The sequence below is a fragment of the Akebia trifoliata genome, chromosome 5 (genome assembly GCF_017979445.1).
Source record: "Akebia trifoliata isolate Shusen 1 chromosome 5, ASM1797944v1, whole genome shotgun sequence".
NCBI classification, from domain to species: domain Eukaryota; kingdom Viridiplantae; phylum Streptophyta; class Magnoliopsida; order Ranunculales; family Lardizabalaceae; genus Akebia; species Akebia trifoliata.
The window spans coordinates 33,935,488-34,004,715 of NC_141379.1; the positions used below are offsets into that span (position 1 = coordinate 33,935,488).

General features: G+C 35.0%; 9 protein-coding genes across 13 annotated transcripts; 6 read left to right on the top strand and 3 right to left on the bottom strand.

Moving 5' to 3' along the window:
- The first annotated feature begins 1,623 nt into the window (after positions 1–1,623).
- Positions 1,624–3,157, top strand: LOC147402434 (glutathione S-transferase F13-like). Its single transcript, XM_086444091.1, has 3 exons — positions 1,624–1,876; positions 2,220–2,268; positions 2,494–3,157. The coding sequence occupies exons 1-3, from the start codon at positions 1,730–1,732 to the stop codon at positions 2,943–2,945; spliced, it is 648 nt and encodes a 215-aa protein (XP_086300217.1). The 5' UTR covers positions 1,624–1,729; the 3' UTR covers positions 2,946–3,157.
- A 10,496-nt stretch (positions 3,158–13,653) lies between these two features.
- ETFALPHA (electron transfer flavoprotein alpha) lies at positions 13,654–17,723 on the bottom strand. Its single transcript, XM_086444092.1, has 8 exons — positions 17,449–17,723; positions 16,548–16,730; positions 15,950–16,161; positions 15,552–15,715; positions 15,056–15,214; positions 14,777–14,829; positions 14,271–14,411; positions 13,654–14,082 (listed from the first exon to the last, which is right to left on the bottom strand). The coding sequence occupies exons 1-8, from the start codon at positions 17,536–17,538 to the stop codon at positions 14,005–14,007; spliced, it is 1,080 nt and encodes a 359-aa protein (XP_086300218.1). The 5' UTR covers positions 17,539–17,723; the 3' UTR covers positions 13,654–14,004.
- A 254-nt stretch (positions 17,724–17,977) lies between these two features.
- On the top strand, positions 17,978–20,916 carry ATCOAE (dephospho-CoA kinase family). Of its 3 annotated transcripts, none has more exons than XM_086444094.1 (4): positions 17,978–18,338; positions 18,422–18,538; positions 20,015–20,160; positions 20,253–20,916. In XM_086444094.1, exons 2-4 carry the CDS (start codon positions 18,431–18,433, stop codon positions 20,707–20,709), a joined length of 711 nt encoding a protein of 236 aa, XP_086300220.1. In that variant the 5' UTR covers positions 17,978–18,338; positions 18,422–18,430; the 3' UTR covers positions 20,710–20,916. The 3 variants fall into 3 exon arrangements, with proteins under 3 accessions (XP_086300220.1, XP_086300221.1, XP_086300219.1); XM_086444095.1 differs by having other exon boundaries at positions 17,978–18,185; positions 18,412–18,538; XM_086444093.1 differs by having other exon boundaries at positions 17,978–18,185.
- Positions 20,917–23,961: 3,045 nt separating this feature from the next.
- On the top strand, positions 23,962–27,667 carry LOC147402437 (uncharacterized). 2 transcript variants are annotated; one of them, XM_086444097.1, is made up of 7 exons: positions 23,962–24,299; positions 24,846–24,884; positions 24,974–25,027; positions 25,135–25,188; positions 27,010–27,063; positions 27,151–27,222; positions 27,322–27,667. In XM_086444097.1, the coding sequence occupies exons 1-7, from the start codon at positions 24,246–24,248 to the stop codon at positions 27,427–27,429; spliced, it is 435 nt and encodes a 144-aa protein (XP_086300223.1). In that variant the 5' UTR covers positions 23,962–24,245; the 3' UTR covers positions 27,430–27,667. The 2 variants fall into 2 exon arrangements, with proteins under 2 accessions (XP_086300223.1, XP_086300224.1); XM_086444098.1 differs by having other exon boundaries at positions 23,963–24,299; positions 24,846–24,878.
- A 3,786-nt stretch (positions 27,668–31,453) lies between these two features.
- Positions 31,454–33,113, top strand: LOC147402438 (heavy metal-associated isoprenylated plant protein 35-like). The gene is made up of 3 exons (XM_086444099.1): positions 31,454–31,636; positions 31,725–31,800; positions 32,003–33,113. The coding sequence occupies exons 1-3, from the start codon at positions 31,589–31,591 to the stop codon at positions 32,809–32,811; spliced, it is 933 nt and encodes a 310-aa protein (XP_086300225.1). The 5' UTR covers positions 31,454–31,588; the 3' UTR covers positions 32,812–33,113.
- A 2,668-nt stretch (positions 33,114–35,781) lies between these two features.
- LOC147402439 (Protein phosphatase 2C family protein) lies at positions 35,782–40,999 on the bottom strand. The gene is made up of 4 exons (XM_086444100.1): positions 40,749–40,999; positions 37,578–38,681; positions 36,762–37,026; positions 35,782–36,133 (listed from the first exon to the last, which is right to left on the bottom strand). Exons 2-4 carry the CDS (start codon positions 38,670–38,672, stop codon positions 36,006–36,008), a joined length of 1,488 nt encoding a protein of 495 aa, XP_086300226.1. The 5' UTR covers positions 38,673–38,681; positions 40,749–40,999; the 3' UTR covers positions 35,782–36,005.
- An 8,108-nt stretch (positions 41,000–49,107) lies between these two features.
- Positions 49,108–54,085, top strand: LOC147402440 (Amino acid dehydrogenase family protein). The gene is made up of 5 exons (XM_086444101.1): positions 49,108–49,311; positions 50,998–51,181; positions 51,745–51,902; positions 52,002–52,214; positions 53,703–54,085. Exons 1-5 carry the CDS (start codon positions 49,183–49,185, stop codon positions 53,931–53,933), a joined length of 915 nt encoding a protein of 304 aa, XP_086300227.1. The 5' UTR covers positions 49,108–49,182; the 3' UTR covers positions 53,934–54,085.
- Positions 54,086–55,328: 1,243 nt separating this feature from the next.
- Positions 55,329–56,792, bottom strand: LOC147402441 (small ribosomal subunit protein eS21y-like). Its single transcript, XM_086444102.1, has 4 exons — positions 56,678–56,792; positions 56,507–56,597; positions 56,263–56,395; positions 55,329–55,663 (listed from the first exon to the last, which is right to left on the bottom strand). The coding sequence occupies exons 2-4, from the start codon at positions 56,554–56,556 to the stop codon at positions 55,598–55,600; spliced, it is 249 nt and encodes an 82-aa protein (XP_086300228.1). The 5' UTR covers positions 56,557–56,597; positions 56,678–56,792; the 3' UTR covers positions 55,329–55,597.
- A 5,804-nt stretch (positions 56,793–62,596) lies between these two features.
- On the top strand, positions 62,597–68,029 carry LPA1 (tetratricopeptide repeat (TPR)-containing protein). 2 transcript variants are annotated; one of them, XM_086444103.1, is made up of 9 exons: positions 62,599–62,849; positions 64,460–64,563; positions 64,775–64,910; positions 65,071–65,302; positions 65,864–66,021; positions 66,264–66,452; positions 66,738–66,838; positions 66,927–67,023; positions 67,790–68,029. In XM_086444103.1, the coding sequence occupies exons 1-9, from the start codon at positions 62,634–62,636 to the stop codon at positions 67,862–67,864; spliced, it is 1,308 nt and encodes a 435-aa protein (XP_086300229.1). In that variant the 5' UTR covers positions 62,599–62,633; the 3' UTR covers positions 67,865–68,029. The 2 variants fall into 2 exon arrangements, 1 of the variants encoding a protein (XP_086300229.1); XR_015178885.1 differs by lacking the exon at positions 67,790–68,029 and having other exon boundaries at positions 62,597–62,849; positions 66,742–66,838.
- Positions 68,030–69,228: the final 1,199 nt, after the last annotated feature.

Sequence of the window (69,228 nt, forward strand, 5' to 3'; positions counted from 1 at the left end):
GACAAATTTGGGAACCATAGATTTATGCTCCTCAGAATACACGGCTGCACTTCCTTATATCAAGGGAGTCATGTATCTCAAGAAACATAGATCTACTATTCAAACTTGGCACATTAGATATTCAATTGAGTATGCCATGTGGGGTAGTCAGATTACCATGACTCTTCTTGGTTTTCTCAATTAACAAGAATGATTTCATCCACAATTTTTTTTTTTAATTGTGATAATCTACTACCCATGTGGTACACTCAATCAACTTTCCTTACATGACAAGTTTGACGATCATAGATTTGTATGCCTCGGGATACAAAATTGCACTTCCCCATAAAAAGTGTATCTTGAGGGAATTATGTATCTTGAAGCATAGAGATTTACACTACGTTTGAATAGAGCTTCTTAACGACTTTTGCTCCTGTGGGGAGCTAGCAAATGTTTGGATAGGTTTTTGTTTCTGTGTAGAGAGATTTTTTACTCTTTGTTAAAAAGCTCCAACAACTTGCTTTGAAGGGTGCACATTGGATTGGGTAAATCTGATAACCAAACCAATCTGAAGCCTTCGGATTGGTTCGAATTGAACACGGTTTGGTTCGAGTGCAGATTGTAAAAAAAAAAAAAAAAATTCCGAAGTATCTATTATAATATATATATCTTTAAAAATAAAACCCTTTTTTCGTTTCGTTCTTTTATTCTTTATTTCTCTTTTCTTCAAGTTTGAAGAAAACTTAGCAGTCGTTCATCTTCCTTCCCTCACCACTTTGTCGAAAAATAAAGAAGCAACCCATCGCTTTCTTTCTCAATTGTCTTAGTATGTTACGAAGAGATAACTCATCAAAGTCTTCAACTTCATCTTCTCTGTTTTTTTTTTCTAACAAAAACTCATAAAAAATGTACACAAATCTCTTTCTCAACTCTCAAATGGATTTATCCATTTATGGAAAAACTTTCTCAAAGAGTTTGATTCCTTATTTTTTTTACGAAAACCTTTATGTCGTGCTTATTATATGCAATATATTATACGAACCTAGACTTGGATTTGTTAATCTATCATTTATGGATTATTTTCCTCACTAATCCATCAAATATACCAATTTTAAAATTGTAATTTTTTTTAGTCATATTGAGCTTTACTCTAATTTTCAATTTATACAGATTTCAGTCAAAATTTAATCATAAAATCATTTTCATTTTAAAAATATGTATTATTTATGATCTGATCAAAAGGGTTTCCCTTTTGAAAGAAAAAATACTAGTTTTTCTATTTTAAAAGTATGAGGATCGGAAATCGATTCATACTAATCCGAACCAATGTTGGTTTGGATTGGTTCGATTTCAAATTTATAAAATCGATCATGTTTAGTTCAGTTTCAATTTTATCAAAATCCGAACCAATCTGAATCATGTGCACCCCTACTTGCTCTTGCAGGGAGAGATTTGACTTCTGCTCTTGCGTGGAAAGGTACATCAAGATGACTTCTGCTCTTGCGTGGAAAGGTACATCAAGACAGGGCCTTACTGGTCCCGAATTTATCACATTAGGAGAGTCGATTGAATGTGACACGTGTGGTAGTCAGGTTACCATTACTTTTTTTTTATATACAAAATATAGAAAATAAAGTAGCAAAGCTGATACAGCTCTATAAATTGATATTTCCAAGCCTCCATTTCTGTATCACAATTCTCTCTCTCTCTTTCACACACTGTGTGTTTGTGTCTCTACCTCCTTGATATTATGGGTATTAAGCTATATGGGAAACCCATGTCCACCTGCACGTCACGTGTCATGGTGTGTCTTAACGAGAAGGGCGTTGATTTCGAACTTATCGTCCTTAATCTCTTTATCGGTGAACACAAGCAGCCTTCTTTCCTCTCCAAGAACGTACGATCCCCTCTTTCTATTTCATTCGTGTTAATCTGACTACCCCACGTGGCACACTCAATCGATTAGCAAGTAAGTTCGGAAAACGTAGATCTGTATTCCTCGATATACACAATTGCACTTTCCCATAAAAAAAAGTGTATTTCAAGGGAACCGTGTATACTGAGAAGCACAGATTTACGATTGCTGAACCTGTCGCATCAGGTAGACGATTGAGTGTGTCACATGGGATGGTCAGATTATTTTCTGTAAAAAAAAAAAAAAAATTCATTTTCAAAAAAAAAATTTCATCTTATTTTCAGCGTTTTTTATTTCTCAACTATATATTTCGCCTTTTTTCCAGCCGTTTGGTCAGATACCGGTATTGGAAGACGATGACTTCACACTTTTCGGTTAGTTTCTGACTTTTAAGATTAGCATTAACAGTTGTGGGGGACATTGACTGACACGTATGTGTGCTGGAATCATAGATACTAGCATTTTTATGATTCTTCGTAATGTTACTTAAGCATTATTCTAATTTTAACTAAGTTCTACCGACGTTAATACACCCGCACCTAGAAAAGATTTTGACCGTCAAAATTTCTCATCTTCACCATTAATCTTTTATCGGACAGAATCTCGAGCAATTACGACTTATGTGAGTCACAAGTACAAGGATCAAGGCACGGATCTACTACGGCACGGAAACATCAAGGAAGCTGCATTGGTGGGAGTTTGGTTAGAAGTTGAATCCCAACAATTCAACCCAGCAATCAGTCCAATTGTTTATCAGACCTTCGTGGCGCCTCTTTATGGCAAGTCTCCAGATAAGGCGGTTATTGAGGCTCACGTGGAGAAGCTTGGAAAAGTGTTGGACGTTTATGAGGCTCGGCTGAGTAACACCAAATACTTAGCTGGGGATTTCTACAGTATTGCTGATCTGCATCATCTATCATACACTCACTATCTGATGAAGAGTGAGTGGGATTATTTGATTAATAGTAGGCCCCACGTTAAGGCATGGTGGGAGGATATATCATCAAGGCCAGCTTTCAAGAAAGTATCCGAGGGGATGAGTTTTGGATAGATTCCAACAATGGGACACGTGGGCTGTTTTAAATTATTGTGTCTTATGTCTTTGATTATGAAAGGTAATGTATGTGTCAAGCTTGACCTAAGTTGGTGTGCTATGTGAGAGTAAGTAGCCGCTTGTTAAATTGAGCAAATAAATGTTGAAAGATTATAATTGTTGAAATTGTATAAACGTTGAATTTAAGTGCTGAGAATGTTGTTTGTTTACCTGTTTGAATTGTGCTAAATTGATTTAAATTAAGTATATTAATCATAAAATATTATTTATTAATTATTAGTGAAAGTTGATAAAAATAGTTATATTATTCTTTTCAATCACAATATATTCTATTTAACTGTTTTAACATCATATCACACATAATAAAAAGACCATAAATATAAAAGATAATATATTTTGATATTTTAAATTAAGTTCACAATTCATTGCACCTAAAATTTAAATTACAATATAATAATTTTTTCATCCAAATTTAAATATGTTCATACAACACGCATGATCTTTTCTCTCGTAATAAAAATTGGAGCATCCCTTCATCTTATTTCAAAGATGAAAGAACTTAATTTTAGATGAATAATTTTCGATGGAAATGAAGGATAGGTAATTATAAAATAATCCTACGAATTAATAAGGGCAATCCACACTATAGCCAAATTTTTTATTTTGTTTTATATGAGTTAAATGTTTTGGAATGAGTCGAATTTTTGTGAGGATAATCTATATGGTTTAGAGATCATACACACAAAAAATCAGTCTATTCCGAAACTTCTAACCACATCAAAATCTGTTTACAAATAAAAAAAATGGACAATTTATTGTTCTTGAATTTGTTTTGATAGGATTAAAAGTTTCGTGATAGACTAATTTTTGATGATGATGATGATCTTTTCATTGTAGAGATCATCCTCAGTAGAAATCAACTTATTTTGAAACTTTTAACTCAAATAAGATAAAACAATTCGATTATGGTATGAGTTGCCATATTAATTTGTGGGGTGGTTATATAAGTATCCATGGGACATAATCACTTAATTTTTTTCATTTATTTTTCAATTATAAATACTAAAATATGGAGTAAACAAACATGTTAATTTGGCAAAAAAATGTTAATTTTTTTTTTCAGCATTAATTATTAAAAATAAGTGAAAACAAACAGCTACTAAGCATGTGTTTGTCAACATATGTGATTTTTATGCGGGCCTTGAAATATTTAAGGAATTTGTTAACGACTAATAATGGATGCAACAGGTCGTGGTATGATGAGTACAAGGTGAGCTAAGTTGTTACGTCATGGGGGAATAAGTGTGCGTCCGTGAGTGTATGAAATTTTTGTGTGTGGGCCCATTGAAATAGCTAATGAGTTTCGTGATGAATAACTTGTTATGTGGTGGGGCAAACGATTGACCTGGCAAATGGATAAAATCGCACATCTTTTTCTTCCGTATCCCAATGAAAATAATTTATGATTTTGTGCCCTTGCTACGTCAACCGTATATCAAGACCACGTGCATTCATCATGACTCTTTCTTGGTGTGCTGTCCATCGTAATTAATTATTTATTTAGATCTAATAAGTAATAAATTATCAAAATATGAAATTAATTTGTATATGTGTTTGGATGATCTGAACCAGAGTATTTTGATCTTTAATATGTTAAAAATGAGATCTTAGGGAGACATCTTCTCCTCCCCTTTATTGGCAAATTGATGCGGTTTGGCTAAGGGCTGTATGCAAGGGCGGAGCTAGGATTTTCTTATAGTGGGGGCAAGTTATGATTAGTTGTATAGTTGAAGAACTTGAAGACAAATGATTTTGGGGAGAGACTGAGAGGTTTTTAGTTAAAAAATTGGGGAGAATTACATAGAATACTCTGGCAAGTGATGGGGTGGTTGTGTTTTATGATGTCAAATTGTGGTGCTTCATCAGGCGGTATTGGAGAATATTTAAGGATGGCGGATGATCTTTGAAGGGGGAGAATCAATCGATTCTTTGGTGTGGGTTTTATGATGCTTCTATAAGTGGGTTGATGTTATTAATGGGTTTCTGTAATTGGGTTTTGTTCAATTTTGAGTAGATATAGATTTTAGAATCCATTTTAGTGGATTTGGAGGAGGGGTAACTTCTCTTTCCATGCTTCTTGGACTTGATGTGGTGTGGAACATATTCGATTAAATCAATGAATCTATTTTTCTCCCTTAATTATTAATTGATCAAGTGCTTGTCTAGTAACATTTTTGAACTCTGAATGAGGGTGGTCCACCTTTAAAATTCAAACTTCAAAACTGATGTTTCCATTTGTTTTGTGTCAAATTTCAAATGTCAGAATCGAAATTTAGAAATTTTGAACGGGAGTCTAATTCTTAATTTCAAACTTCAGATGTTTCCAGACTTTAGACTTTAGTAGTGTTACCAAACATAACCTAGAAAGTTTGATTTCTGCAAAATTAGAATTTCTCTAAATTAAGGTTAGATTAGAGTGAGTTAGAGAGATAGATTGTATTAATTATTGAATAAGATTTTTACAAAGTGTAATGATTTTCTGACGTCCGAGGCAATTGATCTACGATTCTGTAATGAGAGCGTGGGTCAAAGGAGGGCATCATATTATCATGACTCTTTTACAAAATGTTTTACAAGTTGAGATGGGAGAGAGATTATATTGCATACATATAGATTATGAGAGATTAGATAGGTTTTCACATATGTAGGATTGTCCTTCCAAAATAAAAATAAAATCATACAAAAACAAATAAAAGAATCCCATGAAGATATATTATGTACGTAAGGAGCCGAAGTGCCAAACCACAAGATGATTTAGGATTGATCTGAATCGCCGGGTTGGAAATAACTTCATATTTCGATCTTCGACATAACAGTAATCGTGGATTCCATAGGATAATCCTTATCATGTAGATCAAATTATTTACCCCGGTTTTCATTTGTATCATATGAGGATGGTATGAAATGCCATGAACAACAATCAGTAAGAGAAAACCAAATTGAAAACATTTTTCAATGTATAAGTTAGAAGTTTCGGAACGGGTTGAATTTTTGAGAGGATGATCTCTGTGATGAGAAGATCATCCTCAACAAAAATCAGCCGATTCCGAAACTTCTAACCCCATCAAAAGTGGTTTACAAAAAACGGACAATCTACGATTCTTTAACTTGTAAACTAGGGTTAGAAGTTTCGGAATGAGCTGATTTTTGTGAGGGTGATCTCTTCACCATAGAGATCATCCTCACAAAACCTCATCCCATTCTGAAACTTGTAACCCCTATTTTGAAAAATGTTTGGCTCTCTTTAAGGCCTCCGAACACTTCCCATACTTAATATTTGGAGATTTTTTTTTTGGTGAGGTCATTATTATTTTTCCTTTTTTTTTTCTTTTCCAAATAATTAATTATATTTAAATGCAATAAATATACAATACTTAATTAAAAAAGATTTTTGTTACATTTTACCACTCATCAAATCATTTTTCTTAGTAGCCCCATTGATTTATTGGTAGTATATGGTGAACCAAGCTTGTATCATTACTGAGTTTCCTTTTTCTTTTATTTTATTTTTCTTTTAATTTTTTTATGGATAATGTTGAAGTAACTTTAAAATGTACTTCGTGAGAGACATTTTTACGTGGATGTGTATCAAAACCATAGATGCTTTCATCGAGATCTCACTCGAATCTCAATGAAAAGCATCTAAGATTTTAACACACATCCATGTCAGAAATGTTCCCCACGATGTACATTTCAATTTACTCCAGCACAACTTTTTTTATATATATTTTCCTCACATTTTATGTTCTAGAAATTATATTGGATCTTATGATGCTTACTAATTAATATAATGAATCTAGAATATCAAGCATTGAAATTCTCGAATGTTGCTTATATAGTTAAGCGGTAAGAAACATTATTTTCTTCATTTTGAATTAGATTAATAAACCTTTTCAATGAGATAATTTTGATTTGAGCTTTCTAATCAAATCTTTTTCCACATAACAGTAATGATTTGTTTCTATTGTACATCATTAATAAGTTTCCCTTTTTTTTTTAATCAATTATGCTCAACCATCCGACTACATGAATCATGTTATATCCCCTAAAAAATGATGAAAATTAAAATGCAATTTTAATTAATTCTTCTCTCTTGATTTTTAGTCAAGTTTATATCCTCGAATAAAACAATCATTTTATACTCCTATAAATTTAGGAGTGGCAATTCTTAACACAACACACGAACACGACTCGAAAACGAAACGAAGTTAACAAGTTTTGGTTGAACTTAATAAACATGTTAGAGAATCAATATGTTGTATCCCATAAGGTGTATATTTGATATACTAGATTATTATCTTTGAGCGTTTAAGATTGGATCGAACGATTTTGTTGATTAGAATAGTTATGAACAGATTGACTCATGGAAAAAACACATGATTCTAATTTCTAACCATTTAAATACAAGTTAAAAAGGCAAGTTAAATATTTCCCGATTCATCAACATGAGCTCTCTCGTCATACTATTTTGTGTTTGAGAATAAGACGATTTCAACGTCTCCAAGATAGATAATCCAAGTTATTGATCTCCTTCTCAAACACATCTTCATCAGTTGATAGAGTGAAACCGAATTCATGATTGTCGAGTTCATTATCGGTGAACCCCCTTGGTTCTCAACTAGTCCCGTCAGTTTCGACTTCTATACAATAAATTACAATGCATCAGCTTGATCGAAACAAAGTTACCAACATTAAAGATAATAAGTATGGATAAATACCATAAAGCTAATTTAAATGCAACATAGATTCATGGGAGCCTAGGAGTATTTTATTTAGAAGATTTTCATTGATTTGTTACAAGTGTGGAGGGATTATATAACTTTCTTCCCATAAAATAAAACAAAATATTACAAGGAAAAAAGTAATTAAAATTCAAAATCACAAGGTTCAGGAACTAAATCTTGATTAGATCTTTAGCAAAATTATTTGCATGTGGACCACTGTCACGTCCCGGCTCACATAGTACCAATATTATCCCTGAGTTATGAATTCAAGGTTTTGTTCTTGGACTTTTACCCTAAAAAACCTTGGTACTATCATTGCGTCAAAACAGTAACATTTCGGCGCTACTGTAGCATTAAATTCGACGGCTCTAACCCGTTGTTTGTAGTTCGTCGGCCCATAGCCCACGTTTAAAGCCCATCAAACAATTCGACAGGCTTAGCCCATCGAATTTCTTTCATCGTTTTACCCGACCCGTTTAACGAACTCTCCTCGTTCTGTTTTTCATGTCTTCTCTCTACAGTCTCTCCTCTCTCCTCTCGATCAGGCTGTTAGTCTCTCTCGATCTCTTCTCTCTTTTTAAATCTCTCTCGATCACTCTGTAATTAAGTCTCTCTTCTCTCTCCTCTCTACATTCTCTCCTCTCTCCTCTCGATCAGTCTGTCTGGATCTCTTGATCTCTCCTCTCTCTGTTTTTGATCTCTCACTCACTTATTCGATCGATCGATTAATAAAATTGTTGATCTCTTCTTCGAATTAAGCTCAAATCCTCTTGATCTCGTTGTCATCTGCGTCTTCCAAGAACTGAAGCTCAAATCGAAGAAATTAAGCTCAAATCCTTTATCTTCTCTTCTCTGCCAACTATTTTCGAAGCTCAAATTGAGATATCCATTTGATTGGTTCAGTTCCAGTAAGTACTGTCTCTTATTTCTTCTCCTTATTCATCATTCATCAATTTTCCCTTGTTTTTAGGGTTTTTTTTTAATAATTTGATTAATTTTGTTTAGTCTTTGTTTTTCATGCTAAAGTGTATCAAGTTGTCATGATCATATCTAATGCATGTTGATTGTAAGTTTGTAATTTTTGATTGTTAATTTTGCTATTAATGAGTAGAGGCATTGAGCTAGTCCTACTCATCCATTGCTCTTTTGTTGCTTCAATTTGGTTTCACTTGCTTTACTTTTTCAATTTATGTTGGTGCTTTCTTTTTTTTTAATAGTGGCCTTGTTTCAATGTTGGCAGTCACCTTTCATTTCAAGAGAAAGGATTGTTGGGAGGGGGGTTGAGGTGTATTTTGTGGCAATAGCCTTTGGTAGAAGCTCATGAACACACAAATTCCAGGCTAGGTTCAACAATCTAAATACAAAACATCACTATAATTGATAAAGTTATTTATGTTTAAACCAAGATAGATGCCAACGTTCTAGAGGAGACACTGACAGACCCATGGTCAAAAGTCATTTCCGAAGAATGACCAATTATGTCGATCATAGTGTAAAGCCTCTTTCCCGAGGTCATCATGGAGAATTAACAATAGGAACGTACTCCACTCTAGCTAAAAACATGAATAGGCAACGTATCAGCTCTAGAACTTTCCAGGTTTATTGATCTCAACCAGCTAACTATAATGAGCTTTCGTCTGGATATTACTTGTATGTTTCTTTACGCCAAACCTGAAGAGGTCCTTTTAGTTTTTATATTGAAGTATTTCTAACTTCTAATTTTTTTGGTTGCCATCAAGAATCCAATTGTACAACAATGGATCCTTAGGGGGTAATATCTTGCACCAAACTAAATTATTTTTGCTTTTATCCATCAAAGGGAAAATTATTAATTTCAGATACCTTGAAATATAAACCACCTACTGATAGTTCCTCACTATTTGCACTTTTTCATTTCCTACCTGCTATGATTTTGTGTCTCTAAATGTGCCATTCTTTTCTTTTTTTTCTACAGGGAAACAAGATTGCTGTGGTTGTTGGTTGTGTTACCGACGACACCCGAGTTTATGATGTACCTGCAATGAGGGTGACTGCTCTGAGGTTTACAGAGAGAGCTAGAGCTAGAATTGAGAAAGCTGGTGGTGAATGTTTGACCTTTGATCAACTTGCTCTCAAGGCACCTCTTGGACAGAACATGGTACGTGACTTCCTGTGAATTTTGGTGAGCCTATATCTCTTCCTGTACGTGACACACAGTTTTTTGAGATATCATGCCAGATGGATAGCAATTCCGTGACCCAACTGCCTGATATAGCCATCAATGATAACTTCCAATGCATGGAGCTTATAAACAGTGGTGATAGATGTGATTCTGATATGGAAGTTGAAGGTGAAAGTAAGGAGGATACGCCTCCCAATCCCAAGGACAATTTTATCAGCAACTCTGAAAGTCTGTATCTCTTTTGTCGGGAGTCTTATCCATGCTTCGATCCTCACAATGCTGGTGATTTTAGTTTTGATGGTTCACCTATTGCCATGGAGAAGCACTCATTTCCTTCCCTTGATGGACCATTTTCTACTGGTGTAGATGTTGCAGTAAACGGCTACTCAGGGACCTGTCCTGATGATGCAGGCAATAAGCTCACAGCCATGGAAGTGCTAGAGAATCACCTTCTACCTGTGGTCTTGAACTTCGGGCTGCTGTTTCAGCTCTTAAAAGACTTGGAGACGGTCCCCGTGCTCATGAATTGCTGCTGTTTCCAAAGGTTTCAATATAACATGCGAAGTCTTCGTCCATCAAGCACTTCATATGGAGGAGCATATACTGCTGCCCTCTCACAGCTAGTTTTCTCAGCCATTGCTCAAGCCGCTAGTGATTCTTCTGCTGTTTTTGGTAAGGAGACAGCATATGCATCTGAGCTTGTCATTTGGGCTACGAAGCAGACATAGTCTTTTGCTCTTCTTGTGAAGAGACATGCATTTGCCTCATCGGCCACTGCTGGAGGTTTAAGGGCTGCTGCAGATACGCAGAACCGTCATCCTGAGCAAAGAGAATGGAAGAGACGACTCCAACGCTCTGCTGATAGATTAAAAAATAGTTTCTGCCAACAGCACGCTCTCAATCTCATATTCACAGAAGATGGAAATACCCATCTTAGTGCTGACATGTACATAAATATGGATGGAAATGTAGAATATTGAATGGTCAGTCAGGAGATGCTTTCCATCAGATATAAGTTGTCTCATGACAAAGGAGAAATGGGATGACATGTCCAATTGAAAGTGGGATTTTTTTTTTTTTTTGTAAGACTTCATTACATTGATGTATGTGAACATGATTTCATCCATTCTTCCAATATGTGAATTAAAATTTTGACTTATATAAATAATTTTTTTTTAAAATCTTATTATTCTTTATACTATGAATTGAATGCAAATTGGTATGGATCGGATGTGAATAGATGGAATGGAATGTGAATGTGGATGTGGATATGAATGTGTGATTTTTTTCACAGGTATAGGTTGAAAACAAAAGCATTTTGTCACATAAAAGTTCTGATTGTCGAAAGTATGGTAAGAACCCAGATTCGACGGTCTTAAACCGTCGAAAATATATTATTCGACGGCTTATAGCTGTCGAAAATATTTTATTCAACGGTCTATTACTGTCAAATTTATAAAAATTTATATGATCGACGATTTTTGACCGTCGATATTTGGGTATTTTCACATAGTGTATATAGGGTCGGTTGGTCTCTTATGAATATTTTAAGCACCGCACTCCTAGACCATGTGGGACTAAACCTCTCACCCCGTGTCGTGCTACCTCCAGGAGCGGATTACCACAACCGCCTTGTACTGGATGGGCGATAGACATGCAGTTATCACAATGAAGGGGTGAATTATCCGAATCGAAATGCACAGACAACCCAATTTTTGTTTCTATCCTAAAACAGAAACGTGAAATGCCATAAACAACTATCAATAAAATAAGGAAAAGCAAATTGGGAATAAAAGTTTCATCTCTATCAAATGGAGGAATAACAACTCTCAAATGCTTAGGCAACATGTTACAATAGTATGCTCATATATAAAAAAAAAATTCATGAACAATTAGTTATCTTTTAATGTGGCTAAGATAGGATACTTAATATCGAAAGATTTTTGTAAGAATTTGTAACTCATCAAATCTTTCTTCTTAGTTGTGTTCCTTTGATTCCTTGGTTGTGTACACTGAATCAATCGGTATCATTAATAATTTTCCTTTAAAAAAAAAAAGAATCAATTATATTCAAATGCAATAAAGTTATGATATTTAATTACTACTCATCAAATCGTTTTTCTTACTAGACCTTTTGATTTATTGGTAGTATACGTTGAACCAAGCTGGTATCGTTAATATGTTTTTTTTTTCTTTTTTCTTTCTACGCATTATGTTCTAGAAATCATAATGGATCTTAAAATGGTCGGTAATATAACAATATAAATCAAGAATATCAAGCTTAGAAGTTCGCAAACATTTTCGATCGATTCAATAAATCATACCAACTAAGGATGAATAAAATGACAATGGTTCTTATAGTTGAGCAGTAAGGAACAACATCTTCTCCATTTTGAATTAAATTAATAAACTATTTCAATGTGAGAACTTTTGATTTGAGCTTTAGAAATCTCTTAAATCAATAAGGTTTTCACTTGACAATCAATTTACTACTAAAAACCCAACATGCCAACTACTTCATCCGTGATTCAAATTGTCCTCGTTCCATCAAATATATTTCACCAATTTTTTAGCTTGTTTGACTCAGACTAAATTAGGATGATTTTTTTTTTCTCCAAACTTTAAGTTCCTTGTCTTAATGAATTATGTAAAAGAAATTTTAAATATTTTACTTAAATAATGAAAGTTGTATTATTATGATAAATTATTCGCCTAACAATGAACCATATTTGTTGTCTTTTCATTTTTCTCTATCATCTGCATTAAATTTTGTTTTTGGGTGTTCACAAGATCAAATAATTTTTTTGGTCAAATTCAAGAATCAAATAAGATTTTGAAATATTTACATTCCTAGATAAGTTTTTTTTGTCTATGTAAAAATTTTTCTAGTGTGAATTTACGTATTTTTATATTATTAAAATTACATAACTGATATTTTAAAATCAAGTGGATATGAAGTTAAATTCGTTAAAATTTTTAGACGATAAATATTTCAAGATCATAACTAATTACATAACTTGACCAAAAGTTTTACCCTTTTCTTCATTTTCATTCCCCCTTTTTAAAGTGTTTTACACTCTTAAAATGGTTTATAAAAGGTGAAATGCAATTTTGGGTCTTTCTCCATGAATATTAGCTTAATTAAGTTCTCTATTTGAGTAAAAAAACTGATTCAGAGCAATTCGGATCGGTCTCTATTTTAGAGAAGAGTTGTTCTAGACTAACTTCCTTGGTAATTTTTTACACATTAAGTTCTCAACGGATTTTAAAATGTTCAGCATTCCTATGATATGAATCAAGAAAATCTAGCATATAAGATTGCAAAATTTGATCGATCTTATAAATTACATAAACTAACGGCAATGTAGCAACAATTTAACATATTCATATATTTTTTTTCTACACATTTTACAAGTGAAGTCACCCACATCAAAGACAGTGGAAGTTTAATTTTCAATTTTTTTTTTTTTTTGTTTGGCTCTCCGAAAAATTCATCTATGCAAATAAGGGTTAAGAGCATCAACAGGTTTCCCTTATCTGAAAATAGATGTTAAACCTTAGGGTAAATCTGACATGCTAAAGATATCCATCATATTTTATTTTCTGCCAAAAATACTTGTTTTTCCTACAAGAAATCAATCGTTTTGAACTCCACCTAAAATTATCAACAAAGTAGAACGGTGATCAATCGAAGCCCCACATAAGGTTTAAAATCCCAATCTTGAAGCAACATCTCGATCAAGATAAAACATCAACTGTCTCTATCAAACATTCTAAATTATTCCCAAATCTTATATCTTTCAATGTTTCATGTTTCGTTTCTACCAAAATGGGGGATATTTCAGTTAGACAGCACAAAACTTACTACCATGACCCCACCTCCAAACACCAGCCATGCATGAACAGATAAGAAACCCAAAAACTAGGTGGTAGCATTTGAGTCTGAAATACATTGTTGTGTCCTATTTGACAGTTGAAACAACTAATCTTGATGGAGCAGCAAAGGAATGATCAGCACAAATGCTTCTTATTGCTATAAAAATTAAACTTTCCAGTTTACTATGGCGCATTGAGCAGTCTTGTCCACCACAAAACTATGAATAAACAGATCCTACTTTTTGTCGGGAAGCTTCTCTAGCAACTCGGGTATTACCTCAAATAGATCACCTACAAGCCCATAATCTGCTACCTGCAATTCAAGAAACATTTTACAAGGCAATAAGTAAGCCAAAATGCAAATGCAAATTGTCTAAACAGTTACTTCTTAAAAGCAAAACTAAACCGAAACCAATGTTTTCTTGTGAAGTTTTCTAAATGAAGTTCGAGTATTAAAAAAAAACCCTAATACGTGTCTGAACACATAAAGTTAATAATCACCTGGAATATGGGTGCATCTGCATCTTTATTTACAGCCACAATGACCTTGGAATCTCTCATGCCTGCCAAATGTTGGATGGCTCCTGAAACCCCAAATGCCATGTACAACTCCGGAGCAACAATCTTTCCAGTTTGGCCAACCTAAAAAAGGAACAGAACAAAAACCAATCAGACCACTTAATGGTGATAGATACCGTGGATCCTCCTTTTTGTGTTATCAGGCAGTATGTCAAACCATAGTTTTTGTAAGTGATGAGATTGCTTTCCCATGCACATGAAGAGGAATAAGTAAAAAATAATAATTCAGTAAGGACAACCCAAAAATTAAAAAAAAGGATTACAAAAAAATCATATTTTTCTAGTTAGAATAAAAGCCTTTTCCCTTTGGCCCACGCAACTGGCGATAACTAGAATATGATCTTCTGAAAAGAATATTGTCCCATGAGATTGTACAAAAGAGCTATTTACAGGATTTAAAAGTAAGAATAAGTTATTGGAGCTGTTACCTGAAGCTCATTAGGAACAAAACCCGCATCAACAGCAGCCCGAGTAGCACCAACTAAGCAAACAAAAGTAAATTCAAATTACATTACAGTAGTAAAACAAGAAGAGAGTCATCTAACGTCCACCCAGACTCATGTGGATTAAAGTGAAGAGCTTAGTATTCTAAATTTTCAAGTATCCAGGAAACCATGAAATTCTGGCAAAGTATTTGATGATGCAATAAAAACATGAAAAGAAAATCAATGAACTTGCATCAATCAGAAGATTCATTAAGCACATACCAGCTGCACCAAGTTTTTCTGCGAGACTCTCTATTAGTTTAAAGTTCTCAGCACTTTTCAATGCCCGACCACCCGTTACTACCACTCGTGCACTTCCTAGATCTGGCCGTTCTGTATCCTGAGATGTGTGGTTTAGATATCTGGATTTGCCAAGAGTATCTGTTTATGGCGGAAAAAAAAAAAAACATGTAATGAACACCTTACCAACATTGTTAGGACCAGCAAATACTCTAAACTGTTAATTAGGCACATAAAACAACTTCCCCAACTGAATCGAAGCATGTAAAATATATGACCAAAACTAATTTCTATACTAAATCGACCATATATATATATATATATATATATATATATATATAGAGAGAGAGAGAGAGAGAGAGAGAGAGAGATTATATATATTTTGCAGAGCTGCTAATTGATGTACCAAGCAAGGATGAATTTTTGTTCTTTCGTTTTGGTGCTAGGAACAAGTTGATTTAGTGAAAGACAAACAGACCTTCACTAAAGGTTGAGAGATCAACCTGGGAGATTGGAGCCGCATCTGATTTCGAATCAGATGAAATACAGGTTACAGGGAATGATGTGGACCTGATGGTCAACATACAAGGATCGGTACCAGCATATCGGACAGTACAAAGAGCATTTCCAGCGTAAATTGGCCTGCCAGAAAGAAATGAACCTTATGTCCAATCCAAGTTAAAAAAAAAAAAACCACTTATCCTACTACCTATCAAAATAAAACGACAAAAAGATAAGATCATGGGCAACTAAATCGGCATTAGTGTTCAAAATAATAGCAGAAACTAGCACTGACTTGTGAGTTTTGAAATAAAAAACTGTCCAAAATGTAATGAAATATTTCATTTCATATAGAGAACAAGTGTTAAAAAGTACCTAACAAATAATTGAGGTCCAGAAATTTCGATGACATCAGTAACAGGAGAAACATCTAAAAGAGCAGCTGCTCGTGGTAGTATATTTTTCCCGAATGAACTTGAAGCAGCAATAATGTGTGAATAGCCACCTTTCTTTTGAACCAAGTGGACTAGTTCAGACCAAGGTTCTGCGAGAGGATGCGTGAATTTATCCAAATCTGCCACAAGCACCTACAAACGAAAGAGCAATTAACAAATATTAGAAAACTACAAATTTCTTTAAAAAGAAAACCAGCAGATACATTTAAATATTGTTAGACAAGATGAAAAGCACATTGGAATGAACCCTTGCAAACAATTTCTCCAACAGGAAAATAAATTTGTGGGCTATTCTTCCTTTTGTTGTGTGTTGAGTTTGTGGAAAGAGAGAAACAAAAGGGTGTTTCAGGGAGAGGAGAGAACTCCAGAGGTAGTGGTTATGGAGATTTTGGGGCACTATCTCAGCTTCCAATTTTTTTCCTTCTTTTTTAATAAATTTATACTTATTAAAAATATATAAAAAAAAAGATGCAAGTATCAAAATAATTCATTCAGTAGTAGAATAAAAAGAAAACTACCTGAGAAATTAATGGATGACTTGAGGCAGCATGTGAAGCAGCTTCTTGAAGGGATGGACCTGATCCCGCCAATAACATGCAAATGGAATTGTCTCCATTAATAGCCCCTGCTGCTGATACTGCACTCAAAGATGATGGTTTGACATAACCACCTTCATGTTCACCCAACACCAATGTACTTACCTACATGGAACATGGAGAAAAAAGAGAAAGAATGAATAATACATGAAGCAGACCCAAAATAACGCAATAACTATAACATAAGAGTTTATCAATTTTTGGATCCTAACATTTCAAATGTATCAAATCCAAAGTGTGAATTGGAAAACTATGTCGAACTAACATGAAACAACTGTAAGAATTTCAGAAAAGGTTCGAGATATATATATATATATATATATATATATATATATCAAAGGTGGACTGGAGATCAATAATCTGCTTGTTATGACCCCAAAAAGACATGGGCTTAACTTTCCGCGCCACTAACACCTTCGAATTTTTGTAGTATTGGTGGGTTCATATTACTTTTATCCGCCGACCCCATGGATTTAATCATAGAAGCCTCAAATATGATTATGTGTTCTAAGTCGAGAGTGATTTTCCACGCATATTTCAGTTTTATACTTATAAAATCCTTGGCTCGAAAACTATTCGGATTGTTTCCTTCCAAATCAAACAAAATAGCCTCTATTATATAAGACCAAACCAAACTAACAAAACAAAGTTCATAGATTGAAGAACGATCAATAGGGGGAAAATATTAAAAAACTAGTGTCAATAAATCAATGATCTTCCCCCAACACTAACAAAAAATTAAACTAGAGAATTAGTTACAGAAAAGCATAAGAGATCGAACAGTTCATGAATTTGAAGTCCAGAGAGTTGCAGATTAACTTACAAATCTAGAAATGAAGGTTAGAGGAGACGATGGAGATGGTGAATGCGCATAGAAAGATCGGTTTTTAAGAGCTCTAAGGAGAGCTGCCATTTTTTTATTTTTTTTCTTCTGTGGAGATCTTTTTTAGGGTTTCGCTTCGATCCTTATAGAATCAATTATCCTTTATTGGAAGGTTTGTATGATCAATCATCGTCGGGCAAGATAACGTACAGCAACCTCACCGATATGGCCATGGCTGAGTACAGTGATCCCCTACTTTGCAATGTACTTTTATAGGGTAGGAGATGAGTTTCGTAGTGGGACAGGTCACATTTTCGATATCCGATCCTATAAATATCCGAACCGTCGTGTTAGATCCTTCTCAATCCAACGGTTGTGATGTCAAGAAAAAAATTAAGTCACACCAACGTTTACTAATTGCACACCAATTCCTATATAAATCACCAAATAATTGCTACAGTTGATGTAGCGTTAACAAAAGTTGGTGTGGCAATAGTAACTCTCACATTTTTCTGTGGCGTACATTGGAGTTCCATTGTTTTCTTTAGGTCTCGAACTCGATTCAGATTCAGAGACCAACGTGAACCAATAGAAGAATCGATCTGCAACCAAGCTCTAGTTCATATTGATGAATGTGTGATCTTGATGGATCGAATTCTTTTGTGCTTTTAATTGATTGACAATTTATCAGAACACCTCTCTCTCTCTCTCTCTAGCCGAACCACTTCGTGCATCAGGTACGATCTCTCTAACAAATTTACCAAACCCCATTAAAACCTTACCTTTCCCAAACCCTGTATAGAAACCCTAGATTTCCCCCCAAAACTGATATCTTCAATCACCTTCGCCTTCTTAGAGTGTTGAATCTGAATTTATAGCTAAAGTAACTAGTTCTGCTATGCATTTTACCGTACATCGAATTGTTAACTATGTATCAAGGGCGGGCTGACTCATTTTTGTTAGGAGATTGTAGAGAAAAGAGATGCGAATAGTGGGACTGACTGGAGGGATCGCATCAGGGAAAAGCACGGTATCCAATCTCTTTAAGTCCAGCGGTGTTCCCATTGTCGATGCCGACATCATCGCTCGTGTACACTCTCACACACACACACTTTATTTTGATTGTGTTTCTATACTTGTCGATTAGTGTTTTTAGCTCACAATAAGACTTTGTTTTGATTGTAATTATTCCTATCTTTGATAGAACAAACGCTATAATGGAACCCATCAACTTCTACCACCATCGATGACACAAGTTACTACTACTACCTGTTGTATGTAGATACTTCAATATGCCCATTATATTCATATCTACACGATATGTAGATACTGACACTAATTACTACATGGATACTTGTTTGCTGAAATTTTCTCATTTCATTCTTATGCATTTTGTCTCGTTTAGTTGATGCAGATGAAGTAAGTCTTCTTGACTTCCTCTTCCATCTTTATATGCTTCCTTTTGACCTGCAAATTGCTTTTTATCTATATCTAAATTGATATCGTAATTCTACTCTTATTAACGAAAATTTGTAGATAGTATATTTTAACTAGTCTTACTATAAAACTTGAGTCGTGCTGGAGTGACCTCAAGATTGTACCTCATATCTCGCATCTTTAGGTGAAAGTGGATAGGAACCATAGATGCTTTTTCAATTGTATCTCGATGAAAAGCATCTATGGTTCCCATACACTTTCATGTCAGGGTGTGGGTGTGGGTGTGCGATGTGAGGTACAATATTGAGCTCACTTCGGCATTATTCATATAACTTTCATATTAGAAGTCTTGCTGCATTGGCATAATGTAAATGCAAAGAGAAAAATTAGTTAGTTTAGAAATGATAAAAAATTAAACATGGTATCAATACTTGGATAAGATACTTATCTTTGTATCAGTTTCTTGGACTTCGGAAAACAAGGAATCGTATCCTCGTTACTCGTAATAATAATTTTATTTGGGCATCTTAGCTTACAACCCAATTCTGACTGAGTTTCACAAAGGATTTTAGTTGATGAAGCATGTTTACTCAAGTTTTCGTGTAGGTTATTCTGATATTTCGTTGATGAAGCTTGTTTGCTATGGGTTATTCTGATATCTATTATAGCACATATTTCTTCCTAAACCAAGCCATGCTTGCACTTCTTGATTCCTCTCCAAGTCCTCATTTTATTTTTATTTATTTTTCGTGTAGAATGAATGATGAACCATTACTCTTAAAAAGAACTTCTAGCAATACTTGTGATTTTAATAATTTGAAGAAGTTAAAAATAGAAATTATACCTTCTATTTTTACTATTCAGTGAAAATGTTTGCTCATGAGGATATTGAAATACCTCACTCCGTGCCTTTTACATTTAAAAACATTGAATAAATAATGAGAAAATTCATAAATGCACACACCTACCTACCAGTTCTAATCGGTAAATATCAAGCAAACAAAATGGACTTAATGGAAGAGTGCCTACAAAATGTATGCTTTCAGTGGGCCAAAAGTGACATTTTTAGGGTGTGAGGTTAATGAATATTCAACCACTTCAGGGTTATGACGACCAATTTCTTTGGCAGGATGTACTAAGGAAGGGCACTGGTGGCTGGAAAAAGGTTGTGGAAGCATTTGGACCAGAAATTTTACAAGATAATGGAGAAGTTAATAGGGTACGGCTTGGCCAAATTGTCTTCTCTGATCCCACGAAACGCCAACTTCTTAACCGGTATGAGTTGTTAGTTGGTTTAGTAATTTACTCATCTTTTAAAACTTTTATCATCCATCTTTCTTATTCTTCATTGTCTCTTCCCCTTGCAGGTTGTTGGCTCCATTTATCTCCGCAGGTATTTTGTGGGAAGTTTTGAAGCTATGGATGACGGGGTCTAAGGTTATTGTTCTCGACATCCCATTGTTGTTTGAAGTCAAAATGGACCGATGGACAAAACCCATTATCGTCGTATGGGTTGACCCGGAAACACAGCTCCAACGTCTCATTACAAGAGATGGAACATCTGAAGAACAGGCAAGAAACAGAATCAATGCCCAGATGGAACTAGATTGGAAAAGGACGAAAGCCGACATAGTGATTAATAACTCTGGATCGCTTGAGGAAACAAAGGAGCAGTTTGAGAAGGTATTGAACCAGGTCATGAAACCCTTGACATGGACGGAATTCGGGTTATCTAGACAAGGTGCCTTGTGGGTTCTTTCTTCTGTCATTGTTGGTGTTCTTGCTTGCAGAAGGATTTATAACAGTGATGGTATAAGGTCATAGTGACCAGTTGAACCTTGAATTGTTAGTGCTTTGGTAAAATTGAAATGAGTACCTTGGATGATTTGTTTCGACAAACCTTTGTTGTTCCTTCAAACATATTTAGTTGTATATTTTAGTGCACCATAGCTTTCAGATTGAAATAAAAAGTTAAGAATCACTACAAAGATGGACAAATATTCTCAAGAACCAGGTGATCAATTTCATGACTGCTCTCTTGTACTGAAATTCTCTTTTTTTCATTTTAAAAGAACAAGAAGTGACTCTTTCCTGCTGAAATTCACCATTTAAGAAATGCAGCTAAGGGTATAAATCCCATGGAGCGTTTGGATTGTATATTTGGATAATTTTTACATGCCCCTCCATTTTTTTGAAAAAGTTAAGAGGTACCCTTCATTTGCAATCTGATAATTTATGCCCCTTGACTGTGGGCTTCTATGAGAGCTAATAAATATGATTGAAATGCCCTCATGGTGAAACCTTTGATTTTTCTTTGGAAAAAAAAAATCTGTAGTAGCCTTGGGAGAGCAAAAGCAAGGTTTTTTGGTTAATTGGTTGAAGATGTGAGCATTTTGTTATAATATAGAGGATAATTTCTGTAAGGGGGGACACAGTTAGATTTTGGGAGGATTCTTGGTGTGGGGGAATTTCTTTGAGGGAGAGATTTCCAGTGGTGTATGCGTTATCTGCGTAAAAAGAACTTATCTATTGCAAGTTTTCAGGTGTGAGAAAGCGTGACTTGGGTCTTAAGTGATTGATGAATGATTAAGAGATAACAAAGGTTTCTGAGATGATGGATTATCTTGAAAGCGTGTCCGGAGATGCTCAAGTAAACAATGAGAGATTGTGGGCTCCCAATAAAAAAAAGGATATTCTCGATTAAGGACATCTATAAAGAGTTAAGTAGGAGCGAGATACGACTTTCCCTCATGTAGCAATTTGGGGTCCAATGTTGCCTTTTTTGTTTGGACGACGGTTTTGGAGAGAATCCAAATGCAAGATCTTCTTAGGAGAAGGGGATTTTGTGGACCAAACGGGTGTAGTTTGTGTATGTCAAGTGAGGAGTCTGCTAATCACTTTGTTGTCCATTGCAAGGTTGCCAAAGGGGTATGGAACCATACTTTCTCCTTGTCTGGGGTGGATTGTTGTGTGTCAGGTTTTATTAGAGGAGTATTTGTTAGTGTTGGGTTTTCACTACGCCAAGAAACTAATATGGATCTTAACACCGATCACGGTCCTTTGGGGCATTTGGTTAGAAAGAAATACTAGAATTTCCCAAAAGAAGGATAAGTCTTCTCAAGGGTTGATTAGATCTATTCTCAGGCTATCGTTCTTTTGGTGCAAAAGCTTTAAAGAGTTTAGAGAGGATTTTTTCAACAATTTTTTGTACTGATAGGAGATCATTTGTAGCATTGCAATGCTTTAGGGGTTGGTTTCTTTTTTTTTTTTTTTTTTCCTAATTTGCTTTTTTAGGAGGGTCAACTCGACCTTCCCATTTGTTTGCTTGCTTGCTCATTTCTTTTATCTTATCAACCACAAAAAAAAAAAAATTGTCCTTCAAAATTGTTTAATTTTTAGATTGGTGTATTATTGAAAAAATTAGTGTGGAAATGAAAATTTATGTCGACCGGTACTATGTACTCATCTTGTTCCTTTCCTGTAGAAAGGCATCGCAACTTACAGCTAATTGGACTAAAACAATAGGGTGAAGTGAATTATTTTTTATTCATCTAATTTGGTGTAATTGTATGTTCATCCCCTAATATTTTAACAATTGTGCTCCCCACCTTCTCTATAAACAATAGGAATTCATCTCTATATTGACGAAAAATGTACAAAAGTTTTTTTGAAATATCATTTTTACTACAACTTAACATAACATGAATTCTTATAAATAAAAAGATTTTAACAATAAAATAAAGAGTCATGATTTTCTAAGGCCGCTTTGACACACGCCCCTAGACACCCCCTGACATGTCATGGGTTAGAATCATAGATTTCATCGGGATACACAATTGTGCATCCCCATAAATATATATAGTTGTGTATACCGTGGAAATCTATGGTTTTATCACATGCCACGTTAAGGAGTGGCGTGCGTTAGAGGGGGTCTCAAAAAATCATTATTCAAAAAAAAAAAAAAATAGTGCTGATAATATGTCACCGTTTTTGGGACTCCTAACGTGTTTGCTCACAGCCTAGCAAATGTTTGACATGTGGCTTGAATGACATCAGCAATAGAGAGAACTTCTCTCTCTTGTTCCCGCATATTTATTTTTTTTCACATTCAAAAAAGAAAAAGAAAAAAAAAAGGTATTTTTGGAACTTTACCCAAGGTGTTGAAAACGGATAGCCACCGAGCACTCAAATTTAAAAATAAAATTCAACGATAAAAAATAATTATTTTTTTATCTTTATTTTTTTAAAACTTCATATAGTTTTGTCTTCTACAATTCCATTGCATCAGATCATTTTTTTTTTAATGTCACAAGGTGATCAAATCAGAAAGTTTTCTTTTTTTCACCATGGGTAGAAGAGAGAAAGAAAGAGGCATTCAGTAAAAACAACATTATTTTATCAAAATTCTAAAATAATATTGTAATTCGTAAAGAGCTATAGTTAAACAAAAAAATTAAAAACAATGTAGAACTATCAAGTCAGATTCAATTGAAGTGAAACAAAAATGATTTGGATACATTTTTATGGATCCATGTCCAAGAAAAAAAATCTAGATTAACCCATTTTAAACCCCACTAATAGGGGAATGAGTCTGACTAGCCTTACTAACTTAGTAGGAAAAAAAAAAACCTTACTAAGTAAGGCCTTTTATACTTAATAAGTTAGTCAGAAAAGTGTCAACGTAACTTCAACGCAAATAAGCATATCTCCAAAGCATAACTATTTCACAACCATCATTGCTATTTACCACAAAGAATTAGAAAGATAAATTGACTTTTATTTTGCCTCTCCCATTTTCTCTCTCTAAAATATTTCGAAGTAAAGAGCTCTAATCTGAGTGCCATGGAGTTCTTTCGAAGAGTTTTGGCTCTATAAAATATATTTAGGAGAGGATATAGAGCCCGAGTGCATTGGAATTGCTCTTGGTCTAGGTAAATTAAATCCAATTTACCTTCCCAAAAAAGAAGGTATAAGTTCAATTTTCAGAACACTAAAGGATCGATGTGTAATTAGGCAAAATCAGATGTTCAATGTGTAATTTACCCGTGTAGAGGTCCATAGAGAAACATGCATGATGAACTTCACGACACATACACCGGTACGACAGATAAAGCGACTTGGTTCAATAATTCATCTCCACACACCAAACATGATAGGTGTTCCTCTCTTTTCTCTCGTGGCTTCCAACTGGACTTGAATTTTGCCCGCTCAAATCTCTAAATTTCAACTCAATTTTAAAATTTCAGCTTCTGTTACTCTCATTTTTAACCTCCCTGATCTGATCTGATACCTCTCCACCTACGAGAATAACAAAACCCTAACCCTAGAAAGTGTACTCCATTTCTATTAATCGAGCTCTAATGGCGGACTCTGATTCCACTCTAGATCTTCCAGTCGTCGTTCCTTTCTCATCAGTAAGCTTCTTTTTTTTTTGGTTCCCTCCGAAAACGAAATCTGATTTTCTGCATTTTCTTGGTTTTAAAGATGCTTATCTGTTATCTTCTTATTTCAATCGAAATCTATCGAGGTTTTGAGTTTCAGATAATTTGATCATTTTCTCTCAGAATGAAATCTTTTACTGCTCTCTGTTACTTTAGTTCATCGGTTTCGCATGTTTGCAAAAGAAAGAGATTGTGACGCTTGATCTTGAATTTACTTCTCTGTTATCTTCTTCTTTTTCAGTCAAGTTCTATCTAGATTTTGAGTTTAAGCTAATTTGAGTTCCTCTCTCTCTCATCCGATCTTTTGCTTCTCTCTCTTACTTTAGTTCATCTGTTTCTCATGTTTACAGAAGAAAGAGATTATGACGCTTGATCTTGAATTTACTTCCCTGTTATCTTCTTCTTTTTCAGTCAAGATCTATCTAGGTTTTGAGTTTTAGCAAATTTGAGTTTTTCTTTATTTCAGTATCCGATCTTTTGCCTCTCTCTCTCTAGTTAATCTGTTTCTAATGTTTGCAGAAGAAAGAGAATATGACGCAGATTGGCTCAAAGGTCGCGGTAATCTGGAGAGTTTAGTTGTTCTCGGTTTTGATTTTTTATATATTTTTCACAGAAATGTTGTTGAATATGTTACTATTTGTTTGCAGGAATTGAGTGAATCGAGGTCAGAGCTTCTAACTAGAATTCAAGGGCTAAAACAGGTGACTAGGAACAAATTTTTGGTTTTACAGTTTGGATTTTGTTTCTACTTTTGTATCTTTCTTTTTTTCCCCTTCTAGTTTTACGCAAATGCTTGTGTGCAATGCAGGATTTGCAGAGTTGGAGATTGAGGCTAGACACTCAAGTTAAGACCTATCGTGATGTAAGTGTTAATTGTTTCATCTCCTTATATTTAAAAAAAAAAAAAAATTATATTTAGTATGGATTATGGCATAGTAAACTACATTTGGGTTTTGCTGTTATAGTTACGGGGTTATTCTCTCCTGCAATTCAGCCAATTATATGAATTATGAGATGATCGTCTTGTCCATTAGCATCTCCAAGGGATCCATATGCGTTTTAAGAGAAGCATAGATTAGTTTTGAGTGGGGCTTTTACACAATTTGTGTACTTCATGATAGGTTAAGAATTATTTGATTTACAAGTCTGTCATGGAAGATGACATATGCTTTGGCATAAAGAACACTTTGATTCATCTTTCGAGTTTGATTTGGCAACTTTGGACCGTTAATTTGCCATTGTCTTTTTGTTCAGTTGTATTTAACAGGGTATTCTATAGGTTCATTGGTCATGGACAGTTCTCAAAACACCTTTCATGTGTATTTTAGTTGAATGACTACTCCCATAGACAACCAAACTCCAAAATCTCTTCTAATACCTACTGCTAGCTCTCGAGAGATAATCGTCTAAGTAAGATGTTATATTTGATAGTCAACTTTCCTAGCCTGAAATAGGATTGATTCTCTATTGTTTCATACCCTTCCATGTTCTCCATCACTATCTCCACAATTTCGTTGTATGATTCATTAATTTTATCCCACAATAATGATTGCTATTTTGCACATCACCGTAGTTTTTATAAATAGGTATTATAGAACTTCCCATGCAATAATTTGCTCTCTGTTTCTTTAAAAACCTTATTACAAAGCTTAGTTAACTCACACAGTCCAGATTTTCCCATGTACTCTCTAACCTCCATCGGAGTACCATGTGTCTAAGTTCTTTCTTACATTCATCTTAGCTAAAGTTTCTCACTTTTATGATCGTAATTCTATTATCATCTAAATGCTGTCACTATATGGCTAGCATTTTCCTCTAGTTATAAGCTCTCTACACGATCTTTGTGTAATATTTTCTGCATTCATTAATTTCCTTGTGCTTTACCAAAGATTCATTGGTCTAATTTAACCATCTGTGTCTAGTTGTCCTTGTTTCATATTTGCACGTTTGCATTTTGTTTGGAGATAGAGAGAATTCTTATTGGTAGTAAGGCGCTAGGACCTTTTGCTTCTTGAGATGTTATGTGAGGCATGTACTAAAGTGAAGCAAGGTGCAGTATTTTAATAATTATTAATAACAAATACAAAATAGTATAAAATCATATTCTAGTGTTCGACACTCCGGGTCTTTTTTTTTTTTTTGATTTCCAGGTATCCCTGTAGACAGCGGAACGGGCCCACATCTGGGCTTTGCCCAGTCCATAAACCATGGTCCATTCCAAGGACTATTCCCGGGACATGTGCAATGCTTGCACATCACACACCAGGTAAGTGAGGGTGTGCCCTCGCGGGTGGCTCCTGAGGAATTAATGCTCATATTGGGTATCGAACACACGACCTACGAGCATTAACACTTATCGGCCTGAAATTGCCATTGAGCCAACCCCTCAGGGTTAGTCCTACATTCCTTTTTTGGAAACAAGGGCCTAATAAATGAATGATTCACGACAAGAATAATAGTCATTAAAAAGAAGCATTTCCTTCATTGCTTCTTGCCTCCGTAGATCTTATGGAACCCTGTACTTAGTTTTTTTCTTTTGTTTGTAGGTATTTATTTTTTATTTTTTATTTATTCCTTCTTTAGTATCTTTGGTTTGTTAACACAACATACTTCTACATGATTAATACTTCTAATATTTACTCACATGCAATTTGTGATGGGAATTGGGATTCACATCATCCAGGAGTTGTCAGACCTTAAGAAATCCCTCAATGTTGAAGTAGAGCAACTGAGATCGGTGAGTCTTGCTGCATTCTTATTGTCAAGTCTTAATTTCTTATTATCTTGTGTTTATTATTATTATTATTTTGCATTGAATGTGTAGGAATTTCAAGATCTGAGGACCACCCTTCAGCAGCAACAAGAGGATGTTACAGCTAGTCTAAGGAACTTGTCGGTATGGTATTCTATCTTTAGTTAACATTTCTTCCTGGATTCATCTTTTCTTAGGCATGGTCCTACATGTATTTTACTGATATTTTTATAAATTCTGTAGTCTCAGGATGTGCCTGAAGATGCTAAGGAAACCCAAATTCCCAAAGGCGAAGAAAATGTTGGTGAAGTTCAAGTTCCTGCATCAGTAGAGAATAGTAAAGAAAATTAAACATTAAATGGGCTTCACTTGGAACGATTTTATCATCTTAGAGAAGTCATATTCTGTATATGAACTCATTGTTTCCTGGGTTCATTAGATGAACTAATTTGTATTGATCCCCTCTGAAAAATTCATGTTTTCCTTGGCCTTGTAATGTTCTTAAAACATGGTTGGCTAAGCTGGCTTCCCAAGAGGGCATTTCTCTTGCCAATAAGTTCCAAAATAATTGGACTCCGCTTAATCTTTTGATGATCCGAATTCTATCTCAGATCAGAGGGTCTTGATCCTTCAGTCTTATCTCATTAAGCAGTCTGGACTGAGTAGGTTATTGTTCATGTGCAATGCAACGATTTGGTCCCTCTATGATGATAATGATGGACGTCTTTCATCAAGTACTAAACGACAATTATGCCTGTCTTCTGTTGTATTAGTTTCAGTTTGGAAAGTACTTTAATTCTTTTTGAGAAATATTTTTATTGGGGTGAACATTTTCTGGAAAATATTTTCTGCAATCTTAATGGAGATATGGCACTCTTAGAGATGAGCCATTTGTCAGTTTCTTAGACGAGAGGGTGGGCCATATTGTCATCATCATTTTGTGTCAAATTTTCTCTTTCTGAGATAACTCGGTGGATGTCTATTATCAGGATCGTATAAAATTTACATGATTACATGATCGATAATTGTGCTCAAACCCATTTCTGAAAGTTTTGTAACATCTATGACAATCCCATCACAAAATAACCTTTGAAAGATGTGGTCAACACCAACTTTGGCCTTAAATACTTAAAAAAAGAAGAAATCATTGCTCTATTTTCGTTAGTTTTTAAATATTTCTAAAAGGTTTTTAGTGCCATCATGAGTCAATTACAATTGATTTTTTTTAAATCTAAGGCCTAGTGAATTTGTAATAGTGGATTGTTTAAAGTCCTGATTCATCTAAGTTTTTTTATATACAAAAATTGGTGATATTGGACTCTCTCTCAAGGCAAATCAAAACTGTAGTTGTGGACTGGTGGGTTTTGTGGTACCTTATGCGGATGCTTTCTTATATTATGATAAATAATTAAAGAAAAAAGAAATCCTGAAAGTTTAGAAAAGAAAACAATAATTGGAGATGGTTTTGTCGATTTTTGAATTTTGATGTTTGGGTCCATTAATAATGTTAAAGTACCCCAAGAGAGGATCTAACGTTTAGATTCTCCTTTGTACGAAGTACCTCTCTCTCTCTGTGAATCTGTGAAGTTGTTACATCGATTATCACTTCTGCTCCTCAAAATTTGCTGGAGACAATGAAAGCTAATTGAATATGTATCCACTTTGTTGTGGTGGATAAATGGGATTAGTGCAGAGTCTTGTCTTCACTTTAGATTTTCAGTCTTTAGTTCTCCTCTTCCCTTGAAATCATTGCTTTCCCGAAATTATCTTCCATCAATCCTGCACCAAAAGAAACCAAAAAGCTTATTCTGATCAATCTCCACTTTTCTTCTCAAATTACTCTTTTTTCAGGCGACCTCGATACCTTACCCTACCCTTTTTTTTTTCTTTTTTTTTCAAAGTAGTGAAACACTTACCTGATTTTAAGCCTTATTCGGGCTCTTTTGCTCAAATGGATTACCACATCAGCAATTCATCACCACAAGCCTCTAAGTTTCATCGAAAAATTCGGGTCTAAAAAAAAGAAAAACTCCAAAAACAATTTTTTTTTTAGTTTGATCCAAGGTTTTAAAAATAGACAACTATCGAATTTTCACATAGCTCCAAAACTTAGAATTAAAATTCAATGGTAAAAATTAATTTTATTTTCAAAGTTTATAGAATTTTATTCTCCAGAAGTCTGAAGCATTGGATCATGTTTTTAGATGCCACAAGGTGAGCCCAAGGATCCTTAGTAAGGTTGAAATCCTAACATACTTAATAAGGTCTAGTCGGACATTTTTTTATATATTAATGATAATCACTTGGGTTCGGTTAGTGTTCAATGCTCCTATCGGTCCAATTGAGATATTTTATAATAGTAAATTCGATTAAAATAAAATGGGATTCAATTGTTTAACTCAAGTGAACCGCCACAAAATTGGCGCAGTGTTGAGTAAGATTATAAACGTGAATAAAATCGACTTCATTGAGCACTACATTTAACACTGAGCTGATGTGGCAATGTCTTGAGAATCATAGATTTTTTGTACCTCGAGAAAATAAATTTATGATTCTTTATGCACTGTTACATCAAAACAATATTAAACGTAATGTCCAACGAAGTCAATGTAGGACTCTAAAGTTAATCTTGAAGTATAAAATTTCTTTGAAACTAAGGTATCTGAATTCCGGACTTCTTTAAAGTATCAAACTAATCCTCAGGACATATGTAGTCGTCTCATAAGAACCAAGTAATTTTTGGGATTAATCCCTGAGAGGGACTGGGTTGGGGGGCTCCACTACTTGATATGTGCGTTAAGCATAGTTTTGATTGCTAAGGTATCTAAACAGCAAAATAGACCCCTTCAATCAATGATGAGGTACTTTATTTTGCCATCCTAAGAAACCCTAAGTGAGACCCCTTTAGGATGGTGGAGCCAGCCTGATACAGATCATGATCCAGTTGCAACATGCCACGTTGAAGAATTTTAAAGAAAAAGTTGAACTTTAGTCCTATTTCTTTCTCGAATAAAAGAAACCAATACTAAAATATCGAAGGCATGGGTTACAGCCATAAACTTTCTATTAGAATAGATGAACGGTTTGGATCACTCGATTTAGTTGATATTTGATATATGAGATCGATGGTCTTAAAAGTTTTGCATGGTTTGTAAAGGCTACTTAAAAGAGAAGCTCATGAAAAAGATATATAGTTTAATCTTTTTTATTGTCTTTTACAAAAGTAAGCAGGGGTGTTTGTGAACACTACTTAAAAGAGAAGTTAATAAAAAGGACTATTTTACTCTTTAATCTTTAAGAAGAGTGCTTTGTCTTTGCTCCTTTGATAAGTATCCTCTCTCTCTTTCAATTTTTTGTTACTTGGGGAGAGAGATTTCGAATTTACAATATAAAAATTATATTGGCACACCATTCGTACTTGATTTTATTTGATAATAAAATTAATTACAAAATAATGAGAATTTTTTTTAATATAATTTTTATTAAGATAGTCTGATTGTAGATAACTTATTATCAATTGCAATCCACTTAAAAAACAAACCTTCTTGCACTTTTTAGGTATGATTGTCTAAAAAAGAAAAATAAATATTGCACTCATTTATCATCTTTTTAATTTTTATGATTGTTCAAAACTTGTGATTCGTTACGACACAAGAAAAGAAAAATTTTCTTCTACATTCTAGAGTGGAGGAAAATATACACTTAACACTTCCCTTACCTATAAGAGTGGAAAGAATTGAACCTATGACCTATATGAACCTAACGCTCTGATATCATATTAACCAATCAACTACTCCAAGAGATCGATCTTTTAAAGAATGTGAGAACTATGAACATAAGAAGATCACAAGGCTTAATTAGGTATGACACATTTGAAAGAAGAAAAAAAATATACACTCAACAGAGAGTGATTAAGAGTCGACGACCATGATCTTATGACCAGTATTATGAAAAATTGAAAAAAGATAAAAGAAAATGGTAAGCAAAAATAGTAAGAAAAGAAAGATGGAATAGAAGAGAGATTGTCATCTTAATTTCTCTTTCTAAGAGTTTCTCATCAAGATTGGGAAAATGGTACCTAACATCAATTTTAGGATGCTATAAAAAAAAATGGTGTGGTAATAACAAAATTTTAATAATAAGCCAGTCCCTATGAGGCCAACACCAGAAAATCTGTCGGATTGGTGATTTTTGTTTTTGTCACGATCTAAAACCACCAAATCCGGGTGAACTTTAGTGTGAGGGTCCACAAGTGTGGGACAAAAGATTCACGAATCACTAAGTTTACAATCTCAGCCGTTCGTTTGATAAAGATCCTCAAACATCGTTTGAGGTAAATATTTTCCTTTGCTATATATTTCCACTTAAGCCTAACATCTCTCTTCCCCTTCGCGTTGCAACACCAGTACACCACTACTTTTGAACCTTTTTTTCTCTCTCTCTATCTCTCTCCCTTTCTTCACACTTAAACGTCTCGACAGACACAATCTCTCACCTCTCTTCCTCTGTAATGGCATCAACAGTAGTGGAAGAAGCCTCACAATCCTTGAAATACCAGGTGAGCTCTGTTTTTCCAAATATCTACTCATCTCTGCTTTTTCACCAATATTTAGTTTTAATCTAAGATCATTTATTTCGTTTTCCAGACATGGGTCTTGAAGGTCTCTATCCACTGTGAAGGTTGCAAGAAAAAGGTCAAAAAGGTTCTACAGAGCATCGATGGTACACACCAAATCCTTATTTGTTTTCTCAAATCTCTCTCTATTTCTTCACAAATCTAACAATCTCTCTTTTTCCCATCTGGGTCTTCTCTCTGAACGCTGATTCCACCATTCATCTCTCCGTTTTTCCATTTTTCTTATCTGGGTCTTCTGTTTTAACGCAGATTCCGCTATTTCTGATTCATTTTTCTTACCTTTTTCAGGTGTTTATACAGTAACGATTGATTCCCAACAACACAAAGTCACGGTAACAGGAAACGTCAACGCAGAAACCCTAATAAAAAAACTAGGAAAAACGGGGAAAAACGCAGAGCTTTGGCCAGAACAAGTTGAAAAAAAGGAGAAAAAGCAAGGCAAAGGGAAGAACAAAGAGAACCAAAACAACCCAAAAAGTGTTGAAAACAGCAATGTTGATGGTCAGATTAAACCAGCAGAGAACGTCGAAGTAAAGCAAAACCTTACTAAAAACTCTGCTAAAAATAGCGAAGAAGAAGCAACTCCCGTTAAAAATAACAGTGACGATCTAACCAAAGAGACAAAATCTGACGGTAAGAAGACGGAAATCTTACCCACCGGTAGCGGTCAGTCTCCTTCGGTGGAGAAAAATGTCAGTGAAAGTGATGGCGCCGCTGAGAAAAGCGGCGGTGGCAAAGGAGGTAAAAAGAAAGGGAAGAAAGGGCAAAATGTTAATTCTCCTTCCGATGTTGAAGCTTCTGAAGATACACCGAGAAGCACTGAATCACCTACTCATGCCAAACCTGTTATGGCCCCGGTTAATCTCAGCCCTCCACGTCAGCATGCGTTTCCTTACCAATCTTATGGTCCTCCTCCTCCACCCGTATACGCTGTAAGTTACAATACAGCGTATCCTACCAGTAGCTACGGTGCTTCGTATTACGCGGAACCATCACCGTATGCACATACGTACACGTATCCAGAGTCTTACGCTCCACCGTCGGATTCTTTCGAGATGTTCAGCGATGAAAATGCGAATGCTTGTTCTATTATGTGACAGATATAATGTTATAGTACGCAACTTATACTTCTTGTATAAGTGTATGGAGGGTAATTTTGTAAATTTATATAGTAAAAATTGGGGTAAAATAGGGGAAGATGAGGGGAAATAAGAAAGGGGTTGTTTGCTGTATTAATGGGTTTTTTTTTTTTTTTTTCGTCTGTTTTTTTCTCTTTGTTGTAGTTGGTGTTAGTTATTAGAGTTGTAATGCTGAGTTGTTTGTAGGCCCTAATGTCTCTCTCACTCTTATGTGTAAAGGAGATTTTGATAATGAGGTTCAAATTAAATTATAAAATCTAGGGTTTTGGTTTAAAGGGAAAGAAAAAAAAATCAATTTTTGTTTAATTTTATAAAGTTCTCAGCCTTGTAATGATGAGTTGTTTGTAGGGTTTGAAATGTGTCTTTTTTTCTTTTCTCTTATGTGTAAAGCAGATTTTGACAAAGAGGTTGAGATTCAATTACAAAAAATCTAATGTTTGGGTTTTTTTAAAGTTTTAAAAGATAACAGCCTTGCAATGTTGGCTTGTTTTCAGGGCTTAAAATATATCTTTTTCTCTCACAAGTTTCACTCTTATGTGTAAAGGAGATCTTGATAATGAGATTTAGATTAAAAAAACAAAATCTAGAGTTTGGTTTACTTGTTTTTTATTATTATTTTTTTTCCTCATTTGCTTCAGTTGCCCATATTTTAGATAGTTTTAAAAGATACTAACCTAGTAATGTTCATTGTTTTTAGGACATAAAAATCTTTTTTTTTTAAATGACAAGGACAGGGGTTTCGATTGAAGTTTTCTTTAGCTTTGTTTCATTTGTATAACCTTTGGAGATTGTGATGGTCTGTCTTTTCCTTTAGAGAGGTTTTTTTTTTTTTTTTCTTGAAGTGTGGAGTGTTACTAGACTTCCACTTTGAGAATCAAAAGTTGGTTTGTATTGTTTGTAGCTATTTCTTTTTTCTTTTTAAATTTCTTATCTTTCCTGAATTAAGAGTAATAAATTAGGTTAAATATCTATTAACTATATATTTCAATCAAGAAAAAAAAAATAGTTGACTTATTTTACAATTGGTTTGACCAGTTTGGTTCAGTTCTCAAAGGTGGGTGACAATATGAGATTACCAAAATCTCCCAATCCACCTTATATTTAATGCATCTGTTAAGTGGGTAAATTGAGGTCATTTTGGTCAGATAATAAGAAGTGAGGTGACTCATCAAGGACAACTAATCAATCATGAATGTCAAGAAATGGATACTTTTTTTTGGCAGGTGAGCGGCCACTCTTGTTCATCTATATCCAATGTAAAGGGTATCATTCCATCTTCACAAATCCTTTTGAGAATGTGTGAGTGAATCTTTTTCATGCATCAATCATATTTAATAACAAAACCCAATTTCTTCAAATTCACTGTTAATGTTTTTAAATTTTTTTCCAAGTTCAAGATTAGATCACTTGGTTTGATTCTCTAAGCCACTCTAAGGGAACCTTATTAAGCTTCTCTTCAAACAAATATTTGAAGTGTTTTGCCCCTAAACCACTGATATTGACCTATATGTTGAATTGAGAGATTTATAATAAAACTTCATGTGAGAAGTATGATTGATAGAATCTACAAAAGATACATTTTTCTTTATCAATGTTCATGTTTAATTATTCATCCTTGTATAAAGTTGGCTAAACTCAGTGCTCCCTATTATCAAGATCCCAAAGAAGCTCTAACCCATGATGACTTACCCGATAGACTTCAGTCTTCCATGAGAAACTAACAAAAATGACTAAAATGCCCTCATCTTCAACCTTTCACCAAAGAGCCTTGATTTTTCTCAAAAACCCCATCATCTTCAATCTTCATCTTGGGGGTAAATTTTGTTGTCTTCAACCTTCATACCACAAGAACAAGATATGGTTTTTGAGAAGGCTGAACTTGATGGTTCAAAGACAATGTTGAAGAAGTTAAAAGAAATTTTTCTCTAGAGATTGGAGATGAGGCCATATTAGTAATTTCGTGCTAGCATTTCATGAAAAACCAAAGTCAAAGGGTATGCCAACAGTTTAGAAAAAAAAAAAAACCTAAAATTTCCCCCCAAGGCCTTGATCACCAGTGGTTGTGCTATAGAAAGTAGAAACAGGTACAGTGGGGGTCCCTCTAAACCAGGAGAGAAATCATAAACAATAAATCAAATGATGCATTACCAACCACTAATAATTTCTGAATATCAAAAAAGAATAGCTGAAAAAGTATGTTGTAAGGACTAACAAGTGGGATCATATCGACATAATAAAGGCGACATGAGTTGGGGTGAAATTTCTTGGACCACACGAAAAAAAAAATGATTAAGAGAATCTTTATCTGATAGCAAATGCATCGGCATATTATGATTAATCCAATTAAAATGTAATTTTACATCCATTCAACACCTATCGATCAGTTTGTGTGCAATTTTCTACCTTAGAATCGGATTCCTTCAAATTGATCGATTTTACTCATCAAGCTTCTTCGATAATCGTGTTCTTAAACACATAAGAGCTTATGTGCAGTTTAATGTCTGATTCAGGCTTACCCATAGCAGGAAAGCCTCATAAGAACACTCTGAATATTAAAAATGAAAATGGGATCTAAGTGGTTTTCGGGTCCTACAGAGAGTCTCTTTTGTCATTCTTGATTCAAATCTCAAACTATAATAATGGTTATGATGATGGTGGTGGTGGTGTAATAATGGTGATTTTGATGACAGCGACAATGACGAATGCACCAACCTAAATCTTCCAAGATTGAAAAGGTGAGGAACAAATCATTGGCTAACCATCTACCTAACTCATCTATTCTTTGTAGAATTATACGTAAAAGTCTCAATAATTGGGTTGTAAACAAATGGATCCATGGCACTTGTTCTCAATGATAAGAGTCACAAACAGACATGTGAGTCACAAAACTAATTATAGACAATAAGTACACCATGGAACTCTTCAAGAAGAACAAAAAAAAATTAACTTTCATTTCTTTGCAAATTTAGAGAATTTTGTTAGAGGAAAAAAAAAAACAGAATTTGTGACAGATTGCAAAATGAATATAAACAATATTCTGTACAAAACTAATGGAAGTGCTAGATAACAGAAATTGATATTAAAAGACAATAGTATAGTGGCTATGAGGCTCAAATATTGCCTGCCGTAAAACAGAAAAGTAACTCATAATCTTACAAACAAGTTGTTGCGGTTGATGTCCAGTGATTGCTTCCAAGGATGATTACAATCACGGTCACATCATCGTGATATTTCCTTCTTCTACCAGCAGGAATTCTCATTAACTCTTCTGTACTAAAACCTGCAATAAATAACTTATGAATTGGAGCCGAAATGGGTATCTGATAGTTTCTTAAAAATGGGTTTATAAGGTAATTTGTGTCATCCACTTAATAGGAGTTCCAGTTAATTTTTACTTCTAATTTATAATTACCAAATTATCTATAATAAATAATTTTTTTAAGTCAAAACACCTGAACCCAGTTTGGAGAATATTAGGTTTTTCATAGAGTTTTATTATTAAGTGTTTGAGAGTAATCACCATTTCCCCCAAAGCATATATTTGGTTAATGTGCCAACCAAAATGTACAAATTGCGCAGTTTTGATTTCCCGAAATTCCATATTAAGCATCATTTCAGAATACAAAACAGTCCCTTGATTTTCTTCTTGAATCGGGATTGAATAAGGCATAACCTGGCAAACCTCGGCAATTTCGCAAGGAAAGGAAGACTCTATTTATGTGAAATTCTCTTTTTTTTCTTTTAACAAATTATATTTATTATTTTATAGAACTGGATTGTAGCATATTTCTATGCAAAACAAGTCTCACGGGTTCATCATCATCATCAAAACAACTGTAGATAGGAGTTCTTAATAAGTGTTCCTTTGTATCTAAAGAGGGGTGGGGAGAGAGACATCATGAATTTACCTGCACTATTGGCTGCTCTTAATACAAGCTGCTCCAAAAGGAACTTCGCTGGATCACCAGATTGATTTCTTATAATATAAGAATGTACGAGGTTTACAACCTCATCATTGCTGAAGAAGTCAAACAATCCATCGCTCCCAACAATTACAAAGTGGTCATCATTTGAGATTCTATGAACATTTAGTGATGGTTGGGTAGAGATGTATGGTGGACTTGTTAGGTTCCGGACTTTAAGAATACCCATCAAAGCATCGTTCATTTTTCTCTGCAAAAATCATGCTGATAGTTACAACTTACAAGGGAAATTGGTACACAGTGCACAGGTGCAAAGGTTGGTGAGTCTAACTGTTTGAGCAGTCTCACCCCTATAAACCAATAAAAAATAGGGAATTTTAGCACCAACCCCCTGTAAAATTGGTGATATTAGGTTTACCTCCTTGCAAAATGCAAGATTAGGTTTCCCCCCTTGACCATAAGTCGACGTTTTTTTCTTGATGATTTAACAGTGAAATTTTGATATTGTCCAAATTTTGATTTAGAAATTTAAGTATTTAAAGAGCATTTTTTAAAAAACAAATTCAAAATTTTACCATTAAATCTCAAGAAAATGCTACATGGACTAACAGTCAAAGGGGATAAGCCTAATCTTGCATTTTGCAAGGGGGTGAACCTAATATCACCAATTTTGCTGAGGGTGTTTCTAAAATACCCTAAATATATTACCAATTGGATTGATTGAAAGCAATCAGACCAATTTTTTGGCATTTGAGATACACCACTGTACGTATAATTTAGAAAATAAAGAACAATGAGTACCTCCTTCAAATAACCAACTCCAAATGCACGAGTTAGCTTCAATTTCCCTTTCACTTTTCCGGCTATAATTGTTGTCGGATCTTCAGGATGATCATATAAAAGTTGCTTTCGCTCTACTTCATTATCAACACTATGGCTATCAGTAAGCTGGATAGCTTCCAAACCCTCGCCTTCATCCATACCGATGCCTTCACCGTATGTTGCCAATACAGCTCTACTATCACCTAAGTTGAGTGTATACAAATCCTTACCATGAAGAAGCACAACCAAAACACAAGATCCAACAGATACTAAATCAGGTCGGTCCTCCATTTCCAGTTCAACCATGTTCAAAAAATCACTCTCGGCTTGATTTAGAGCACGCTGGAGACTATCAAGCACACCATTTCTAGAGTATGGAGCTTCCTTGGTGTTAGCTCTTGAATCCGTTTTATTATAAATTATTGATGGAATGCCATCCTTGGAGCAACATTCACTGCCTTCTTGCTTTAGTTCCTTATCGAGTAGATTCAAATAGAATCTGATTGTCTCGTACAAGGTCCCAGCCAAAAAGTCCGCGGCATCCCTTCCGTTGAATCCATCATAGATCGCACAAAACAGCCACCCATTTTCCTCTGAACAAACAGCCTGAACTCTATCTTCACCTGCAGCTCCACCCGCCACTTCAACTTCCATTGCATTAAGGAAACCTTCACTCCTCGAAGGAGCACTCATGGATTTCAGTGTATGGGAATCCCATTCAAAAGAGTCACTTTGAGTAGATGGACTGCAACTCAAGGTTGACATTCCACTCTGGAGAGAAGATGATACTATATCCAACCTTGCAAGGGATGGTGACGAGGGAACCCTTCTGAATGATGTCGGGGAGTCCAAACTAGGAAGTATTCCTGCACTGATTAGACCATTGCCAATATTTGTGTTTGCTAATGTGGCATTGGCACTTAGGGCAGCTCCAGACAAGCAAGAGAATGAGCTGTTGTTCCTTTGAAGTTTAATTTCAGATGGGATCTCATATCCATCAGAAACATTATTGCATTGGTAACCAAAACTGACTTTAAGTTCTCCATCGGGCTCATCAATTGCTTCTCTTAACATGATTTATGCCTGAAAGAGAACAAATCCTTCATTATAAGATTACAACTCAATAGAATAGTGGAATTTTTCATGATAGAAATCAAATTATCTCTAGGTTGTGCTACACCTATGAGCAGATCATTTATCTCTAGGTCATTCTATCTAAATAAAACTAGGATCTCCATCTGCTTAGCAATCAAACTTTTAAGCTCACCAAACACTTACGGAGAACTATTTTCTACTCCATCCCCCAGGGCATCTAAGGATATGGTGGAAGTAGAACCCTCATCTGCACAATGGTCTATGAAAATATCTAAGCGTCAATAGAGGTACCATCCTGGATGTATTGTCTATGAATTGAACCTAGTTTTGCCGAGGTTAATTCCTCTAACTGAACCTTAGAACTTTGAACGCAATAGTAAAGATAGTATGCCAAACGAAATGGTAAAATTGCTTTTGCACGATGCTTATCAAAAGATAAAGAAAAAAAGATTGCTTTTGCAAGAACAACCTGCATCACTAAAGCTATTGATGTAGAATCATAAAACCCACAAATGCTCAACTAATAGTTGTGAAAATGGCTTATATTCTATTTTTGGGGGTCTCTATTTTTTAGGGTAACTAAAAAGGGAATTATGTAATATTTTTTAAGGTCTATTTTTTCGGAGATAGACGCGTTTAGCAACTCACAGTTTTATAAATAGAGATCTCTAGGGCTGTAAAACCAAGGAAAGAAAATAGTGATTGTTCTTGTTCTGATCCATGGACATAGGCACCCTACCAAACCACGTAAATCCTTATTCTTTGTGTGCGATTTTTGTTTTTTGTTCTTTTTACTGCTCCATTCTTTCACACTAATCACCAAGATTAATTGATCAATCAAAGACTGATAAGTAGCTAGATAGATGACAAAAACCAGAAACCAAATGGAAAGGTGTTAGGTAGATGTTTATCCATTCTGAACTAGGAGAGAGAATAAAAATGGTTTGCTTTCCTCTCTCTAGCCATTGTGAAAATGGTTCCAAGGATTACCAAAACCAGAAATCAACTTCACTAGCCAATCTCAAATCTTTCTAAAGATCATCTAAACCTGAAACAATAACTACTACTTTTTTTTTTCTTTTAATTTGATGTTTAATAAATTATCTCTGCAATGAAACCCACAAAACATTGCTGTGAAACACTTAACAACAAGTAATTATTCTAAATATATTCAAAACTGTGTTAGAATGAACCACTTATAGCTGGAAAAACATCAAGGATTGTTTGAAACTGTTCTATTCAAATGGATGAATCTCCAACCAAGGCCAATCGTTGGAGCCCATCAATCTAAGGAAAAATATACACTCTTATGTTTAACATTTCTAAATAGAAAAAAAAAAAAAAAAAGGAACATTTTGTCTTAGCCATGATTCTTAATCCAATTTCTTTTCATATAGAATATCAAGGAAACATAATTTTAATTTCTAAAAATGCTTCTTAGCCCAAATTCTCTTCATTTGCGGAACCTTGACAAATATGCGAACAACAGCAACAACAATGGCTTTGTTCTGTCGCTGGTTTTCCTATGTTTCTCTTGAGATGCTTCTCTAGAGTCCTTGATGGGTATTTTCACAAACACCAGACAAGACCCATATACACTCCAAATAAGAGATTTATAAATAATAATTAAAAAAAAAAAAAAAAAGTCTCAGAAACCCAACAACCTAATAGACTGGAAACAATGGCTTCTTTGCTCAATTTCTCTTCATTTAAAATATTTCAGAACCTACAACAATATTCCAACAATAGCAATGGGGTTGCTCTGCCACCGGGTTTCCTCTGTTTCTCTTCAAACTCTTTTAAGTTTTAACTGCTTCTCTAGATTCCTTGATGGGCATTTTCACAAACACCAGGTGAGACCCATATACACTCCAATCGATAAATTTAAAAAATAAATAAATAATCCAGAAACCAAATAAGCTAATCAACTGGAAGCAATGGTTATAAGGTTATTTACTGAAAAAAACAACAAAAACATTCAAACCCAGATAGTTTCTCTTCATGAATCATCTAAAACACGAACCAAACAGAGTAAAAGAAGAGAACCCAACTCACCTTTTGCTTCTCCAACAACACCCTTCAAGATTTCCAATCCAAAAAGAAACACGAAGTGCAATCAGATATGTTTTATTAAGTTAAAAAGGAGCATAGGAGTAGCGCGAATCGGCACTAAGTAGGTTTTTTGGAGAACAGCTAAGATAGCGGGATTCAAAGATAAATTTAGCGGAGGAAATTAGTTCAAAAGTCACATACTTGACCGTAAAAAGATTGAATGGTTCAGAGAAATTTTAGCTACATTTAGCTGAAACTTTTGTCTTTTTAAAACTAATATAATAATGAGATATTCTTGGATTATATAAAGAATAATAATTCTTGACTCTGCCCAAGTGGCATAGACCCCCATACTTTCTCTCTCGTGGCTGTACATAGAAACATAAATTTTTCCTTGAGATACAAAATATAGATCTTCATAAAAATGTGCAAAAAATCTATGTTTCTATGCACGCCACGTGTGAAGAGTATGGGGGTGTATGTGAGAAGTGGGGAGTTAGAGAATCACGACTCAAATAAAAATTGGAAAATTTGAGGTGAAAGAAAAAATGGACTAATGATTCTCTTTAATAACGAAATTGTCATCTTAGGAATGTCAATGGATTAGATCAGACCCACCCGAAAATCCGATCCATTCCAATATAATAACTTTGGATCTGGATAAAGGATTTGGGTCTCGATAAGGACCCGATTTGATGACCAGTTATATTGTTTCTGGATCAACTATGTCCTAATCTGATAAGGTCTCCCTTACTGATTTAAACATTGGACCAAATTGGTGGTCCCTTCTTATTCGATTCAAGTTTGTAATAAAATCGATTCCATTAATGAACCATCGCTTCTTGTAAGTATCATCATTTCACAAATATAAATAAAGGTATTTTAGGGAAAATGTATTTACATTTTAAGTTCTTTAATAAACATTTATCGATTGAATAGGGTAGAATTAGGGTCCAATCCATTTGGATAAACGTTGGATGGTTATCTTGTTCACAGTAAAAATTGTAGTAAAAGTGTTTTGTCTTATATAGGCTAAAAGTTTTGAAATAGGCTGATTTTTTGCGATGATGATCTTTATTATGAGCAGACCATCCTCACAAAAAAATCAGTCTATTTTGAAAATTTTAATCCTAATTTATAAATTGAAAAACCGTGGGCCATCAATTTTTATCATTAATTTGTAAACACTTTTGATGGGGTTAGAAGTTTCATAATGGGCTGAATTTTTTTTATAGGATAATCTCCTCATCGTAAATATCATCCTCACAAAAAAAAAAACCAGTCCATTTCTGAAACTTTTAGCCCATATAGAATAAAAGTTTGCTCTATTTTGGCAATCAAACATTGTCCATATATGTATATATATGGGTCAGGATCAAGGGCCATATGAAAAAACATATGTAAAATCAATGAACCATTAATAAATTTTCAAAATATAGGTTAGAAGTTTCGGATTAAGCTGATTTTTTGTGAGGATGATCTCTATGGTGGGAAGATCATCCGGGAAAAAAAAAATTAGTCCAATCTGAAACTTCTAACCCCATTAAAAGTTATTTAGAATGTGGACCGTCGTTTTTTTGCCAACTTTTTTTAATAATTTGTAAATCACTTTTGATGGATTTAGAAGTTTCTGATTGAGCCGATTTTTTGTAAAGATGATCTTCTCATCATAGTGACCATCCTCGCAAAAAATCAGCTCAATCCAAAACCTCTAACCCATATTTTGAAAAACCATTGTTTTTTCATATGTTTTTACATATGGCCCTTGAACCGCCCCATATATATCTATATATAGGGGACGGTTCGACGGACGTTTGAAAAACCGCATTGGAAGCCGATGTTCTCAAGTCATTGGATTTGAACCGTTAAACGGCTCGGATGAAATCTGCCAAACAGCTGGAAACTAAATACTTTTTGTAAAAGAGTTCAGAAATTTCAAAAAACTCTCTCCAATTTTTAACTAATTAAAATTACATCCAGCTCACAGTATCAATATCTTCTCTGTACAGAAATAACGCATACAAGAGACGTCTCTAACACCTTCGAACTCTCTCACGAATCTCTCAACAGGGATGTCTTTAACACCTTCAAACCCTCTCTCTCACAAATCTCTCAACCTCTCTCTCGATCGACAGCTTCAAAGAACCCGATCTCTCTCTTGACTTGTCTCGATCTCTCTCTCAATCTTTCTCTCGATCAGTAGACGGCTTCAAAGAACCCGAATGGTGACCTGTCTCGACCTTGCGTCGTATCAGAGATTATTGTACGTAAGCTTCTTTTATTTTAATTTTAATTTTTTCATCTTTTTTTTAATGAACTATTAAGAATTCTATAACCCATGCATGTATATATAAGTCTCATTTGTTATGCACTTTGATGATTGATCTCTATCAAGGGTGGTATAATCATTGGCCTGTCTGTTTTGGGAAGAAATGCGAAATACATGGCGTTGATGTTCCCCGACAGAGGTGACTTTTTGTTGAATACTATAGCAGAAATATTTACAATGTATTTCGTTTTCGTGATTGGAGTGCAAATGAATACTAGCATGATTGCAAAACCTGGAAATAAGGCTTGTTTTATAGGTTTTTGTGGTGTGATCCTTCCCTTCATACTAGTCTCCTCTGGTAAATACTTTCTAAGGAATTATTTAGAGAAGAATATCACCAACTCGGATGTGATTTGGTGGATATTGGCGTTTTTGGTAATAAATTCATCTCACGTTCCCTTTCCAATTCTCAAAGAGCTAAACATCCTCAACTCCAAAGTAGGCCGACTCGCCATGTCCATTTCTATGGTTGTTGATGTAGCAGGCTAGGTTTCTCTAGTTATCCTTGCATCCATGGATCAATTTTCAAGATATCATCCATCTCAAGTCTTTCTGCAATTATGTTCCTTGGCCGCGTTACTATTCTTTGTTTTTCGGCCTGCGATAATGAAGATAATCAGAATGACTCCAGTGGGGAAACCCGTGGACCAAGGCTATAATCACCATCCTTTTAGTTATTTTAGTTTCGGGTGTGGTATGCAATGTGATTGGTGCAACTCTTCGTTCAAGTTCCTTGAAGCCGTCGACTGATCGAGAGAAAGATTGAGAGAGAGATCGAGATAGGTCGAGAGAGAGATCGGATTCTTTGAAGCCGTCGATCGAGAGAGAGGTTGAGAGATTCGTGAGAGAGAGGGTTCGAAGGTGTTAAAGACATCCCTGTTGAGATATTTGTGAGAGAGTTCAAAGGTGTTAGAGACGTCTATTGTGTGCGTTATTTCTGTACAGAGACGATATTGATACTGTGAGCTGGATGTAATTTTAATTAGTTAAAAATTGGAGAGAGTTTTTTGAAATTTCTAAACTCTTTTACAAAAAAGTATTTAGTTTCCAGCTGTTTGGCAGATTTCATCCGAGCCGTTTAACAGTTCAAATCCAATGACTTGAAAACATCGGCTTCCAATGCGGTTTTTCAAACGTCCGTCGAACCGTCCCTATATATATAGGGAGCGGTTCGACAGCCCTAAAGTTTGCCAAATTTGGTGTCAAACATTTTTTGTAAATCACTTTTGATGGGGTTAGAAGTTTTAGAATAGGCTGATTTTTTGTGAGGATGATCTCTACGCTGAAGAGATCATCCTCACAAAAAATCAGCTCATTTTGAAACTTCTAACCCTAGTTTACAAGTTGAAGAATTGTGGACCATCCAATTTTTGTAAATCACTTTTGATGGGGTTAGAAGTTTTGGAATATTCTGATTTTTGGTGAGGATGATCTCCTCATCATAGAGATCATCCTCACAAAACATCAGCTCATTCCAAAGCTTCTAACCCATATTTTGAAAAATGTTTGGCACCAAACTTGGCAAACTTTAGGGCTGCTGAACCGTCCCCATATATATATATTATATATATATATATATATATATATATATATATATATATATATATATAGGATGGCGTTATTACGACCCCTATTACGACTCATATTGCGACACACCGTTTGTCTTATATGGGCAAAAATGTTAGGAATATGCTGATTTTTTGTGAGGATGATCTCTGTGATGAGGGGGATCATCCTGGCAAAAAATCATCTCATTCCAAAACTTCTAACCCCATCAAAATTGATTTACAAAAATTGGACGGTCTAAAATTTTTCAACTTGTAAACATGGGGCTAGAAGTTTCATAATGAGCTGATTTTTGGCAAGGATGACCTCCTCACCATAGAGATCATCCTCACAAAAAATCAGCCCATTCCAAACATTTTTGCCCATATAAAACAAAACGGTGTGTCGCAATGTCAGTCGTAATAGGGGTATACGGAACCCGACCCATATATATATAGGGTAGTGTTCAATGGCAAACTTTTTGGCAAAACATTTTTCAAACACATGAGTTAGAGGTTTTGGAATGGGCTGATTTTTGGTGAGGATGATCTCTACGGTGAGCAGATCATCCTCACCAAAAATCAGCCCATTCCAAAACTTCTAACTCATGTTTTGAAAAATGTTTTGCCAAAAAGTTTGCTAAAAAGTTTGCCATTGAATGCCCCCCACATATATATATATATATAATATATATATATATATATATATAGGGAAATGTTCAGCACCCTAAGTTTTACCACACACTTTAACAAACGTTTTTTGTCCTACATGGGTTAGAAGTTTTGGAATGGGCTGATTTTTGGTGAGGATGATCTCTATGATTAGAAGATCATCCTCCCCAAAAATCAGCTCATTCCGAAATGTTTAGCCCCATGTTTACACGTTGAAAACTCGTGGACCGTCCATTTTTTATAAACCATTTTTGATGGGGTTAGAAGTTTTGGAATGAGCTGATTTTTGGTGAGGATGATCTCCTTATCATAGAGATCATCCTCACCAAAAATCAGCCCATTCCAAAACTTCTAACCCATGTAAGACAAAACACGTTTGTTAAAGTGTGTGGTAAAGCTTAGGGTGCTGAACGGGACCCATATATATATATATAGGGAAATGTTCAGCACCCTAAGCTTTACCACACACTTTAACAAACGTTTTTTGTCCTACATGGGTTAGAAGTATTGGAATGAGCTGATTTTTGGTGAGAATGATCTCTATGATTAGAAGATCATCCTCCCCAAAAATCAGCCCATTCCGAAATGTTTAGCCCCATGTTTACACGTTGAAAAATCGTGGACCGTCCATTTTTTATAAATCAATTTTGATGGGGTTAGAAGTTTTGGAATGAGCTGATTTTTGGTGAGGATGATCTCCTCAGCATAGAGATCATCCTCACCAAAAATCAGCTCATTCCGTAACTTCTAACCCATGTAAGACAAAACGCATTTGTTAAAGTGTGTGGTAAAACTAAGGGTGGCGAACGGGACCCATATATATATAGGGAAATGTTCAACACCCTAAGCTTTACCCTACACTTTAACAAACGTGTTTTGTCCTACATGAATTAGAAGTTTTGGAATGGGCTGATTTTTGGTGAAGATGATCTCTATGATTAGAAGATCATCCTCACCAAAAATCAGCTCATTCCGAAATTTTTAGCCCCATATTTACAAGTTGAAAAATCGTGGACCGTCCATTTTTTGTAAACCATTTTTTATGGGGTTAGAAGTTTTGGAATGGGCTGATTTTTGGGGAAGATGATCTCCTCACCAAAAATCAGCCTATTCCAAAACTTCTAACCCATGTAGGACAAAACACGTTTGTTAAAGTGTAGGGTAAAGCTTAGGGTGGGGAACGGGACCATATATATATATATATATATATATATATATATATATGGGAAATGTTCAGCACCCTAAGTTTTACCACACACTTTAACAAACGTTTTTTGTCCTACATGGGTTAGAAGTTTTGGAATGAGCTGATTTTTGGTGAGGATGATCTCTATGATTAGAAGATCATCCTCCCCAAAAATCAGCCCATTCCGAAATGTTTAGCCCCATGTTTACACGTTGAAAAATTGTGGACCGTCCATTTTTTGTAAATCATTTTTGATGGGGTTAGAAGTTTTGGAATGAGCTGATTTTTGGTGAGGATGATCTCCTCACCATAGAGATCATCCTCACCAAAAATCAGCTCATTCCGAAACTTCTAACCCATGTAAGACAAAACGCGTTTGTTAAAGTGTGTGGTAAAACTTAGGGTGCCGAACAGGACCCTATATATATATATATATATATATATATATATAATATATATATATATATATATATATATATATATATTTACAATTTAATGGGGGAACTAAAATCTTTGATACAAAATACCCTATTTATCCTGCCTAAGGATTATACAAAATTCAGAAGACAAATCTTAAGAGGGGAATTTCTCCGACTACTACTATCCCATTAGACATGCCAACTAACCTATCAGCTATAGTTAGTAATTCTTCTAATAGTTCATGTATTATACCCAAATTTTCTCAATGATATACAAAATGATTAAATTCCTATTGAAATTTCTCTACTTTTTTAAATCTATATGAATCATTCACAATTTATTCTTTTCATGGATTAAACATATAAAAAATACTTCTACAAAGAGGGTTAAAAAACACAAAATAACCCATATTTTTATAATAAAAATATTCTAACTTAATATCTCATGATAATATTTTTATTATTCTCTCTTTACACTTAAAAGGTTTCATCATGAGATAATCTCTAATTGTTGATTGACATTGCACTAATCATTGTTTGTTATCGAATCTTACTATTATCAATCAACAATAAATTATTTCACTCATTTTACATATCTTCTTTCTCTGCTTAATTTTTTTTTAACATGGGTCATGGTAACTCAATTAATTAAGATAGTATGTGCTTTGTTAATCAGAAGAGGAAGAGAAATGGGTTCATAGTTTATTTATTCATTTATTTTTATATATATGCTATTTAGAATACATGTAATGATATCCAATTGTTATTGATTTGTAACAAGGCTTACGTGCTTGATAAACATGCATAAAAATATCATGTATTCTTAGTTTTAAGTTTTTTCTATATGTGCTATTTTAGAATAAATATTAAAACGGAATATGCGTGAAGGTATCCAAGTGTTATTGATTTGTAATAAGGTTTAAGAGTTTACTATACATGCATAGAAATATCATATGTTCTAAATTTACCAAGGATGAAATCAAAGATAAAGGGTGTTAATAATGATTTTGAAAAATAAGATATAAAAATAATAAATCTTAAAAAGACTGGGAAGTTTTCTAAATACTTTGATCTAAGTACTATGAAAATTTTAATATGTATACACATGAATTTTTTAGAGTATTGAAGTAGAATTATACCTAAATCATTCTCGTATCGTATTTTTGCAGTTCTTCAAATTTTTAAACAAACCACTAAATTTATATTCTAATCATACTCAAATTACTCCCGTAACGATTTTTTATCATGCATCAAATTGCTAACCATGCTATCAACTTCCCTATTTGTTTCCTCGTACTATCGTACGCATAACCAGTAGAAATAAAAGAAAAATGGTGAAGCAGAACCCAAATTTTATAGAATATTGTGTCATTCCTCTCAGGGAGGCTCATTCACCTTAGCTGCATTCGGATAGCTCTTTTGGAGTTCTTTGTTGCCTTGACGAGGTTACATTTGTTCTCAGGGCTAGTTTCAAACCTTCTTGATTGCCTTGCATTTCATCGTGAAAAATTGAAAGTTGAGGAGAGTAATCGATCGGTCACACAAGAAACTACATTTCCTTCCAAGTCACAAATTATGGCTCAAAACCCCTTATATCAGGTTTGATCCATTCGTAGCCAATAAGTTGGGGATGAGAGACTTTGGATACAATGCTATAAAAGCGCAAGAAAAGTCATTATTAACGCTATGCGAGACGACCTTCGTTGGGGTGAAATATGATTGGACGATCACGAAGCATCTTTCTTGCACACATGATAAATGATTGTACAAAAGATTAATTGTTTGATATTCTTGATTGTGGACTACTTATTAAAGCGATTTTCAAATAAATTATTAATTTGGCTTTTAAAACATGGATTCAATAATTTGTGTAAATATGTGGAGTTTTTAAAAAATCATATTTAATAGACTAGTTGAAAGAAAGAAAAAAAATACCATATTTTTATTTTTATTGTCAATCAAAATAAGTAATCGGCAATCCCTTATTCAAAGAATTTTAGGAAAAATTCGGAGAATTTTGTGATCATGATCATGATTGGAAGGGTTCCCCCAAAATTTTGAAGTGGAGTTTTTTTTTCAAAAAAAAAAAAAACATTTATGACGTCAGTTACACTATGAATCTCGGATAAGAATTAAGAAGATTCCATCAGACCCGGTTCGACCGGTCCCACCTACTCCTCCTATTCGATAACCGGTCCGCTGTGACGAAAAAAAAGTAGATCGTTGGTAAAGCCATACGAAGCATCAAACTATCTCTCCTTCAATTTCTACAGTCGAAGCTCCATCAATGGCATCTTCGGAGGAGAATCCTGAGCAGAAGAAGGCATGCATCATCATCGATGGTAAAGCCATCGCTCAAACGATACGCTCTGAAATAGCTGTTGAGGTTCAGCATCTCTCCGAGAAATACGGCAAGGTAAAGCAACTCAACGACCTCTCTCAATCTCTCTCCAAGATTTCATGCTGTTATTTGTTTTTTTTTTAGGGTTCATGAGTCAGATCTGTAATGGGTTGGTTCAATTTCTTTGATTTTTGTATATTGTGGCTGATAATCGTTAACGGGTTCGATTTCGTTTTAGTTTTGGATCAATATTGGCACCAAAATTGAATCTGGGTGTTTGATTTTTCGTGTGCTATACATGCTTGAGTGAATCAAGCAGGAATTGAAGCTCGTTTAATCTTTCTCTCAACGTTTCTTCGAGCTGGGCAGTCTAATCGTCATTTCTGCATTAATTAACTTCCTAGTTCTCTAGATCCCACTGAGCTAAACTTAAGTTAAATCAATTGAACTCTATTTAAAGAGGAGGAAAATGGATTATCTGATGTGGTTCTCTTTACTTGAGAGTGGAAGCATAATGTTTACTTGGGAAGTCAGTTTGATGGGTTAATCCCAAATTCCCAAGTTTTAGTTTTTTGAGAGAGACACATATAATTAATGATTTGAGGCATTGAAGTAAATGGTTATTGTGGAATTTGATGAGATCTTCCATAATTGGTTATCTGATTCCTAGATTTTTTTTTTTCTTCCAAATTTGGTTGTGATAGGTAAGGACAATTCGCTGACTAGGCCACCTCGGCTACTTTCCTTTATCCCCATAGATAGCTATCATATACCAAGCAAATGGCCATCTCAATCCCTCTCCAAGATTTCAAGTTGTTTGTTGTATTGGTTGGTTCAATTTCTATGCTTTTTTCTTTATATTTTGGCTTAAATGGTTAATGGATTTGGTTTTTTTTTTAGTTTTAGTTCAATATGGATATCAAAATTGAATCAGGGATTTGATTTTTCGTGTTCTCGGCATGTTTGAGTAAATCCAGTTGGATTTGGAGCTTGCTTGACCCCTTTCTCAACTTTTCTTCTTTTTGGGTAGTCTCTGAAGTCATTTCTCCATCTATGAACTTCATAGTTCTTCGCATCCCGCTGAGTTTACTAAGTTAAATTTACTAAATTTATTTTTTATTTAGATTTTTGCAATTCTGTCTCTGTCTTGTATCATAGGTGTGTTAATAACTGATGTAATTTACATATGAGGTAATCTCTTTTTCTTTTTCGATGGCTTGTTCGCCTTTTGGGAGGTTTATATTTATTTTCTTTCGGCTGGTCCTCTTGACCTCCGTTCTTGATTAATGAAATTATCTTTACCTATCAAAAAAATAATAATAATAACTGATCACTTTGAGTGGATCGTCAAACAAATTGTGTGATGTGTAGTTTTCAAGAGCATTTGCAAAAAGGAGGAAAATGGATTGTCTAGCGTGGTTAAGTGAGTTAATATTCTTATTCTTATATTAGCATGACTGATTAAGAGATTGGAAGTGGGCTTGGATGATATCTTGTCTGATAGATTTGTTTATAGATGGACTATTTAAAAGAAAAAAAAAATCTCTGTGAACGTTTGATGTTCGTTTTCCTATGAAAAAATATGCTTAATGTATCATTATTATTGTGTTTTTTTTTCCTTACTTAAATAAATGAAATAAAACCAAGAAAGGAAGGAATAACGGTTTTTCAACAATAATTGAAAGTGACTAGAAACTCTTGTGTACTTTGGTCAGAAAAATAAAATAAAATATTCTGATATTGTTTGCTTGTTCTACACAGGTCCCTGGACTAGCTGTTGTAATTGTAGGCCATAGAAAAGATTCTCAGAGTTATGTGAATATGAAGAGGAAAGCATGCTGTGAAGTTGGGATTAAGTCAGTTGATGTGGACCTGCCAGAACAAGTATCCGAAACTGAAGTGATACAGAAGGTTCATGAGTTAAATGCTCATCCCGATGTCCACGGTTGATATTAACCATTTGACTTTTCATTATTTCCTTTAACTTCCATGAAATTCCTCACTTTTATCTGTTTCACTTGTTTGTGTGTGTTCTTTTCCTTGCATTTTCATTTGAGGCATTCAGTTTAAACACGCATTTGGTTCATCTCACCCTTTCTTGTATTGGCTATTTGTATGCCTAATAGGTTTTTTTTTATAAGTATAATTTTATTAAAATGGAGAACGAGAGGGCCTCCACAAAGAACAAAATACTATAGAAGAGAAAAACCAGAAAAATAAAAAAGACAACAAAAAGGCAAACAACCAAAACAAGATAACAAAAAACGAGCATTATACAGAGCAAAGCTTGGCCCATCTGAATACAAACTCCTCAAAGATCCCATCAAAATCTTTACTCAGCTTGCACCTGGAAGAGAAGGCCCAAAAATCTCCAAAGATCAAATCTTGAACTGACTTCTTCTCCCAACCCCCCACCCGCCCTTTTTTTCTTGCCCTTTTGTTAAGCAACTATGCCTTGTCTATTGCTTCATATATGTTCTGATAGGTTGTAGTTTACTCTGTTGGCAGGAATACTTGTTCAACTTCCCTTGCCAGCACATATAAATGAAGAAAAGGTCTTAACTGAAATCAGCATTGAAAAGGATGTTGATGGGTTTCATCCTTTGAACATTGGCAAACTTGCCATGAAAGGCAGAGAACCCCTGTTCCAGCCGTGCACCCCAAAGGTACAAGACATTCAAACCAAAAGGCCCCGTTGAAATATCTCATTAGCTTTGTTTTTTTTTTTTTTTTCCTTTTCTGAAAGATTCCTTTTTTCTCCATAGGGATGCCTTGAACTTCTAACTCGGAGTGGCATAAGTATAAAGGGCAAGAGGGCAGTTGTAGTGGGTCGAAGCAATATAGTTGGATTGCCAGTGTCATTGCTGCTTCTGAAAGCAGATGCCACTGTTACTACAGTTCACTCGCGTACATGTGATCCTGAAAGCATCATTCGTGAAGCGGACATCATTATAGCTGCAGCAGGACAAGCAAATATGGTAACTAGAGATTTATTTAATTGGTTGATGTTTCTATTAGCATGCATACATGCACGAAATATTTGTTTGCTTTTATCTTTTTGCAAGTACAATATGGCATATATAGGCTGTTTGGGCGGCACAGTGACCTCTTTGGAATTTGAGTTGTTAGTTGGTGGACTAGGGAGGTTCAATGTACTACAGTACTTTCTGAATGCTTTGAAGAGTATCCGTATAATATGTTCTCCATTCATTTTGTTTCAGAAACATCCATTTCTTCTAAGGTATGCTTGTTAGTTGATTTGCTGAATGAATTAAACCTTCCTATCCGTTAAAAAAATAAGGGGAAATCTAACATACCTGTAAGACAGATGACATGTAAAAAAGGTCTACAAACCACAGCTATAAATGTGACACACATATTAGGAGGTTGGCCCACCACCCCATGGTTGATCAGTGGATACATGAGTAACAGTTTTAAGTGAAAAAAGTTATTTAATGATATTATATCATCCAGTCATGTCAATTTTTTATGATCAATGGATATACGAGTACAGTTGAAAGACTTTAATTTGGTGAGTACCTAGAGAGTTATGCGAATTAAAGAAACTTTTTATAAAATGATGGTAAGACCAACTATGTTTTATGAAGCTGAATATTTGGAAATCAAGAAACAACATATCATTGATGAATAACTGCTCATTTCCAGTATAGGTTCCTTGTCGGATGTTATTTGCAAATGCCATAGTTTAGGTGAAAATACAAGTGGGAGTTGATGCAAAACTACAACTTAGAAAAGCTGCTTTGGAATCCACAAAGCTTTAGAATACATAGGTTCAAAGCATAGTCTATGGGTTTCAACTTTAGTAATGACTCACTTAGAGGTTGGAATAGTCCAATAGGTAATAAACTAAGGGAATGTCAAAGAAGATGCTAAGATGGATTAGTGGAAAAATAAGGAAAAAATAAAATTAGGAATGAATGCATTTGTAAAACTGTAGGAGTAGCCCAATATGTGATGAACAAAAGGAAGTTCGATTGAGATAGTTTAGTCATGAGCAACAAAGACCACTAGCCCTAGTTAAGAGAAACAGACATATTGAAGGTTCTAAAAAGGAAGTGGAAGCCAATATAGGGCATAGCTTGAAGTTGTGGGAATGGCTATGAACGCATGAATTAATATAAGATGTGGTTTTAGACAGGATTGAGTAGAGGGCAAGTTTCGTTAAGCCAATTCCAATTTTTGGTCTTTGGTTTTGATAAGGAAGACAACACGACGTCAATAGTTGGATGTTGTTATAGGATTTGTGTTGTTGACCCAAATATTTGGGACAAGATATAGATGACCCTGATTTTGCCAAAGTAGATTTCCAAGGTTAGATGTTCTAATACTTGTTTTCTCATCAAAGAAACCTCTGTTATAGTTTTATTGTTCCCAACTTGGAATATGGAATAATTATTCACTTACTGCGTGATCCTTATAGCTTTTTTTCTGTTTTTTTTTTTCAGATTAAGGGGGATTGGATTAAACCTGGTGCGGCAGTTATTGATGTGGGGACAAATTCTGTTGATGATCCTCATAGAAAATCAGGATACAGACTAGTTGGCGATGTGGACTTCAATCAAGTATGCAAGGTAGCTGGATGGTTGACTCCAGTTCCAGGAGGTGTGGGTCCGATGACTGTTGCAATGCTACTGAAGAATACCTTGGACGGTGCTAAGCGTACATTTGAGCAGTAAGCCTTTATCTTCCTTGAGATTGTAGCATTGCATATCTTAAATTATGATTCTTTAAGGGACACAATGTTTCTCATACTTTCTGAACTTCTGATGCCCCATCTAGTATGATAATTCCTTAATAGTGAGGCTTTTATGATAATTTTTACAGATTTTGCTTTTGAGCAAATAATGGTAATGGTGTACATTGCTATCTAGTATGATAATTCCTTCGCAAGTGAGACTTTTATGGTAATTCCTTCAAAGTGAGACTTTTATGGTAATTCCTTTAAAGTGAGACTTGTTGCAAAACCATAATACTATGCTCTCTATTACAAAAATTCCTTGGAATTGCCATGTCTAGAAAAGAGGGCCAATGGCTGGACAATCTGGATTATTGGATTCAGGGAGGTGGGCAGGGGTGGAGCCACATAGGGCTTAGTGAGGGCTATATTCCCTCCCCTGCAGTTTGAAAAAAGAAAAAAATTAATTGAAGTTCCACTGTATACAAGAAATAAGGTTTATAGAGGCAGATTTTTCCTCCCACATAGATCACAACCTCCAACTGCAGCATGGATTTATCCTAACATTAATTTATTATTTTTTAAATAAATTCAAAATAGGTCTAGAGAGAGATAAACCCTTACCATTTGTTTGAAAAAAAGTTCTGTAGAGTTAAATTTAAAAAAATAAATGAATAATGGGCTATAACAACTATTAAATATCCATGTTTCTAACCTATCTACTTCAATGTTAAGTAGTGTTAAAATGACTAATCTTTTTCATATTTCAAAGTTCAACTCATTAAAAATCCACTAATATTGTGACTAAACAGTGAAGACTAACATTGGCACAGAAAGAAATCAAGATTATCAATCAACCATCGTTAGCACTTATAGGCCCCACTGAGAGAAAATCCTGACTCCACCACAAGCAAACATCTTGTGTGCTTGAGAAGTTTATAATCCAGCTGCTACTCTTCAAAATTTTGGTATCAGATTTTGGTGACAAGTTGAAACTATCAAATCTTGAAGATCACAGCTTCTTGAGGTGATATGTTTGCAAGCTTAAATACCTTTGAGACCATTTAAACCGTTCTTAAACTTGAGACTTTCAAAAAGCATGGGTTCCACCATTTCCAACAACAAACGTTCATAGAGTTTGATAAGATACTAATCTAATGGTCTTTTCTAACATCAAAGGTAACCTGAGCACAGGTTTCCTAGGTGCCTATTTATTGGGATTCTCCCATCTCAACAGTAGTTGAATTTGGATTAAAAATGGGTAATATTTGGTTGACCACCGTGCACCCCTACAGTCCAAGAAAGCTGGGAAACTAGACGAGCCCAATGCTTTACTCGAGAATTTAGCCAAAACTCCCGTCATAACCTTGTTATAGATCCAAACGAAGAGACAGAATTTGGGTTCCAATGGTGTCGGCCCAACAGAACTTTCTTAGTTAAATTGACAGGAACTAAAATCTTTAAAACATTGATAAACTCAATCTTGCAGATATAAACCTAACAAAGGGGACCAAGTATTTCTCTCATTGAGGCACCCTAATGAACTTCAGAGCAACTTCAATTAAAAAAACTTGAAGCAAACAGAATTAATCCTTTGAAGAGAGCACATATTCTGCATTACTGAAGCAAATTGTCAAAAGCAAACCCAGATGGGTAATATCATTTCTAGCTTTGTCGGACTTCAGCCTTCTTTTTCTGCCATAGACGATCAACTCCACTGTCAGCATCTCCCTGCAAAACAATCCCACCATTTGTTTAGACGAAAATCAAAGCCAAATCACACAAAATCTTATGTACTGAGTGCATTCAAATGCACATAACCGCTCAAACGCACATAATCTTCTTGCACAAAGAAATTGATTTTACTTCAATCAAAACCTTTTCAGGTTTTAAGACAGTTTTAAACACAAAATCTCACGAAACAACATAATGTCCTCCTTAACTAAGGAAAATTTTTTGTGCAAATAACATGGCCCCAAAACTGGTTCAGATCAACTGAACCGGACACTTTGTTTGGCCGAGCACAACCCAAGTCGGTGGCCCTGATTCCAATTCAAATTGGGCAATCCAACTAAGGATCAACCGAGTTTTAAAACCATGCTTCAAAGACACTAAAACAATACTACAAGTATTCCTAGATGGCAATTACATTAAGAGATGAACAGATCATTCAGCTCCAAAACATATAGACGTAAAGAACTAATTAGCTGCGTAATCATACATAATAGTTTAACACTAATTCAACAAGTATGAAAAGAGCTCAAATCCATAATCTTGCAACACTAAATGTACATAAAAAATACGTGAAATAAGAAAGAAAGAACACGAACCTGAGCTCGAACAAAGCCACAGAGAGCAAAGGTGGTGAATTGACCTGTATACATCCCATTCTCGTCCAAATGCCCAATATTAATTTGGACGGACGCATGATCCTTCGAAGTTATCAACCTATTCGTAGCCGAACTGAAAATCGAACAAACAGATTGTAAATAACACAATACTTAGCTCCTTATAACCTTAATTTACAAAAATTTAGGGGAAAAAAACACAAATCTTCAGGTTTCAAGTAGTTACCATTTCCTAGGGATGTAAAGATCCATGTTTTGTCCCTCATCGTTCTGCATCTTCGCGTTTAAGCGGATCCGAACAAGAAGACAAAAAACAACTGAATCAAGAGATCGAAATCAGTAAAACCCCATACTGAAAAGAAAAAAAAAACAAATCGAGAGAGAGAGAAGAGAGTACCAGAAGAAGAAGCGTGCGACGGTACGAGTGAGCGAGAGTTCCACAAAACCCTATACTGGCATGGTTTTTAAACTCGGTTTCACGTCTCGTCTCGTTTAGCCCGATACCGAGTTAAGTCGGACGATACGTCTCGTCTCTTTATTGAAATAATGGTTTTTAATCATTTAAAAAATCTGAAAATTTTTCAGAAATGATTCATATTAAAAAATGAAGAAAAAAAAATTAAAAATTAAAAATTTTTATAATATACTTATTAAAATAAATTAATTAAATAGTTATATTGTTGTGTATGTTTCATTTTCATTGTTACATATGTTTCATCTTCTTTATCCAATTCTATCTTGAATCGGATGAAGAAGACGAAGTTTTTCTTCAATTTTTTTTTTTTTTATACTTGATTGAGAAGAATAAAAATCGATTTTGGTGAAAGAATAGAGGGTTGAGAACGTTTAACTCGTTTTTCTTATTTAATTCGGATGAGATTTTCAAAATCTCGTTCCATACACATATCGTTTGTCTCGTAATTTATTCATTGTTACTAGGTATCATTTGTCTCACTTATCTCACGATACGTGGACGTTTCAAATAGGTTTGTAAGTTGGTCTCGTTCAACCCCAATACCGAGTTAACTTGGATGATACATCTCGATCTCAGACGAGTTTTAAAACCATGTATATTGGCAGGAGATTAGGATTTTGAGTGGGTCCCATAGTTCTTATATGACTAAAATAACCCTATTATTTTTTTTGAGAAGTATAATATATTGAAAAAAGGCAAACAAAATACATGGAGGCCGAGAGAGCCTCTCGAAAAAAACAAAAAAAGAAAACTACAACATTAATAATTACATAAGGAATGCCATCTAAAAACAAAGTTCTCAAAAGTAGTCCCTGCAAACTCTATACTCTGTCTCGACCACAGGTATAAAAAACCCAAGATCTCCAAGAAAGTAGCATGAACGCTGTTAATCCTGTTATTGAATACTCTGTTATTACGCTCGATCCAAACCCCCCAAGCAATAGCTGAGGGGAGAACAGCCCACAGGATCCGTTTTCTGGTGTGAAAAGCAGTACTGGTCCATTCTACTAACAACGAGGAGAAATTACGAGGAAGGACCCAATTAATATTGAAGAGACCAAAGAAAGTAGACCAAATATTATAAGAAAAAGAACAATGGATTAGCAAATGATCCACAGACTCTCCATCTTTCAAACAAATGGGATAACAATTGGGAGTGATCCAACCCCGCACAATCAAATTATCCAACGTAAGAATCCTACCAAGGGATGCTAACTAAACAAAAAAGGATATTTTAGATGGAACCAACCTAGACCATATGATGGAACCCGATATGGATCGCTCTGCACTGGGAAAAAGCCAGTCATAGAAGGACCTGATCGAGAATCTCAAATCCTTAGCCCTTATCCACTCCCATTTATCCTGATCACTATCATTAAGATAAAACGTATGCAGAAGATCAAGGAAAGATGTCACCTCAGTTAGCTCCCAATCATTAAAGTTTCTCCTGAATCCCAAATCCCAAGTCGGGCCGGACTCGTTGCGAATCAAACAATGCCGAATAGAGCAGTTCTTCTTCCTAGAACAGGTGTACAAAGACGGAAATTGAGTTGCCAGGGGCGATGTACCACACCATTTATCCTCCCAAAATCTGATTTTATCTCCCACACCCGCCTTAAACCTAATCCCTTTCTCGAAGTCCTCGCTCACTTTAAGAATCCCTCTCCACACACTACACCCGTATGAATCTTTGCACTCGCCACTAAACCATCCTAACCTCTTCTCCCCATATTTGGCCCTAATAACCTTCCTCCACAAACTACCCCTCTCCTCACCGAATCTCCACAACCATTTTCCTAAAAGAGCTCTATTAGCTAACCTAAGCCCCCTAATGCCTAGCCCCCCGTTCTCCTTAGGTTTGCAAATCACTTTCCAGCTAACCAAATGATACCTCCCCCTCCCATTCCTATCATTCCACAAAAAATTCCTCATAAGCCTTTCCATTCTAATTTCGACAGACCTTGGAAGCGTGAACAACGATAGAAAGTAAATCGGAATACTCGTTAAAGTGCTTTTGATTAATGTAACTTTCCCTCCTTTTGACAAATAATTGGCCTTCCAAGTGCTCAACCTTTTCTTCAGTTTCTCAATCACACCATCCCAAATTTTGATACTATTATAGGGTGCTCCCAATGGTAATCCCAGATAAGACGTGGGCAGGGTATCATACCCACAGCCCAACGTTGTGGCCAACAAATGAATATCATTCACCTCTCCTACCCCGAAGAGCTTACTTTTTTGCAAATTTATGTGTAAACCTGACATAGCCTCAAAGCAACATAACAACACGCGAAGCACCCTCACCTGATCCCTTGAATTCTCCAGAAAAACTAGTGTATCGTCTGCAAACTGTAGATGAGATATCAATGGACCGTCATTTACCCTAAACCCCGAAAGCTTTCCTAAGTCAACCGCTCTTCTAAACAATCTACCCAAGGCTTCGGTTATAATGAGGAACAAAAATGGGGACAAGGGGTCCCCTTGCCTTAACCCTCTCGAACCCTTAAAAAAACCTGCCGGACTCCCATTGACAAGAATCGAATAAGACACCGTAGTGACACATTTCATTATCCAACTAATCCACCTCTCTCCAAAGCCCATCCTCCCCATCATATACTCTAAGAAGTCCCAATTCACGTGATCATAAGCTTTTCTCAAATCAATCTTCCCTAACATTCCTTCTTTCTTGTTCTTAATCCTAGAGTCAAGACACTCGTTAGCCATCAAAACTCCATCTAGAATTTGTCTTCCTCTAATGAACGCCCCTTGCTCGTCCCCGATCAGACTAGGTAAAACAGTTTTCAACCGAGATGCTAGAACTTTGGATATGATCTTGTACACCGAGCTCACTAAACTAATGGGTCTGAAGTCTTCTAACTTGTCCTCCCCGGCTTTCTTAGGGATCAAAGCAACGAAAGTGCTATTCAAGCTATAATCCAAACACTTCTTTTCTTGTAACTCCTTAATAACCTCCATAAAGTCTCTCGAGACAATATCCCAACAATGCTTGAAGAATTCCATATTAAAGCCATCCGGACCCGGCGCCTTATCCCCACTCATCGAGAAAAGAACTGATCTAACCTCCTCCTCTCCTATCTGTCTTTCTAGCCAAACCCTATCTTCTTGATTCAAGGACCTGAACTCAAGATTATCTGGTCGCGGCCTTAAGGACTCCTTCTCCTCATACAAATCTTTGTAAAAGCTCACCACCCCTTCCCTAACTTCCTCCTCTCCAACCCTCAAGACGTCTTTGATATTGAGATTGTCAATCTGATTACTTCTTCTATGAAAATTGGCAACTTTGTGAAAAAATTTTGTATTATTATCCCCCTCTTTCAACCATTTGACCCTCGACTTTTGTTTCCAACTTATCTCCTCCATGAGCGCCACTCTTTGGAACTCTGATTTCAACTCCATTCTCTTACTTCTTTCATCCAAATTCAGACCCCTTTCTTCCTCTTTCTTATCCAAGGTTTCAATATTCGTCAAAATCTCATTTTTTTTTCCATCAATGCTCCCCAAAACTTCTTTGTTCCAAACCTTTAATTTGTCTTTCAAAAATTTGAGCTTTCTTTTGAACACGGATCCCGGTTTACCTACAGAAGGGCACTCATTCCACCAATTCCTAATGAGATCTAAGAAGTTGGGTTGAACCAGCCACATGTTCTCAAATTTGAACGGAAGAGGGTGTCGTCTTGGCTGGCCTGCTTCCAGAAAGATTGGGGTATGATCAGAAACTGGGCTAGGACTGGCTAACTGGATCACATTATGGAACTTATCCTCCCACACATTATCCACCAAGAACCTATCTAATCTGGACATCCTAGAATTACCTTGGTTGTTAGACCATGTGAATCGTCTACCCAGAAGAGGGAAATCCCTTAAACAGTGTCGACCTATAAATTTATTAGATCAACCTGGGGCTAGGTGCCTAGGTGTCAAACCCAGATTTATCATTTCGTTAAAATCTATTTAAATGTTTTAATACATTATGATTTCGCTTAATAGAATTTTAATTATAAGTTATATAAAATTTTAATATTTTATATTGTTAGAAATTAATTATTTCATTATATGAAAATATCACAACGAATTGACTCGATTTAGATTTTCAAGATATTGGGCGAGTTGTTTCGAATTTCAGATGAATCAATGTGATGAGTGCTAATGACCTCCAATAAATAGGGTTTCAAAATAGTGATCAAAGAAGATGTCAAAGATTAGCTAATGTCAAATTGTTATTAATGGATTAGGTTCTGATGGAGATTAGATATGTTATTTTAAGCTCTAGACCAGATTTTTTATATCGTGTTGTTCCATATCCGATCCAAAAAATAAATACTTTTAGATTGATCTTGATCCTAATTCAATTGGACCTAATTTTTTAAGGGTCTTGTTAACGTGTGTCTTTTTCCGAGAAAACAGCCCGACGAAGTCTTTATTACCAACATTATAGCAGCAACCTTTATTACCACCCTCCCACTAATTAGTTACTAGTGCTTTGGCTAATTTAGGTTTGTAAAGCAGATAAAAAAACACTTTCCTTGCGCAAAGACTTTTTAAGCATTACTAGCTGGACACACATTATTTATGCTAATAAAGCCATTTACCAAGCCTCGTTATAGCGGCGAGTGACACCATATAGATAGTCATATCGATTGATACCAGTCGCGCACTTACTTCATCCTGAGGTGCCCTCACGTTAATGTGCCATAAATGCACTTGGGCAATTGAATTTTGCATAAAAAAATGCCCATTAGATTTTTTTTATTTTATCAAAATACCCCAGATACTTATTCCGAAGGTGTATTTATTACATTTTAACGTGTGCCCTTAGACACACGTTAACAAAACATATTTATTAAAAGTATTATAAAAATATATAATATACCTGTTAACCTACTGTTGCACTCCAATACATAATCTTCTAAGGGATAAAATTTAATTCATCTACCTGCAATTTTGTATTTTTTGTTCATGTTGTACTTTGCTTGTGATCTTCACTTAGTAATCTATTTTTCTCGTGATTAATTTTGCATATCTTCTCTTTGGGTTCAATCTAAGATAATCTTTTTTTTCAAATCTTTTTTTAAATTTTGTTTAGAAATTAATATGAACTTATGTTTATATGTTATCTATTGGATTTCCATGATTTTCTAATCTACTTGAAATGTCGACAAAATATGTTTACTTTTACTATCACATTGTAGAATCATTGCTTTTGTTTAACTCTTTTGTAATTGTTCTTTTAAATAGAACGGATCACAGACATTGAATACTCAAAAGAAGAAGAAGAAGAAAAAGAAAAAAAAAACCTCAAACACTAATTTTTAATTGGGTTACTATTGCCACACCAATTTTGTTCAATTCTTTTAATAATTTTCCTAAGAATTGGCGTGGCATTAGTACAAGTTAGAGTGTAATCATTCAAATGGAGTGCAAAGGAGAATTTTCAAGTGATGAAGTGCAATGGGCTTGGTTCAAGTATTTGAAATTTGAACCCGGACCGAACCTAAAATTTTCGATTTAATTTTGATTTTAGCTGAACCTGAAAATTCGATTTGGACCGGTTCGAATTTACCCAAATGTGCATCCCTAAATATGAGCAACCTTAGCTGGGCATTATTTTTTTTTTTTTCTCTTCTTTAATCAAAACGTACTTTGTTGACGTGTCTATACTCTAAACCACTCAATTTGATGACCAATACCAATCATACAAACCAAACGGTTATGATCAACAGATCACCCCGTGGTTTTGATATAGTAGATGGTCCTACTTCCAACGGTAGACAATTATTTGTTTATATTAGCGAAGATTGGATAACTAACAACTTATAAATACCTCTTTAGATAACTGTCTCTTTTACATGATTTCTCAATGGCTGTGGCTGCTCTTGGACTGCAGCAGCATTTGCTCTACTTCTCAAAACCAAGAACATGGCTTCCCGACTCTACCCATCTGAAATCCCAGAAAATTGGTCGTCTTTCTATCATCTATTGCTCTTCTTCTTCACCATCATCATCATCCAAAACCCAAACAGAAACTGCAGAATCATGTGTCAACTTGGGTCTCTCCCTCTTCTCCAAAGGACGAGTAATTCAGTTTTCCCATCTTTATTTGTCAATTTCAAGCTTAAATATTCAATTTAGTTCAGTTTCATGTAATGGGTAGCTTCGAATCTTGTAAAATTTTCAAGTTTTCGATGAGATTCATACAGAAATCGATGTTTTGCGAAATGGGTATTTACTATTTACCTCTCTTCATGTTATTTGATATCTCAATTAATTATTCCAACTGTGATTTTGATTTGAAAACCAACATTTGGTTTTCCATTATCATAAATATTTGTAATCGCAAATCTTGGGTCGAATGTTTTTGGGAGTAAAATTATCAAATTCTCCTATATCGGGCCTTCGATGAAGTCTCATAGATGGTTAATTTGATCAAATCTTTTTTTTTTTTTTTCTGGAAGCTTCGATTTTGTATTCTTCATGGCATTGGATGGATAGTGGAATCCACTGGAAGCCCCAAATTTGCTACTAAGATATGTCGAACTAATTAAAGGCGGTGTTACAAGTCTGAAAGTCTTATACAATTTCATCCTAAAGGTCTCTATCTAGCAAAATATGATATTATGTTGTAAATCGTAATAAAGCATGCGGTGCATGACCAGGGGAATCAGACCAGTCAATGAGGTCCTCCATGCCAAAAGATTTAACTGATGTGATGATTCTGAGCATCTGATCTATGAACATCTTGAAAGGAACACTTATCTTTTGATCAACCATGAAAATATGATATATTTTTGGTGAGGATCATCTAATCAGGTTGGTTTTTTTTTTGTGTGGTTAGATCGTCTACTTGTTAGAGTCGAGACTAGTTGAATGGCAAGTCCGAAACTCCTTGAATGTGTGCACATTTACAGTTATGAATTATGATATTGGTAAACTACATTCATAGCTACTCATCAAGGACAATATAAAAAAAAGTATTTCGTAGATCCTTATATTTGAACAAGCTTGGCATGTTTCTACTCAGAGGCCATGGTCATTGCCAAGAAGTCATGGATCCATCATTTGGGCAATAACAATTTCAAAGTAGCTCCTATGGAGAAATTCTTGTATGACCCAATTGCCGTACTTTAACAAAGTTTAACATATATGTCTCAGGGATTTCTCTTCTATAGCACTCAAACCAATTGAAACTCCTTATTGGACACCCATCTGAAAATAATATCTCAATTTTCTTGCAAAAAACATCTGTAGCAATCAAAATTACATCTTATGAGCACCTTAGTGTGTCAAAGGATCATAAATTCAATTGCGGAATGTTGGATGTTGTGCTATGATTTTGTTGTTTAGCAAGCATGCGAGGCAGCTGGATTATATTCTCAAGCCATGATCCAGCAAAATTGCTCCGTCATATTGGCTTCAGCTGCCCAAGTTGGACATAAAACCCAAGATTTTCAATGGGTTTTGTGGTTACCTCAATATAGAATTGAATTTGTCCATAGTTTTGAAGGTCAAGCAACAGTTTCAGATACCAAACTATGCAACAATACTGCCTAAAATTCTATATCTTGTTGGTTAACAATTTATCAGTCTTATTTTGGAACAGTGACATGTAATACTTCTGAAATTACAAGGCAGTCATTAACAGAGGACTTATTCCACTTATTATGTCCTTTTCAATGCATGATCCAGGTAAAAGATGCTCTTAGTCAGTTCGAAACCGCACTTACTTTAGATCCAAACGCAGAGGAAGCTCAAGCTGCACTCTATAACAAAGCTTGCTGTCATGCTTACCGGTAGTAATTTGTTTTTCTCTTTGTTCCATTTTTTTTCGAAACTTGTGACTGAGGTTAGTAATAAAAACAATTATTTAACCACTTTAAGGCGGCTAAGAAATTGAGGCCCTTCTCTTGAAATCAAAGATGTTTTAATTGTTTTCAATTTTCATTTCCATTTGTTTTTCATGTAAATTGATGAGTTTTTTATACTTTATTTTCCTTGACTCAGAGGGGAAGGAAGGAAAGCTGCAGATTGCCTGCGGACTGCTTTACGAGAGTATGATCTCAAATTCGGTACTATTCTTAATGATCCAGACTTGGCCTCCTTCAGAGCTTTGCCTGAATTTAAAGAATTACAGGAAGAGGTTTATATTTTATCATGTTTTTCATGTAAATTTTTTCAATCCTCTCATGCTCCATGTGTACCAAGGAATGTTCATATTTTTGGCATTCCTCTTGATTTTCTTTTTTTATTGTCAAGCCTTAAATATTAAGCCCCATATTGTCTTTATTACACTTATACAGGCTAGGCTAGGAGGGGAAGACATTGGCTACAGTTTCAGGAGAGATCTCAAACTCATTAGTGAAGTCCAAGCACCATTTCGTGGGGTTAGGAGATTCTTTTATGTGGCATTTGCCGCAGCTGCAGGAATTTCAACTTTCTTTACCATTCCAAGACTATTCCGTGCAATTCAAGGAGGTGATGGTGCTCCTGATATCTGGGAAACAGTTGGAAATGCTGCCATCAATATCGGAGGTGAGCAATGTGTGTTTTTTTTTACTGAAGAAATTCATTCATGTCTCAATGATGAAGTCATAGATTGTGATACTGAGTTTTATCACCCGACCCCATACTTGTCGGTTCAGAACTATGTTACTGGGTTCACTAATACAGTAACGAACTGCAAACGGGAGGTTCGGTTTGTAGCGGGTTCGTCAAAAACAACAAACCTAACCAACCCCCTTATTTTGGTGAATTTTAGAGATACCCCCATGGTTTGGTTAATATTTTAGAGATAACCCTTACTTTAAAAATCCCAAGGTTTGGTCATATTAAAAATACCCTTTTGTTTTTAAATTGATTATATACCCCCTTGACCTGAGTCTTCTTCTATGAGATTAACGTCAATTACCCCGAATTCGAGCCGAGCGAACTAACGAACCAGGTAACATATGTCCAGAAACAGTGTATGTTTTTTGACTTTTTGTTGGTTTGGTAATTAAGAGCACTGAAAAAAGATTATTGAACGCTTGTTGATGCTAATAAGTGATATATTTTTCTTAACATGACTAATATTTTTTAATCAGCACTTGGCAGGTATTATTCTTCTCGTGGCATTATTTATCTGGGACAACAAGAAAGAAGAGGAACAGCTAGCACAAATATCTCGAGATGAAACTCTTTCGAGGTTGCCTTTGCGCCTTTCAACCAATAGGGTTGTTGAACTTGTGCAGCTACGTGACACCGTTAGGCCTGTTAGTACCAACACTTTTCCTTTCTTGGATACTGTAACTCACAAATAAATATATACCCTTAGTGATTTTCTTTGAACTTTTCTCTAAAGTTCATGCCGACATCATGAGATTTTCATGATGTTATAATGTTTTAATCTATGAGTAAATGGATTAGGTTGTTTCTAATGTCTTCCCGTTTCCATTTTGTTGAGAGTATTGACATTTTTGTCTGCGTGTCTTACTGTTCTAAGGAATGCTTGTAGGTTATTTTGGCTGGGAAGAAAGAGACTGTTTCTTTAGCTATTCAAAAGGCTGAGCGATTCCGAACTGAACTCATTAAACGAGGTGTTCTTTTGGTTCCTCTCATATGGGGTGAAGATAGAAGACCACCAACAGAGAGGAAAGGTTTTGGTCTCCCTACAAAGGGTGCTACATCTCTTCCGTCTATCGGGGTAAGATATAGATGTTCACATCTGCATAACCTACTTTAATGTCTTACCTACATAAACTTCATATGAGACGTCTTCTAGAGGTATCCAATGATGCTTTCCCGGCCACCGAAAAGCTCTATGAAACATTGGATACAATTAACAAAAGTAGTGTGCAAATATCTTTAATGCAAACTACTTTAACACCAAACAATTCTTTGATATTTTGTTTATCAATGTATTATGTTGCAAGCATATTATAATTTAAAATTTATATAGTTCTTGATACCTTATGTGTACTCATGGTAGGAAGATTTTGAGAAACGAGCTGAGTCTGTAGCTGCAAAGTCACGGTTGAAAGCAGAAGTGCGGTTCAAGGCGGAAATTATATCACCTTCCGAATGGGAAAGGTCATACATTGCTCTGCCTCATCTATGCTTCCTTTAAAATGACATTTATTTGGTCTTTCTATATTTTGATTTTTCCTCTCTCTTTTAGGTGGATACGTGATCAACAAAAATCCGAAGGTGTTACTCCTGGTGAGGATGTGTACATACTATTGCGCCTAGATGGTCGTGTTCGAAGATCGGGGAAGGTAAGTCGACATGATATAATTTTTTTAATACGTGTTTTCTTGTATGAAAATGGAAATAGTTCTTCTCACTCAGCATATTTAGTGGATACTATAACTAGGAAACCTAAGGTGTTGGTTGCACCTGTCCCTCTTGTTGATCATGCCAAATATGGTTGTTTGGCACACTTTTTCGGCTTACTGGCCCATGAATTTTAGGTCCAACCATCAGTGGACATTCACACAAAAACCGTCCTAATTGACAATTTCTAGCCATTGGCTTTGAGCATTTTTCAGTAATGTTTCTTTACTAATTGTTTTTGTTCATCATGATCGTTAGAAATCTTCAATCAGGACAATTTTTTGTGTGAAGGTCAACCAAGGGGTGGGTCAAAATTTCATGGCATTGTGCCACATGGCAATATTTCATTGAATCTCCAATTGATAACAATAAAAGAGAGCTGCTATTGCCACACCAACTTGTGCTAATGCCACCCCAAGTGTGTGCTAATTCTTTGGTGATTTACATGTGAATTGGGTTGGCCTTAACAAAAGTTGAAGTGACAACAGAATCTCTCCAATAAAATTGTTTCAATTCATGGCGAAGTTTAGTAGGTGTGTGCTAATTTATGTTGGTAGATTAGATTTATGTTACTGTGAAAAAAGTGGTTAGGATGGTCATGGTGATGAGAAAGTGTGGGCCTTTTTTCGTCACATAATTATATATTTATGTCATGGTCCTTATGTGCATTAAAATACTGTGCTATCGACAACTTCATAATGTGTGCAGGGAATGCCTGATTGGCAACAAATTGTGAAGGAGCTTCCCCCGATGGACGCATTGCTAAGCAAACTAGAAAGATAGAACTATTTGTGGTCACCTGCTCGAACAAAAGCATCCTCGATTAGAGAAAGACATCAAGAGTTATAATTGTTATGTTCTATAATTCCTTTGTAGATATCTCTCAGGCATTATGTCATGCAACCGATTTATTATGAGAATGTAGATCTTGAGGACAAAATTATTCTTCGTTTGGCCACAATTATAAGTTTTTTCTTCAAAAGGAGGCAAAATTCTTGTGTGATGTAATTTTCACTAAAACTTGGGATTATGACAAACACGCCAATTTCAAGGATTCCTATCCCCATAGCACAACATTTGGTGCTTTGCCTAACAAATGTAGGCCACCCTTCCCAATAAGGAGCCGAAAATGAACAACTTGACGCAATTGCATTTCTATTAAACTTAACGCAATAGAATCTCTCCAATACCCAATCGTTTCCTATATTTCTATTTTTATCATATTTCGCCTTCCTAACCTAATTTTAAAACATTCTGATCAACCTAATTGAGATGGTAAAGGCAATTGGTTTGTTACCTAAGTCACACCCTCGAGTCTCTATATGTCCTTTCACATAAAATGGTATATTTAACTGTTATACATATACATGTTAATGGTATGTGCGGACCACTAAAGATAATATATATATAATATGGTTATAATCTAGGATCCAAGCTTTCTTTCAGCCTTTGAACCCCAAAAATGGTGATATGTGAGATGAGTCCATAGGAGATCTACCAAGTGGGATCACAAGGGTGGTGGCTCCTAAAGACAAATTTGGGCTTCTAATAAAAGTGGAACGAAAAAAAATCGCTCCAAGAAATAATCGGATCTACTTCTTGAGAATAGAAACCAAAAATGAAAAATGTCTATCTTTATGCGTGCATGCCAGCGTTATTTTAATTTTTTAATCATCCAAAACTGTTAGGTAATAGAGGTCAGATATTAAATAAAATTTTGTACGACAATTGGAGCTGTTCTGAACTTCGAGGAAATATATAATATTTATCTAGAGAGTTGATATTGCCACATCAACTTTTACTAACGCCACACCAACTGTATGCAATTTTTGATAATTTATATAAGAATTGGTGTGGCATTAGTAAAATTTTGTGTGCCAATGGTAACTCTCTTTATTTATCTTTATTAATAAGATGAAAGAGATTCATATGGTGAATGGGTGGTTATGTCAAGAGGTCAAAGGTTAGGACAACAAGGCCGTTGAGGGCTCTTTGGGAGTTTTGAAATTTGAGGGTATTTTTGTCAAAATCGAAGAATGTCTTTAGCTTTGATGAGCTTTATATATGATCAGATGTGACTGTGAAGAGAGAAAAATTAAAATAAATAAATATAAAGATATTAAAAAAAAAAAAAAAAAAAAAAAGGA

Bases quoted from the DNA above. Each gene is read 5' to 3' on its own strand.
- LOC147402434 (XM_086444091.1), top strand. From the start codon at position 1,730: ATGGGTATTAAGCTATATGGGAAACCCATGTCCACCTGCACGTCACGT. The intron at 1,877-2,219 runs GTACGATCCCCT...CCTTTTTTCCAG, and splicing joins CTTCTTTCCTCTCCAAGAAC to CCGTTTGGTCAGATACCGGT. The intron at 2,269-2,493 runs GTTAGTTTCTGA...TTTATCGGACAG, and splicing joins CGATGACTTCACACTTTTCG to AATCTCGAGCAATTACGACT.
- ETFALPHA (XM_086444092.1), bottom strand. From the start codon at position 17,538: ATGGCAGCTCTCCTTAGAGCTCTTAAAAACCGATCTTTCTATGCGCAT. The intron at 16,162-16,547 runs GTAGTTTTCTTT...TTTCGTTTGTAG, and splicing joins GTCATCCATTAATTTCTCAG to GTGCTTGTGGCAGATTTGGA. The intron at 14,830-15,055 runs GTATGTGCTTAA...TTGTTTGCTTAG, and splicing joins AGAAAAACTTGGTGCAGCTG to TTGGTGCTACTCGGGCTGCT.
- ATCOAE (XM_086444094.1), top strand. From the start codon at position 18,431: ATGCGAATAGTGGGACTGACTGGAGGGATCGCATCAGGGAAAAGCACG. The intron at 18,539-20,014 runs GTACACTCTCAC...TTTCTTTGGCAG, and splicing joins ATGCCGACATCATCGCTCGT to GATGTACTAAGGAAGGGCAC. The intron at 20,161-20,252 runs GTATGAGTTGTT...TTCCCCTTGCAG, and splicing joins AAACGCCAACTTCTTAACCG to GTTGTTGGCTCCATTTATCT.
- LOC147402437 (XM_086444097.1), top strand. From the start codon at position 24,246: ATGGCGGACTCTGATTCCACTCTAGATCTTCCAGTCGTCGTTCCTTTC. The intron at 24,300-24,845 runs GTAAGCTTCTTT...TAATGTTTGCAG, and splicing joins TCGTCGTTCCTTTCTCATCA to AAGAAAGAGAATATGACGCA. The intron at 24,885-24,973 runs GTAATCTGGAGA...ATTTGTTTGCAG, and splicing joins AGATTGGCTCAAAGGTCGCG to GAATTGAGTGAATCGAGGTC.
- LOC147402438 (XM_086444099.1), top strand. From the start codon at position 31,589: ATGGCATCAACAGTAGTGGAAGAAGCCTCACAATCCTTGAAATACCAG. The intron at 31,637-31,724 runs GTGAGCTCTGTT...TTCGTTTTCCAG, and splicing joins CACAATCCTTGAAATACCAG to ACATGGGTCTTGAAGGTCTC. The intron at 31,801-32,002 runs GTACACACCAAA...TACCTTTTTCAG, and splicing joins GGTTCTACAGAGCATCGATG to GTGTTTATACAGTAACGATT.
- LOC147402439 (XM_086444100.1), bottom strand. From the start codon at position 38,672: ATGTTAAGAGAAGCAATTGATGAGCCCGATGGAGAACTTAAAGTCAGT. The intron at 37,027-37,577 runs GTACTCATTGTT...TGATTTTTGCAG, and splicing joins GAGTTGGTTATTTGAAGGAG to AGAAAAATGAACGATGCTTT. The intron at 36,134-36,761 runs GTAAATTCATGA...TATTTATTGCAG, and splicing joins AAGAGCAGCCAATAGTGCAG to GTTTTAGTACAGAAGAGTTA.
- LOC147402440 (XM_086444101.1), top strand. From the start codon at position 49,183: ATGGCATCTTCGGAGGAGAATCCTGAGCAGAAGAAGGCATGCATCATC. The intron at 49,312-50,997 runs GTAAAGCAACTC...TGTTCTACACAG, and splicing joins TCTCCGAGAAATACGGCAAG to GTCCCTGGACTAGCTGTTGT. The intron at 51,182-51,744 runs GTTGATATTAAC...CTCTGTTGGCAG, and splicing joins TGCTCATCCCGATGTCCACG to GAATACTTGTTCAACTTCCC.
- LOC147402441 (XM_086444102.1), bottom strand. From the start codon at position 56,556: ATGCAGAACGATGAGGGACAAAACATGGATCTTTACATCCCTAGGAAA. The intron at 56,396-56,506 runs GTAACTACTTGA...TTCGATTTTCAG, and splicing joins CTTTACATCCCTAGGAAATG to TTCGGCTACGAATAGGTTGA. The intron at 55,664-56,262 runs GTTCGTGTTCTT...ATTGTTTTGCAG, and splicing joins GTGGCTTTGTTCGAGCTCAG to GGAGATGCTGACAGTGGAGT.
- LPA1 (XM_086444103.1), top strand. From the start codon at position 62,634: ATGGCTGTGGCTGCTCTTGGACTGCAGCAGCATTTGCTCTACTTCTCA. The intron at 65,303-65,863 runs GTGAGCAATGTG...AGCACTTGGCAG, and splicing joins TGCTGCCATCAATATCGGAG to GTATTATTCTTCTCGTGGCA. The intron at 66,839-66,926 runs GTCATACATTGC...TCTCTCTTTTAG, and splicing joins TCACCTTCCGAATGGGAAAG to GTGGATACGTGATCAACAAA.